Here is a 72,089-nt window from a genome sequence, read left to right as displayed (position 1 = left end):
TTGAAATTTAGAACACCTACAAAGTTCAAAAAAAATTAGCACAATTTTTTTATAAAAACATAGTCAACAGTTTACTGTGCCTTCTGTTGTTGTCAACTTGCAATTGCTCGCCACCCGTCCTACATTTTTTCCATGTCCTAGATTCGTTATCTTGGGCTTACTCGATTTTGTTTGTCATTGGCTATGGGACCAATTGCATCCTCTCTCTCTCTCTCTCTCTCTCTCTCTCTCTCTGTGTGTGCCAAAGTACTCACTATTTTCTCTCTTGCCATTAAATCCCCACATATTTTGTCATTCTCTCTCACCACTGAGTAAGAGTCTCTCTCTCTCTCTCTCTCAAACACACACACACACACAGGATGCGGACAATTGTGATCTCACATTCTCTCTCTCTCTCTCTCTCTCTCTCTCTCTCTCTCTCTCTCTCTCTCTCTCTCTCTGTGTGTGTCCCCCCCCCACACACACACACGCATAGAGTCTACAGACAATTGTGATCTCACATTCTCTCTCTCTCTCTCTCTCTCTCTCTCTCTCTCTCTCTCTCTCTCTCTCTCTCTCTCTCACACACACACACACACACACACACACACAAAAACACACACACACAAACAAACAAACAAACAAACTTGGGTGTGCGCATAGGTTCGCTCAGCTAGATTGGACTCTCTCACACACACACCACCAAGAATGCCCAGTCACACTGTAGGTTGAGATTCGAGTCTCATACGCACACATAGCCAACGGCCAATTGCATTTCTGCTTCTTCTTCTTCTTCTTCTTCTCTCTCTCTCTCTCTCCCTCTCTTACATACACACACACACACACACACACAGTAACACATGAACACCACATACACACATCATGGACGCGAATGCATGCATGAGCAGTTGTTTTGCAGGTGGAGATTGGACTGATAACTTCAAGCACTTAGGTCGTCAGACTGCAGGTTATTTCATGGAGTTCCCAACGTGGACATTTGTGCAAGCTCCAATGGATGACACGTGGAAGGCCTCTCCTTGCTTGGAAAATTTAAGCTTCATTATATATGTATAGATTTACTTTAAGATTATTTTGATCAAGAAAATTCTTTTGGCACTCTCTTTGAAACCTCTCTCTCTCTCTCTCTCTCTCTCTCTCTCTCTCTCTCTCACACACACACACACACACACACACACACACACACACACACACATGCCCTTCCATTTTGGAGCTATTCGAGACCTTCAAGCATTGAGATCGTCAGGCTGCACGTTATATCGTGGAGTTCAAAACATGGATATTTGTGCAAGCTGCAATGAATGACATGTGGAAGGCCTCTCCTTACTTGGAAAATTTAAGCTCCATTATATATGTATAGGTTTACTTTAAAATTATTTTGATCAAGAAAATAAATTAACACTCTTTGAGACCTCTCTCTCTCTCTCTCTCTCTCTCTCTCACACACACACACACACACATACATACACCCTTCCATTTTGAGGCTATTTGAGATCATAGTTAGTGTATTAATTGGGATTTAGTGTATTAATCAAAAAATCATAGTTAGATTTCAAGTTCACCTTGAAATAAATCGGCAAAATTTTGCTAGTGTGCATACGAACAATTTCTTAAATTCTAAAATTTTATGGCCATTTGCTTTCCAAAAGCAAAGTTGAGCCACCCTTCAATCAAGGAAAAGTAAAGTTGGAAAAGTACAGTCAAACCTTTTCCTTATACTTTGGAAGGTTAAAAATTGAAGGCTTGAAAAGTTTCACAAGTTCCAAGATTCTAAGGATTAAAGAAATGGGACATTTTGTAAGGGTTCCTTTGAATTGAAGCACTGAGTGACATCATGACATGTGGAGGGTCTCTCCTTCCTTGAAAATTTTAAGCTGCATAATATATAGTATAGAATCTATAGATAGATGTATTTGTGAGGGTCACTCCGTGTAAAGCCGTTATGATGTGCTTATGGATCGGATGAGTTGGGATCCTCGTGGCTCAGTTTGAATAGGAGCTTTTTTCTTTTTTGTTTGAATTCAATATACTCACAGTTGTGAGCTTTGCCCAAAAAAATAAAAGATTGCTAATAATGTCGCTTCAATCTTTTTTCCATTTCTTTTAATAAGAATCAAACGAGATGTTGTTTGAGTTGAGAGAAAAGACCTTTATTCCTTTATTCAAAGTCTACGTGAGCAACTCTTGTTATACATCTGTCAGCATTGCAAAAGAAATGAGATAGAGAGAGAGAGAGAGAAAGAGAGAGAGAGAGACGGTGACATTTCAAACAAACGAGATAAAGAAAGAGAGTCACAGATGCCATGCTCTCAGGACGAGGGCGGAAGGGAACGACAGTTTCTGATGTGTGCACGCACACAGGTCCACTAGAAGGAGGACCTCACGCAAGCGCAGGAGCTCCCATCTCTTTCTGTGTGTGTGTGTGTGTGTGTGTGTGTGTGTGTGTGTGTGTGTGTGCAGGCATCTGAACGCGAGGGGGCGGCAAAGGATTCCGCAAGCCAACGAGGACAGGCGAAATTTTCCTCTCTCTTTCTCCGCACGCATGGCAAGAAAAGTCTCCGTCCTGACACAGTCGAGGGAGAGGAGGACGAGCACAGAGATGCAAGGCGGGACTATAATCATATTGTTCGCCTATTTTTCTGTTGGAGAGGTGTTGAGGGCAACATACGCAGGGTCGAAGGGGTGCGGTCACAGACTGTGGACAATAGCGGTTGGGTTTGTTGGATGGCGAGAGCATCCAGAATATGACAGAGGTCGCAGAGTCGGAGCCCCAGCACGAAGAGGGGCCAATGCGATAGGTAGCGAGGAGGGTTGCCTGCAAGGGACATGATGGGGGAATTCGCAAAGGTGGCATGCAGGGTTTCTCCTTGGAGGTGACTGCTAGCTACTGCAGAAGGGGACGATGGAGATGACCCAGGGGGCGCAAGGAGCAAAGGTCAAAGCCAGAGAGAGCGGGGGGGGGATCGCTTACAGGTGTGTGCACTGGATGCAATTGAGAGATTGTGTTTGATCGTTAAGGTGTAGGCGAATCTTTTAAATAAATTAAGTAATGAGGTGGTGAATAGACCCAATATGCTAATAAAATAGGTATGGCCAATTTTGTTTAATGTGCTCAATTAGAGGGTATCTCAACAGATACCCTCAGGAAAGTTGAAGTAAAAGGCCAATGCTCGAAATGTGGAGGAGAGAGAGAGAGAGAGAGATCTTTTGGGTCATCTGGACCAAACCAAAGAGAGAGAAAAAGATCCATTGCGATGACGTGTGTCAATGCGAAGGTGATCAAAGGAGCATATTATTTTTTAGTTGTTAAGGTCGATGTTGTCGGCATTGCAGGGAGGCGTAGCGAAAAGGAGGAATACAACCTGGTTATCGCAAGGCAAGCAAGGTTTGTTTGTGGACCAGGGCAGGGTTCCCAAGGTGGGAGGCAGCTAGGCTCGTGTGCGTCAAACCGACAGAGTCTCACCCTCTCTCTCTCTCTCTCTCTCTCTCTCTCTCAAACGAAGAGACTTTGTCTCTCCTTCCTTTCTTCCCTCCCCTTGCCAGTGTACGATGGTGCAAGTGAAGCGAGCCAAGGGCATAAGCAAGTGTTGCGATGCAAGCTGGGGCAAGTTCGTGAGTGTTGCGAGTGAAGCGAGGTTGATGTAGTTTTGTTGTGATCCCCCCCCCCCCCCCCCCCCCCCCCCTCTCCTCTCTCTCTTCTCTCTCTCTCTCTCTCTCTCTCTCTCTCTCTCTCTCTCTCTCTCTCTCTCAGGCAGGTCCAAAGGCACGTGTGCAAGCAAGTCCAAAGGCACAGCCGTAGCAAGAGCAGCTTTTAGTGGCGCAAAGGCTTTGAGAGCATACGCGTACAGAGAGAAAGAAGGTGTGGTATGAGAGCACGGCGTAGAGCCAATCATTGCGCGGGGGAGGATGGTGATGACAATGATAGCTCACTGGGAGTTTTGCCTTTGAATGAGAAGATTCCTTCGAAATCTCGAAGAGAAACTAATAGGTTTTGAGAATGTGGACAAAAATGTCGTTGCAATCTTTTTTCCATTTCTTTTAATGGGAATCAAACGAGATGTTGTTTAAGTTGAGAGAAAAAAGGTGGAGACCTTTATTCCTTTATTCAAAGTCTACGTGAGCAACTCTTGTTATACATCTGTCAGCATTGCAAAAGAAATGAGATACAGAGAGAGAGAGAGAGAGAGAGAGACGACAACGATGTTTCAAACAAAATGAGATAAAGAAAGAGAGTCACAGATGCCATGCTCTCAGGACGAGGGCGGAAGGGAACGACAATTTCTGATGTGTGCATGCACACAGGTTCACTAGGAGGAGGACCTCACGCAGGCGCAAGAGCTCCCATCTCTCTCTCTCTCTCTCTCTCTCTCTCTCTCTCTCTCTCTCTCTCTCTCTCTCTCTCTCTCTCTCTCTCTCTCTGTGTGTGTGTGTGTGTGAACGCGAGGGGCTGGCAGAGGATTCCGCACGCCAACGAGGACAAGCGAAAATTTCCTCTCTCTTTCTCCTCATGCATGGCAAGAAAAATCTCTGTCCCGACACATTTGAGGGAGAGGAGGACGAGCACGGAGATGCAAGGCGGGACTACAATCATATTGTTCGCCTGTTTTTCTGCTAGGGAGGTGCTGAGGGCAACATACGCAGGGTCGAAGGGGTGCGGTCACATAGACTGTGGACAATAGCGGATGGGTTTGTTGGATGAGGCATGGGCGAGAGCATCTAGAATATGGCAGAGGTCGTAGAGTCGGAGCCCCAGCACGAAGAGGGGCCAATGCGACAGGTAGCGAGGAGGGTTGCCTGCAAGGGACATGATGTGGGAATTCACAAAGGTGGCATGCAAGGTTTCTCCTTGGAGGCGACTGCTAGCTACTGCAGAAGGGGACGATGGAGATGACCAAGGGGGCGCAAGGGGCAAAGGTCGGAGCCAGAGAGAGCCGAGGGGATCGCTTATAGGCGTGTGCACCGGATGCAATTGAGAGATTGTGTTTGATCGTTAAGGTGTAGGCGAATCTTTTAAAGAAATTAATCAATGAGGTGGTGAATAGACCCGAAAATAATGTTATATTGACCCAATATGTTTTGAGAATGTGGACCGAGTAGGCTTTGCTTTGTTATTATTGAACACAACATGATTGGTGACTAGTTTACTCTAGTGATCAATGAGGATCATGTATGATTGATAAAATGCATGTCACATAATCACCACTAGTATGTGACCCGCGCGTTGCCGCGGCTACATGTGCATCAATTGAAGCAACCATTGTTCTCCTTCCCTTCACAGGGAGGGCAAATGCCTATGATTCTCATGTGAGCTTTTATAGCTCTTTAATACACTTGTGCATCAACCACCAGTATAACTACTTTCTAGATAACAATCTATGACAACACACAAGGTCTAAGTGCCCTCCACATTCACATAAACCAAGCACAAATCTATCTTTTGGATCAACAATATGTCTACCTTTTCAAGTGTAAGATCGAACAACTAATGAAGTGTAGTTACTCTCCACATTCTTGTGGAATGACCACGGACAAATCTCCTTCTAGTTGATCATGCCCAGCTCCAACATTCTCCTCCTAGTCATGGCGAGTTTTTCCCCCTCCCCCCTTGTCTCTATCTATGTGTATGTGTTCAAGAATCATCAAGTCAATTTGAGGTCTCTTGGGAATGAATTAAGTAATGGGCTCCCTTCGCATGATGTCTTGTTTTAACATCCTATGTTTCTCTCTAAGGAGGCAGCGAATTTGCGATTAGGCTAGAGACGTCCCCCTCACACAATTGATATGGGACCCTGCTGAGTGGTAGTGGCCCTCTAAATAGACTAATAGAGAGCTGGTATCCTTCTATGATAATAGTGTTTGCATTGAACGATGAATTCTTTAGATGCATTCGCATCCCCTCTCACCATCCTTACCAATCAAGGCATTGGTCATAATAGCAACTCTTCCATGCTTCTCTCATGTAGTTTTGGTCTTGCATTTGGGGCATCACATTCAACTAAATCATCAATTGCGATTTGTTGGCACTTAGGATGCATGTACCAGCCATGAACCAACATGCCAACATTACACCACATAGTAGTAGAAGAAACTTTGCCATTGGTATGCACAACTAATTTGGTGAGCAGTGTGTCGTTTGCTTCTCAAAGGAAATATTCATGATGGGTGTGTGACCTGGGGGTGATTGCATGGCTATAGCAACTTTGTCTCTATACGTGGATAAATTTCAAAATTTAAGGTTGGATTGCACTCAATCTAGCTAGCATGTAAGACGCATATTGTTTGTTTGTGTACATTTGGGCACCATTGGCACCTTAAGTGAGGGCAATGAAAGCAAAAAAGTTCACTCAATCGTTTCTCTTGCAAGAGTTTTGGGCATCATGCTAAAAGAAAGGCCGTGCTGCAAAATACACACACACACACACACATATACACACATGGAGCACACATGCATGTTCTTCTTTGAACGAGAAGACTGTATTCAACCATTCACATACTTGTCCTTACCCATCTTTTATACCATAGCAGCCATTTGGCTTAGCTCCCACTCCCTTAAATGTGAGACAGAGCATTGAGGCACTACATGGAGGAGAGTCTCTTTTTGTACGCAAATTATATCCCTTAACTATTTGAGAGTGCGATCATCACACCCTACATGAGTGCTTGCTTTACCCACATTTTAGCCCATACCATGGCCTACATACCTTTTTCTCCTAGCCACCTCATGGATTTAACTTGTTAGTGGCCACCCTTATATCCATAGTCTTCAAGCAATTTACATATTGTACTTGGTCCCATAGGTCAATCTGACCTTTAAGGACAATCTCTCTCTCTCTCTCTCTCTCCCCATGAGGTCACTGTGATTGTTTCTATGATATTAAAATTTATGTCCCCCTTTCCTTGTATAAGTATGTGAGCACGCAAGCCCTTGAGTTCAAGAATCAACGTTCATCGGCTAAAATTTTTAAGTCTCTTGTGATATTCTTCTTCTCTTCTCTCTCTCTCTCTCTCTCTCTCTCTCTCTCTCTCTCTCTCTCTCTCTCTCTCTCTCTGTGCAACATGACGACTTGTTGCCAACAATGTTTGGATTGGATAAGGTTTGCCTAAACTTAATAGCTGAGAGTCGGGATTAGTCGGTCTCAAGATTAACGGGTCTCAAACCACGTCACTATGAAGAAAAATCTTTCTCTCTCTCTCTCTCTCTCTCTCTCTCTCTCTCTCTCTCTCTCTCTCTCTCTCTCTCTCTCTCTCTCTCTCTCTCTCTCTCTCTCTCTCTCTCTCTGTGTCTCAGGCTGCATGTCTAATTTGTAGTATTAAAATGAAGCATGTGAGAGGCTAAGAGCCTGGTCGCATGTACCAGCGAGCCTGCTTTTTGCCCGGACAGGAGCCGGGCCTTCTCTCTCTACCTATCTAATCGTGGTAGTTAAGAGCCTCGACAGGGGCATAGCCTTTCACACGGTTGACTTGGTTGACTTTTGAGGCCCTCTCGGCTAGCACGAACCTGCTCAAGATCTATCTTATCACTCAGTCAAATCAAGCATTTATATTTGAAGCCACCGATTTTCTTGACTTGCAAACAAAACTGGAAGGCTATTTAGCCGTTCCAAAGTGACCAGGCTCTAAATGAAAGCAAAATGATATGGAGACAGTCCTACAATAGAGGCACATGCATGGAGGCAGCCCTACAATAAGAGACTCGAGTCATCATTTCTAGGGGGAGGCAAAGGGCTCACATTAGGTATGCAAACACCAAGGAGGAATTAAATGAGTAAAGGATTGCTAACTCCAAGACCAAGGCCAATATCCTCGACTGGCAATGATTATCCTCCAATGCAATCACATTATGTTTTGGAAAAATAAATTTTCAAACATACAAAATTGATTTCCTTTAATTTTCCAAGAGGAAATTTTGAAAATTAGGTTTATTTTGCAAATTTTAACACTATTTTTCTCTATTTTGGGGCAGAATTTCTCCTTTTCCCCTTACCGTCAACCGGTATTTTTTAAATTAAAAACGGCATGATATGAAGCTGAGACACATTTTTCCCAAACACTGAATTGAAGATCCGCCTTGCACGACCGTTGCCGTGAGCATTGTAGCAGCAAGCAATGCCACCTGTCCCCTTGCAGAACCCCTTTTTTCTTGCCTATGTCGAGAGTTTGAGATGTCAAAACTTGGGAAAGCTAAAAAGCTTGGATGTTCACGTTAGAGCTCTCAACATAGTTGCGTCCGCTAACTCGCCAAAAAAGACGAAGAAAGTGTGGAGACGGATGTGGGACTCTCTCTCTCTCTCTCTCTCTCTCTCTCGTGGGACTCTCTCTCTCTCTCTCTCTCTCTCTCGTGGTGTGGAGGGCCGCAACTATACAAAAATGGAGTCCGTCGGGATCAAGGGTGGCGGACAGGCAGCGGTAGAGGAGTAGGTGGCTCAGCAAGCGCTTGTGGCGAGTGGGACATGTATTGGATCTAAACTCTTGGTGTCCTGGCCATCAAAGGATTGAGGTTGTATAAGGGTGTGGGGCTTGTGGTGGATCAACTGTTGGCAGGCAGGGGTTTTGATAAAGGAGACTACATGGGGCTTGTTGCAACAACATTTGAGAAGTTGTACATGAAGTAAGTGGTGGGTTGTGTTCATGATCGAGTTTGGGGAAGGGGGGGAGGACATTCTCTGTCAAGCGCCAAGGACAATCAATGATACCCTCTCTCTCTTTCGAACAAAAATAGACACACACACTCCTCAGCATGACTAAATGGGATTGGCCCTCTCTCTCTCTCTCTCTCTCTCTCTCTCTCTCTCTCTCTCACACACACACACACACACACACACACACACACACACAACTACAGCAAATAACGAAGACGTCTCTCTCTCTCTAAGACATGCGACCCACACGACAATGCCATAGAAAATGAAACATAATCTCTCTCTCTCACACACACACACATACACATGCACACACGCACACACATGTTTGAGATGGACCAACTTATCGTGACGTGTGATATTGCTCATTGCTCTCTATTTTTTCAAGCTCCAAAGTAGAGTCACCCTTTACAAAAACAAAATTAATCACCCTTCAAAATTGAAGGCGGGCTTGCTAAAAAGTTTGCATAATATAAATATATATACACTACTAAGTATTGCTTTTTTACATAGCAAAGAAGTCAAAACTAGGTCTTTTCATTTTCTACCATCATAGTACTTGTTACTTATTACCCTTCACTTTTACATTTCAAACCTACCATTCACTTTTACATTTCAAACCAAATGTTTGTTAAGGCTCTTGAAACGAAGGAGAGAGTGACACATGGATGCCCTCTCTTTCCTTGAAAATTTTAAGCTCAATTATATATAGTATAGATATAGATGATGCAATGGATGTTAGAATCATGAAGGGTCACAATATATTATTGATTCTTTGAGCACTTAAGCCCTTGCCACTAAAGATACAAGGGCCTTTCTCTCAAGCACTAGGATTTTGGAGCGTTCGTGTTCGCGATCGCGTCTGCTCTGTTGTGGTCTTGTTTGCGAGAGACCAAGAGTTGGGGTGCTTTGTGTGTTTTCTACGGCAGGAGATCAAGTGGGATTGGCACATTTCAAGGAGGACCTAGGAGACCGCGGGCCTATGGGTTTGTCCCGGTGAGGGGGGCCTAGTCACCTCGACTTGGGTAGCTCCAACACGATCTATTGTCACCCTTTATCTTTGGAAGTGGGAGAGATCACCCTCTCATCTCCCCTAGGGAGACAACAACGACCAACACTCTTGCGGTCACAACATATTATTGATTCTTTGAGCACTTAAGCCCTTGTCACTAAAGATACAAGGGCCTTTCTCTCAAGCACTAGGATTTTGGAGCGTTCGTGTTCGCGATCGCGTCTGCTCTGTTGTGGTCTTGTTTGCGAGAGACCAAGAGTTGGGGTGCTTTGTGTGTTTTCTACGGCAGGAGATCAAGTGGGATTGGCACATTTCAAGGAGGACCTAGGAGACCGCGGGCCTATGGGTTTGTCCCGGTGAGGGGGGCCTAGTCACCTCGACTTGGGTAGCTCCAACACGATCTATTGTCACCCTTTATCTTTGGAAGTGGGAGAGATCACCCTCTCATCTCCCCTAGGGAGACAACAACGACCAACACTCTTGCGGGTCTCTGGCATAAAGCATGGATCGTGGTAGGTTTTATGTTGTGTGGTGGCACTTGCTGCCCTTTGTCAAAAGGGTGGTCTCTCCTTCTTGCTTGTTGTGCTATTGAATTTCTCTTGGCGGCGGTGGATTGGTTCAACGGTGCTTGGCTCTCTGAAAAAGTCTGTGGCTCATGCTGTCCACAATAGTTGATGGCGAAGTCCTTGTGCAAGGTGATCATGCAGGAGGTCCCCCCTTATGCAACATTATTTGGTAGGTGTTGCCTTCTTATGTTGGGTGGTTCTTGTTTAACATGTGTATTCTTGGTACTGGTAGTGACTCGTGGCGAGCACGAACTATCATGTATTCTTTTTGGGTTATCTAATCTATTCACCCACCTATTGTGGGTTTTGCAAAAAAAAAAAACAATGTGTGTTACTATAATTTTGGGATGCTCTCCATTAATGTTGGGGTGGCTCCTTCTCAAGCCAGTGAACATGGTATTCTTTTTGGTGCCTCCATGGCTCATTTAGAGCATCTAGGGGTTATGTATATGGTCTTTTACTTCAATCATCACTCGCTCTTTTTTTTTTTTGTTAAACTCACAATCTGTGAGTAGATTGAATTAAAACCAAAAATTACAATGCCCATATTAGAAAGCATCACTCGGAGGATTGGTCTAGGACTACTTGTGCCTTGTTGTCAGCAGATGGAATGCCTAGGATGGGGGAAAATCTTGGCCATCGGTAAATAAAAGATCTCAGAATGACAAGAGCATGGGCTTTGTGTATCAAGGATGTGGAGGCGGGGTCTTGTAATTTTTTGGGTTGCTCAATACAATCCACTCACAATTGTGAGTTTTTCTTTTAAAAAAAGAAAAACCAAACATTACAATACAGTCCATGCTCATACCAAGCCATGGAATCCATCAACATACCCAACACAGGAGCCCTTACCCAATATACAACCCATACACCACCATCACCAGCAAGGAGACAGACTAAATCAGCATACCAAGCTACAAAGCACATCTTGAAGATGCCATAGACACTAGTAGGGTTGCCACCCCCAACCGGAACCTCCCTCAAGATGACCCTTAGCATACCCTAAACAACCAGGAGTCGACATCACACGAAGAGAAGATATTACATGGGGGGAGCCTGGAAGCTCCATCACCAAACGGGGCCGAAGCCGCATAGCATCCACCACCCGGGCACAGCCGAGACCAAAAGTACAGCATCGCACCAACCGAACAGGATTTCCAGGTAGAGCCTTGCACCTTCAGTCGACAGACCCGACGATGCCACCAAGAAGCAGTAGCCTCCCACCCTGTACCTCTTGTCGCCGAGCCACCAAGTTGCCTTCGAACACCTCCCACAACAGCCAACCAGATTCCAGCTTTCCCATCTCAAACCCTCCATGGCGAGCAGATTAACTCCAGGTAGGAGTAGGATTGCCACCGCACCCTTGGCACAAAAATAGAGCCACATCTGAGAGAGCAGACCACTGACCATGCAAGAAAGAGCAGCCGGGGGCCCACTCCATGGACCACCCCTGTCCATCGACCACAGGCCGAGCTTCCATAGCTAGCGTGTCCGACGTGCAGATCCGTCGAACGCCCAAGCATTGTGAGTATGCGGCCCCTAGATGGCCCGCCTATGAGGCCCCTCCCCTCGGTGCGCGATCGCCAGAGCTGGCGCAACCTCCCAACGAACAGAGCAGGCTTATAACACTATCTTATGTCAATATACATTATAATCATCACGCACTCTTATTGGAGTGAGACCCCAACCAAACACACACACACACAACCAAAAAAAGAAAAACAACTTCAGTGTAGTCTTGATATAATGAAAGGGGATTTTGGCTTCAAGATATGTGTAGCTCAATTTAGAGTCGAGACAAGGGTGATGGCAAAGCCCTCTTTTTCTTTAGCTATGACTTTCACCAAATTGCAAAAAATGCAATAGAGCATGCTTAAAACGAGTGAAATAGCTGTCTAGCAATGAAGATCTGTTGAATAGTGAGACAACTGGCTATGAGGGTGGCATAGTATTAGCTCATGTCATCCATGTTTTGCATGAAGTGGTAGGGAGACCTACATCATGGGTGCCTAGTTTGCATGGGGGGATGTTGTGTCGCCTAGTTTGATGGTTTGTAATTGGCCATGGGTGCATTGGATGCATGCCTCTTTGTTCCTCTTAGTCTTAGTGTCTTTGCCATTGCCTTGCTTGATCTTGACCTCGAAGAGAGCATTCCAAATTTCTTGGTACAAGCAAAAACTTACATCAAAATAAGTGAGAAGATGCAGCGTGTCAAAGCATGTGCACTTTGGCTTATGCTGTGTGTGTGTGTGTGAGAGAGAGAGAGAGAGAGCGCCCACCTAGGTCCTATAGACTCCCCACAATGTGTAATAAGGCCAACTTCCAAGAATCAAAACGTTTATGCTTTTGCTTTCTCTCCCCCTTCAATACACGCTTTTGAATAAACAGCACAAACATGGTTGATGTGGCGCAAACTCCTACATCCCTTTTATTTTTGCACGTAGTGGACTGTGGCATTTGCCATTGCCCAAAAAGTGTCTTTGCTCGTGCTTAGGCTATGGTCACGCGAAGCTTAGTTTCTGTCACAAGCTCTGACACACTGCAGCTTTTGACTTGCTTAGTTAGTAGCTCAACTATGCCTAAAAAGGCATAGTTGCAAAAACAATTCCGGTCGCCACATCTTCGCATTGAGTTTCTCTCTCTTGCCTGTGCCCGGCTCTCCCTTTCTCTACTTGCTGCTCCCGGTCTTCACTCTGCACTCCTGTCAGACGCTCGCCAAGCTTACGGGTAACTAAGCCTCGCGTGACCACGGCCTTATCTAGCTAAATCAGGAAGTTGACTTACAAATCCACAAGAGCATAGTTGTTGGAATCTAGACCCACAAGAGCATAGTGGTTGGAGTCTAGACCCACAATCGAGTTTTGACGGCCACCCTTGCAGTTCTAATTTTAGATATTTTACATTTGTTAGGCTAATCTAGTGTATTTTTTGCAAGGTAGCTCACATTTCTATCCGTTTGGACTATTATTCCTAATTTTTTATGGGTAAAAAGAATGTAAGTTGTCCCGCAAAAAAAAAGTGAGCTCCTAAAAACAAGATCATTGTCAACTTCAATTTGAGGGATTGATTGTGGTGCGATTTCTTTATTGTCCCCTTGTATTCATTACCTACCCCCTCACATCAATAAACTCCCATTGTGTTCGGGAAAAATCATTTCCCCAAACATACAAAATGTCTTTCCTTGAATTTGCCAGGAGGAAAATTTAAAAATTAGGTTACTTTTTTAGGTTTTATACACTATTTTTCTCTATTTTGGGGTGGAATTTCTCCTTTTCCCCTTGTGCTCAACCGGCATTTCAGAAATTGAAAACGGCACAATATTAAGTCGAGACACATTTTTCCCGAACACTGACTCCCATGCAAATTATTCATCCTGTCTAGTGCACACATATCCCAATTTGTAATGTAAATTTCATGTCAAAAATGCAAATCCCAGTTATATTTTCATCGAACGAAAATTTGGGCAGCATAATTAATCAATCTAGGTAGAAAGCTCAGAAATTTCCATAAGTCCTAGCTGTTTAATTGCTTGCGCTTAAAAATCAAGGCCGTTTTTGAAGTTGCAATCTTGCCTTCACTCAATACAACTACAGAACTTTCAAGATGAGATGCCACATGCCAACATGTGCTACTCACGATAAAAAGCGATCTATTAAACAACAAGATTCTTCTAAAGAAATTTTGAAACCAAACACACCAAAAGTGATCTACATACATTAAGGAACATTTCTAAGTCATACTAGTAAAACGGCGCCGCCTTCAGCGGCGGCATGGCCTCTATTACCCTCAAGCTCTTTGCTCTTGGCAAATCTCATAAAAAGAGATGAACATTTACTTACTCTCTCTCTCTCTCTCTCTCTCTCTCTCTCTCTCTCTCTCTCTCTCTCTCTCTCTCTCTCTCTCTCTCTCTCTCTCTCTCTCTCTCTCTCTCTCGCAGTCATCAAGGCTATAGGGCACTCTTTCATCAGTCCTCCTTCAAATGTAAAATGCAGAGGTAAATCCCAAAATTTGTAGGTGGGATTACACTAAACCTTGGTGTTTTTCGAGCATTTTTCTTTGTCTACATACTGGGTGGATTCTCTCTCTCTCTCTCTCTCTCTCTCTCTCTCTCTCTCTCTCTCTCTCTTTGTTGTCCATGTACTGGGCTCTCTCTCTTTCTCTCTTTGTTGTCCATGTAAGAGAGAGAGAGCCCAGTACATGGACAACAAAGAGAGAGAGAGAGAGAGAGAGAGAGAGAGAGAGAGAGAGGTATTGTATGTGTTTGAAATTTATAAGATGGACAACATTTGAATCTTTGCAAAAGTCATCACAACATATTTTCAAACTAACTTTGCACCAACATATATAGAGTAAGTGATATTTTCCATGCCAAAAAATATAACATCCATAGAGACTTAAGATTTATACGCTCAAAAGTGTAGCCTACGACATGCCCTGCTGCGGTATCGAACCACCCATGGCCCACGATGTAAAACACATCTACCAATCACTGGAGGAAGAGATCCTAACACAAAAACATGTAGGAACCAAACACCGAGACTAAGATTTTGACCAAAAATAGCATTAATTGGACGGGTTCTGCCAAATTTGCAATGGTGACACGTGTTCTGAATCCTCTCTGAATAGCAACTTGAATGTAGCACAGCAAGCTCGGATCATATGAAGCATGATATATACCCACCATCAAGAATTCTGGGTAATATTGTGATCTATAGCCAAACAAAAAGCTATTAATATAGATAGATATTTTGATACACAAAAGCTATTACTTTACTATATCAACATCAACATTGTTACCTTGCTACATCCAAGTCCTCGAGTAGATGAATCACCTGCATGGCTGTGATTGGACCCCTCCATAATGGTGGATCTAATACATAATCGTTGACTGTGAGATTTAAATTCTTTAAAGTATCAAAATGTCACAAACACACATATATAATATTTTACCTCGGACGTGTCGAGGTCGTCTCCCTAGTGTATAAGTCACAGAGGCGTTAGGATCCATCTTCATTCATACATATACATATACATAAAGGATTAGAAATTCATCAAAAAGCACATGAATATAAATCTCTCAGCACTAATAAATCTTAGTCAATTGTTTCAACTAATACACCATGTTTCATAAGAAGATATACTAAGCTTATAAATGACAAAGAAATAGTTGTGAGAGTCACCGTGCTTTTTTATTGGATGAAACATATCCAACCACGTTAAACCCCCATGGCAAGGGGGTGGCAGGGGGGAGGTCAATTGCAACACCTCTTTGTAGACAATGTTAGAAGTGTATGTTCTTTGATCTCCATGTCTACTAACGCTTGTTAAGTGACTATCATCAACCACAACCTTGATGGCAGAAGAGGATCTCACGCGAGACATTGCCACATCAGTTGACCATGGGTGAAAACAGGTGTTGGGAGATACAATCCAAGAACTTCCAATGTTTGGCCTTGCGCCTTGTTGATTGTCATCCCAAAAGCACAACGTAGGGAAAATTGGCGACGTCTCAAATCAAAAGGGAGATCTTCTCTAGATCCCATGAGAAAATCAATCCTTGGAATGAACACTGCATTTCCTGCATGTGACCCTGTAATGATTTCTGCTTCAATCACTTTGCTATGGAATTGCTTACAAATCAAGCGTGTCCCATTACAAAGACCACTTCTTGGATCCAAATTGCGAAGCAACATAACTGGAGCATTCTGTTTCAATTGTAAAACATGCGGTGGAAAACCTCCCCCAAGATCTAAACTATTTACAAACTCACTTGTGAATAAAATGCCTTCACAATCTGATTCACACACTAAGTCTGCACTGACATATTCCTTATAAGTACCAGGAAATTGCTGCAAGCCCAAATTGTTTATAGCATCCACCTCCTTGTTCCGTGGAGCCAAAATTGCTCTATCCTTGAAAAAGGTTGCATGGCAAGTCTGTGTTTCAAGGTCTCTATATATGCAAGCAACCAATGCTTGCAAATTATTTTGTGGTAGCATCATGTAGGCCGGCAAAGCCACATTATCAAGTATGCCCCCATCACAAACATGGCCATTACCAATATCAAGTGTCCACTGCACAAACTCTCTTTCAATAACATTACTAAAACCATTGACCACTAGCATATTCTGTGTTAGATGCATGATTTCTGTACGTTGCCAAATGTATGAGTGGCACAAAGATGCATTGACAATGTCTTCTCTTCCCCCTTTACGCACAACAGGTAATATCTGTCTGAAATCACCACCAAGGAGGAGAACCTTTCCACCAAACAACATGTCATTTTTCATGACATCTCTTAGTGTCTTATGAAGAGCCTCAAAAGCATGTCTATGAGCCATGGGGGCTTCATCCCATATGATCAGTGAACTCATTTGCAACAGCTCAGCAAGCTGGCTGTTTACTTTAATGTTACATGTGGACTCAGAAGCTATATCAATAGGGATCTTGAATCTAGAGTGTGCAGTCCTTCCGTTGTTGAGAAGTTGTGCTGCAATCCCGGACGATGCACATGCCAAAGCAACTTTGGACTCTCCACGTATCCGAGAGAGCAATGCATTGTAGAGATAAGTCTTTCCCGTTCCACCTGGCCCATCCAAGAAAAAAATAGTCCCTCTGATCATGCCAGTTGCTTGTAAAACCCGATTGTAAGCTTCCCTTTGCCCAACATTGAAAGATGATTCCATTCGAGCAGACAATACTCTTTGTTCCTCTCTATTATACATGAACTCTTCAGCAAGCACTCCATGCTCACTCATAGTTTGCAGTGTGTGATCCACCTGGGGCATTCCAGAATAATCCGAGAGTCTCTTTCCATAGTGTTGAAGCATTGTCTCTAAGTTTGATAAAGCTTGGTTTTGAGCCATGTGTTCACAGATATTCGCATCATTTGTGCGAACCCTCATATGATATACATGGTCCTCAGAAAGCTTCTTATAGAAGCGATTCCACAATGCACCAGGATGTATTGGATCACAAAAAACCAAAATGACTACAAACAGTAGGCGCAATTGTTTCCCTGTTTGTTGAAAAGAAGCTTCTTCCAAACAAAGAAACCATTCATCATCAACTTGCAGTAATCCTCGTGCATTACATGTTTCTTTAAATGTGTCATATACTTGTCCATTGAAGGTTCTAATATCCTCAAAAGACTTACATCCTTTGCACATGTTGAGTAACATACGCAAATAGTACAAAACTCCAGCATTGGGAACAATGTGGTACATTCTTTCCACTATGGTTACAACATGCCAGTCTGCACGTCATTCGGATTCTCACAGTCGATGCAGATGTGCCAAGTTAACTTATTATTGGTCAACCCATTATTGGCCATTGGCAACCCACATCAAGACGGATTCAAAGGTGCATCCAAATTAGCCCCGAGGTGCTTCATTATGAAGAGTTACCATGGTGACAGGTCCCCATTTGAGTTGGTAGAGTTATTGAGGCTTGAATTGTTGTGTACATTCCGTTTACGCAATCAAAAGCAAATACCACATCGGCAATGGTGTGCATGTGATTGCATTGGGAGAGACACTCTCACTTTGCATCTGCCAAAAATAGACCACAGCTTCTTGACCCTACCCAAATTGGGCATATATGGCAATCAATGCATTCAAAGAGACGGCCTCCTATATAGGAAGGTCTCTCCCACTTTTTGTGCTTTATGAAGTGCTTCACATTTGTCATAGCTAGAAAGAAGTCAGACATTGCACACACCTAGAATACTTTGTGTGTGTGTGTGTGTGTGTGTGTGTGAGAGAGAGAGAGAGAGAGAGAGAGAGAGAGATTCACTGCAACATAACTTGAGAGAGAGAGAGAGAGAGAGAGAGAGAGAGAGAGAGAGAGAGAGAGAGGGCAAGGGGGGGCGGGGAACGGGAGGTGTGACTCAAAAGACACAGTGCCAACAAAAATACTACAATTATGGAGATCCTCTGAGAATGTAGCAATCAATGCATTCAAAGAGACGGCATCCTATATAGGAAGCTCTCTTCCACTTTTTGTGCTTTATGAAGTGCTTCACATTTTTCATACCTAGAAAGAAGTCAGACATTGCACACACCTAGAATACTTTGTGTGTGTGTGTGTGTGTGTGTGTGTGTGTGAGAGAGAGAGAGAGAGAGAGAGAGAGAGAGAGAGAGAGAGAGAGAGAGAGAGAGAGGGAGAGAGAGATTCACTACAACATGACTTGAAGAGAGAGAGAGAGAGAGAGAGAGAGAGAGAGAGAGATTCATTGCAGCATAACTTGAGAGAGAGGGAGAGAGGGCGAGAGGGGGGGGGGGGGGGGGGGGGGGGGGGGGGGGGGGGGGGGGGGGGGGGGGGGGGGGGGGGGGGATCCTCTGAGAATGTAGTATCCAAAGAAGACAACCAAGAGTCGTGAGTAAATTGGTATCCACTACATACATAAGCCTCCACCCTCCACCAAGATGTAGTCAATATCCCCAAAGCCACCAAAATATAGATCCGCTAAGCCTATAAATGGGAAAGAAGCGAGTATGTTTTTTTGAGATCCTCTGAGAATGTAGTATCCAAAGAAGACAACCAAGAGTTGTGAGCAAATTGGTATCCACTACATACATAAGCCTCCCCCAAAATGTAGTCAATATCCCCAAAGCCACCAAAATATAGATCCGCTAAGCCTATAAATGAGAAAGAAGTGAGTATTACTATCGATTACATAATTCACTTCTTGCAAGGGTTGCCCTGCTTTGAGCTGGATGGAACATCTCCAACGGCATTAATCCCCTTCTTGGGCCAATGGGTCGTTACCAATGCATGGAGCTTGTTTGAGATAGATCTAACTTCGGAGACACCTGTAGTATGTTGTACTGCTACGACGGTCAATTTGTTGCTAGTGCTTTGTAATTCAGGCACAATGCTTTTGAAATCCATGCTATCCTTGTCAAGAAGGGACCTCTCCAAGAGACTCATGATTTTTGCCTGGTTGCTTTCTATGCGAGAAAGTTGTCCTTGCACTGAGCTCTGCTGCTGCAAAATACCATTGATCTGTAGCTACATCTGCTCCTCTAGACGATGAAGATAAACCCCTTGCTCATATTGTGAATGGCTCAACTAGTGAATGCTCTCTCTATAGGAAACCTGTGATGCCTCCGCTCTCTCACATGAGGCTTGAATTTTGGAGCATACTATGTGGATGATACCTAATCCATCTACAATTTGCTTCTTTGTAGGTCCATCCCCGCCTCGGGCAACACGCTTGGCATTTCGTAAATTGTTGCCTGGGTCTCTCTCTCGTGTAGAAAATATCACCTCTGACGAATCTCCTCCAAAGGTAAGCACGTGCTCCATTACTGTAAGAATAAGATATATATTTACCACCGGGTTATACATGTTTTTTTCTCTCTCTATTTTTCCCCTATCCACCTCTCTATACCTCCCTCTCTATGGCGCAAGGTGGCAATAGCCAAAGCCTGTGTGCATCCTATGGCCATAGCAAAAGGTTGTTGACCTTCCTATGGGCATAATGTAAAATCGAGCGGGCTTCCGCACAGACACACACACACACACACACAAAGGCTCTCTCTCTCTCTCTCTCTCTCTCTCTCTCTCTCTCTCTCATGCCAAAAGTTGTGCATTTCAGAAAGCAAAAAAAGTGCTTGAGAAGCTTCCTGTGTAGGATGGTCTCTTGGAATGCACTGATTGTGGGATATGCCTAACTTGTTTAGGGCCAAGAGAGCGGCTGCCCCACCTAATGCTTCTTGTCCATGAGCTCCATCCCTCTCTCTCTCTCTCTCTCTCTCTCCTCTCTCTCTCTCTCTCTCTCTCTCTCTCTCTTCGTCTCTCCCTTACTCATGTGTAGGCATATCCCACAATGAGTGCACTCCAAGAGACGACATCCCATAGAATAAGCTCATTGAAAGCACCTTTTGTGCTTAATGAAGTGCATGGCATTTGGCATACATGTTGACCAAGGCAATGCTAGAATTCAAGCACTAAATTTCTCTACAGGTTGTAGGTTTTCTCAAGTTCAAATTTAAATTTAAAGGTAAATACCAAAATTTGTAAGTGGGATCAGAGCTCATTGCTTAAGCTCATTCAAAGCACTTTTTGTGCTTTATGAAGTGCTTTATGAAATGCTAGGGTTCAAGATTCGGAAAAAATTATTTTTTTAAACATACAAAATTCCTTTCCTTGAATGTGCTAAGGGAAAATTCTAGCTCTGCGAGCCCCACCATCATCACAGCTCCATATCAATGCAAAATAGCGCATATAAGCTCCTCTCCCGCCCTGTTTATTTGTCTGTTGATCCGTCGATAATGAGCAATGACTCAATTCCTCCTCCTCCTGGCTTTTGAAACTGAGTTAGCCACGTGTTTCTTGGCTTCAAGCCTAGTTCTTCCCCGTCAGTAGATTGTTTTTGTCATGTGGGATTACATCAAACCTAGGTTTTTTTCTAGCTCTGCGAGCCCCACCATTATCAGAGCTCATTGATTAAGCTCATTGAAAAGGCTCTCTCTCTCTCTCTCTCTCTCTCTCTCTCCGCCACTTAAGGAGGATGCAAGTCCACCCAAAAAATAGGGACACATGATCTATGAGACCAACTCACACTTGCGAATAAGCTTTTGGAATTGTAACGGGTATCCATGGAATGCGGGAATTGGCATTGATGAGCTTACCAATGACTCCGATGTGATACTTCTTGTCGAAACATGGGAGCATGATGCGCAACGAATTCTTGGATTTGACAAATACGATGTGCATTCTTTGATGTGGGCCAAAAATGCAAAGCAACGAAGAGGCCAAGGAGGCGTAGCATGTATGACCAAAAAGGGTTTGAAAGATGTTTCCATTGTCAAAGAAGATAAGTATAAACGCTACTTATGGCTGAAAATCAGCCCACCAAATGGTCAAGTCATGTTTGTGGCCGGTTGCTACATTCCTCACTATGACTCCAACTTTTATGCTTGCTTGAATATGGATAGAGATCAGCCATTTGTTGAACTAGAGGAAGACATTGCTCATTACAAGGATCAAGGTGAAGTCATTGTTTTTGGAGACATGAATGCTCGCACAAATATGTTACAACACGACACACAACAAGTAGACATGCCGCATGTCTCAAGAAGAATGGATGACTCATACATGTATAATTGAAGTTCTAATGATGCAAAAGAAGTGGATCACTATGGAAAGTCACTTCTACATATGTGCAATAGTACCGGAATGCTCATTGCAAATGGTGTATCTCTATGGCAAGGCACCAATGACTTTACATGTAGAAAGCACAACGGTGCTAGCGTGATTGACTATATGTTGTTCTCGGAAGCCACTCTAGAATGCATACAAAGCTTTACACTTGGTGAATGGAATCCGGAATCGGATCATAGGATGTTATGTATTGACCTCAAGTGTGGTAAACGGCCCGAGCATGTAGCCTCCAATCATGATGTGAATCATTTGTACCTACGTCTAGACTTCAAACGAGCACTTATATATGCTGATATGGTGGACCAAATGTTAAGCATGATAGAGCATCAAGAGAGCCCAACATTAGAATGCAAGTGGAAAGTTTTCAAAGAAGTAATTTTCTCTTGTGCGAAGGAATGCTTTTCGGTGAAACACATGTCTTGCAAAAGGTCTAAGAAGGGTAGCGCCAAGAAGAAATGGTTTGACATGGAATGTAGTCAAGCCCGAAAACACTTGCTAAGATTGGATGCAATCAAAGACAAGGAAGTTTACTTGGAATGTTCACACACATACAAAGCACTTGTTCAAAAGAAGAGGAGAAGGTGGGAAGTCGAAAAACAATTTCTTTTAGCACAAGAGAAAGCACATGCATGTGGCAAGTTTTGGAAAAATCTAAAAGGCAAGCGCGTTGAGAGCTTTGGTGACTTGACTCTTGAGGATATGTATATGCATTGTAAGAATCTCTATGAGCAACCCAATGTTGATAAGATGGAGTGTTGTAGCTCCCTTCCGTTTATGTCTCCCTTCTTTACCATTGAAGATGTATGCCGCGCGCTTGAGAAACTTGCTACTCGTAAGGCAAGTGACCTTCAAGGTGTCAAGGCTGAAATGATTAAATGGACAAGCAAGAAAACACGATATTGGATATGCGATATGTTTAACCTTGCACTTCAGTATGGCATGCCTCATGATTGGAGTGCAAATTGGATCAAACCTTTGCACAAAGGAGGAGATGTAAACAATGTGAACAACTATCGCACTATAATGGTTGGTTCTTTAATGGCAAAGTTATTTGGATGTATCATGGAGATGAAGATAAGTGAATGGGCTGAAAAGAATGGCAAACGTGCACTTGGCCAAGCAGGTTTTCGAAAGCATCATAGCACTATTGATCACCTTGTCACTCTTCGAGTTCTTATGGAAGCGTCTCGATTAAAAGGAAAAAAGTTGTATTGTTGCTTTGTGGATTTCAAGAAAGCTTTTGACATGGTACCGCGAGGAAATCTTTGGAGACGTATGCAAAGCCTTCAAGTGCCGAGAGAATTTATGCATGCAGTCTTTCGCATCTACCAAAAAGTGATATGTCGATTACGTATGGAAGATGGAATTTCAGAATTTTTTGCAAGCACTATTGGTGTCAAACAAGGATGCCCACTTTCCCCAACCCTCTTTGGGCTACTCATTGATGAATTGGAATGCATGGTTCTTGACTTTATGCAGCAAGAAGGCATAGAAGAGGTTAAGATTGGAAATGCGGTGATCATGCTTTTGCTTTATGCCGATGATGTAGTGCTCTTGGCACATACATTAGAAGATGCACAAAAGCTTATGAGTGTCTTGGAACGCTTTTGCCTACATAGCGGGCTGATCGTGAATGGATCCAAAACCAAGGTTATGCTTGTAAAGACCCTCAATGATGAAAATCCATGCATTGTATATAACAATGAGAAACTTGAAGTGGTAGATCACTTCAAGTACCTTGGCCTTGAGGTTCCATCCAATCATAAATGGAAGGATTGTGCAATGCGTCGCTTGGAAGCCGGAAAGAGGGCCTATTATGCATTTGAGAACATGTGCAATGCAGGAGAGATCAAGTGTTGGGCTCTCAAAAAGTACCTCTTTGACACATTGGTGACACCGGTGCTTCTTTATGGAGTGGAGGTGTGGGGTGGAAGCATCGGGAAGTCTACTTGGAAAGAGTTTGAGAATGTCCAAAAGCGTTTTCTCACCAACTTTCTCCAAGTCAAGACACAAACACCCTACATGCTCTTACTTCTTGAGTCCGGATTGCTTCCCATTGAGGTCTTGGGCATGCAAAGGGTTGTGGAGTACATGCGTAAGACACAACGTAGCCCTTTGCATCGACTTCCTAGAATCGCATATGAAGCAAGTCAAATGGTTCAAAAGACATGCAAGAGCAAAATACTAAGTTCGGGGTGGATGCTTGATATCAAGAAATGGTTTGGAAGATGGAATGCATGTCACTTGGTCAAGGATGCGTCGATCGACTCCCAAGTTAATGAGGCCTTCTTACAACGCCAATGTATCACGGCTTGGGAGAAATCCGGAGGTTCTCGCTTCAACCATTACACCACACACGTTGCCCCAAACTACAAATCTCTCTTCTTCTCGGAACGAGGTAGCCGAACCCATTCCTACATCCTTGAGCCCATCCCGTTGAGTGCGATCCGCACCATTGCCTCCATTCGTCTTAGCTCCCATTCTCTACGCTGCGAGACAGGACGTTGGGGCACTGGCGAGGAGTGTCATCGACTTTGCACCTTATGCCCTCGTCAAGTGCGAGAGAGTGAGTACCACACACTACTTGAGTGCTCAGCTTTTGACCACATTAGGTCCTCTTTTCCCCATATATTCAGCCATGATCTCTCCCTACATACCTTCCTCTCCCAACCGCGATGTGGACTCTCTATTGCGACGCTCATTTCAGCCATTTTTGAGCATCGAGAGTCACTTATGAACTCCACTCACACCACGTGACATGTTCATTTGGTCCCATAGGTCATATTTGACCTCCTAGGACGATAATAGAACTATCTATCTATCTATCTATCTCTCTCTCTCTCTCTCTCTCTCATGCCAAATGTTGTGCATTTCGGAAAGCACAAAAAGTGCTTGAGAAGCTTCCTGTGTAGGATGTCGTCTCTTGGAATGCACTGATTGTGGGATATGCCTAACTCGGTTAATCATATTTCGGTGCTAATTCGCATGCGCGACGATGCGTGATAGTCTTTAGGCATGTGGGCATTGGGGAGTGCGCTCAAGGGCCAGGACATTTGCCGTTTTGTTGTGCATTTAAAAGTGCTCGAGAAGCTTCCTGTGTAGGATGTCGTCTCTTGGAATGCACTCATTGTGGGATATGTGCCTAACTTGGTTAGGGCCAAGAGAGCGGCTGCCCCACCTAATGCTTCTTATCCATCAGCTCCATCATTTGAGTTTTTACACTATTTTTCTATATTTTGGGGCGGAATTTCTCCTTTTTCCCTTGCCTTCATATTTCGGCACTAATTCGCATGCGCGACGATGCGTGACAGTCTTTAGGCATGTGGGCATTGGGAAGTGCGCTCAAGGGCCAAGACATTTGCCGTTTTGTTGTGCATTTAAAAGTGCTCGAGAAGCTTCCTGTGTAGGATGTCATCTCTTGGAATGCACTGATTGTGGGATACGTGCCTAACTTGGTTAGGGCCAAGAGAGCGGCTGCCCCACCTAATGCTTCTTGTCTATCAGCTCCATCATTTGAGTTTTTACACTATTTTTCTATATTTCAGGGTGTAATTTCTCCTTTTCCCCTTGCCTTCAATCGGCATTTTTGAAATTGAAAACAGCACGATATTAAGCTGACTCCGACCGAGACACATTTTTCCCAAACTTTGGTGCTTTGAATAGTACCAATTTGTTGAGCCCCTACCGGTTTTTACACACTCTCTCTCTATTTCGGTGCTAATTCGCATACGCGATGATGCGTGACAGTCTTTAGGCATGTGGGCACTGGGGAGTGCGCTCAAGGGCCAGGACATTTGCCGCTTTGTTGTGCATTTCGGAAAGCACAAAAAGTGCTTGAGAAGCTTCCTGTGTAGGATGTTGTCTCTTGGAATGCACTGATTGTGGGATATGCCTAACTCGGTTAGGGCCAAGAGAGTGGCTGCCCCACCTAATGCTTCTTGTCCATCAGCTCCATCATTTGAGTTTTTACACTATTTTTCTATATTTCGGGGCGGAATTTCTCCTTTTTCCCTTACCTTCAACTGGAATTTTTGAAATTGAGCTTCGCACCGGCCGTGCGACCCTTAAGCTGGTCACATAGGTCATTTTGTCCTTCCAAAGACGTTTAATATAACATTTGTTGGCACAATATTTTCTCGAGCAACGTCCAATGATGGTATCGATTTTGGCCTTCTTCCGAGGACGTTTTATATAACATTTCATTTCACTTTTCAAAACCTACCCCTTTTCTCTTTTCTTTTTGTACACAGACACGCTATTTTAAGCTTCATTTTGATAATTTCATTTCTCTCTCTCTCTCTCTCTCACCCACACACACACACACGTTTATTTATATATAGCATTTCATTTTCATTTCTCTCTCTCTCTCTCTCTCTCTCACACACACACACACATTCATTTCATTTCATTTCATTTCTCTCTATCTCTCTCTCTCTCTCTCTCACACACACACACCCACACACACACACACACACGTTTATTTCATTTCATTTAATATAGCATTTCATTTCATTTCTCTCTCTCTCTCTCTCTCTCACACACACACACACACACACACAGACATTCATTTCATCTCATTTCTCTCTCTCTCTCTCTCTCTCTCTCTCTCTCTCTCTCTCACACACACACACACACACACACACACCCACACACGTTTATTTCATTTCATTTAATATAGCATTTCATTTCATTTCTCTCTCTCTCTCTCTCTCTCACACACACACACACACACATTCATTTCATTTCATTTCTCCTCTCTCTCTCTCTCTCTCTCTCTCTCTCTCTCACACACACACACACACACACACACACACACACACACACAGATGCTAAATATTTCATTTCATTTCTCTCTCTCACACAGAGACGCTAAAACAGAGACATAACATTCATTTCATTCTCTCTCTCTCTCTCTCACAGAGACGTAGCATTCGTTCAATATAACATTTCATTTCATTTCTCTCTCTCTCTCTCTCTCTCTCTCTCTCTCTCTCTCTCTCTCTCTCTCTCTCTCTCTCTCTTCACCACCCTGTCCCTCCTTCACCACCATAGGGCTGTCGCCGGCAATGGCGGGCTTTAGCAAAGCGAGAGAGAGAGAGAGAGAGAGAGAGAGAGAGAGAGAGAGAGAGAGAGAGAGAGAGAGAGAGAGAGAGAGAGAGAGTTGCACAATACCGACACGCAGGTTCGAAGCAGCCGCTGCTGAGGTGAGGGTGACAAAGCCGAGCCGCAGGTGACGACGAAGCCGAGCCACTGAGCTGAAAAACAGAGCCCTTGTCGGTGAGGTTTGGAGCCGACGCGCAGGTTGAGGATGGCCGCAGGTTGAGGATCATCCGCTGAGCTGAAGAACAGACCCTTGCCACCCGCTAAGGATGGCCGCAGGTGATGAGGAGTGTGTGGAGCCCTTGCCGGTGAGACCTTCCAGCGCAGGCAGTAGCCGTAGGCTGTAAGCAGTGCGTGGAGGCAACAGAAGCCGCTGAGGTCTCTCTCTTGAGGATGACAACGCAGCTGAGACCTTCCAGCGCAGGAAGTAGCCGCAGGTTGTGAGCAGCAGCAGAAGCCGCTGAGGTCTCTCTCTTGAGGATGACGACGCAGCTGAGACCTTCTAGCGCAGGCAGTAGCCGCAGGTTGTGAGAAGTGTGTGGAGGCAGCAGAAGCCGCTGAGGTCTCTCTCTCTCTCTCTCTCTCTCTCTCTCTCTCTCTCTCTCGGACTGCCGCGATGGCGATGAGGACGTCTCTGTCTCTCTCCGCGATGAGGATGGCGTCTCTCTCTCTCTCTCTCTCTCTCTCTCTCTCTTGAGTGTCATGCAGGTGATTTGGAGCTGCAAGACCTCCCCCCCCCCTCTCTCTCTCTCTCTCTCCCTTGCCCCGCTTTGATCACCTCCTCGCCAAGCGCGCCTACTCAAGAGGCGGCGGCGGTGTTTTTTTTAAAACATTTTTTGGAACTAAGCCCGGCTGAGGTTTTTTGGAAGCGCCTTTTTGAACTGAGCCCGGCTGAGTTTTTTTGGAAGCGCTTGAGCCCTCACAGGTTGACATGTGGTGGGGGGGGAACCGGAATCCCCTCCCCCATTATCTATTAGCATAGTTTGGTCATCATATTCTCATATCGCAACTTGAGCCATGGCACATCAAAAAGGGGGACTAACTTGGTTAATATTTTAAAGCATCCTTATAATATTTGGACAGAGGGGAGGGGTAACTCATAACAGTTACCCCTTACGTGTAAGTGTCCCTTGAATGATCACTCCGATTGTGAGTGCTCTTTCATATGGATGATGACTAGTTCTCTATTGGTTGTGTATCCATCAATCAACCTTGAAATCAACATTGCACTTGTAAGTGCTCTCAACATGTTGATTAGCACTATTGTTTGTTTATGCATATTAATTGTGAGGATGAGGCGCGAGACGGGGTTCTGAGACTAGGTTTGTCTCTATATTGGGCACTAGTATGGCCGGCCGCCTCCGGCGGCCTCTCTCTCTCTCTCTTGCAATCGTCGGCCAATGCAAACTCGTCAGCAAACACACGCACGCGCACACACACACACACACACACACACACACACAGAGAGAGAGAGAGAGAGCAGCTGGAACAGTGGACAGTGGGTAGGAGAGAGAACTAGAATAACCTTCCTATCGCCCAAGTGTAGTAGATTGGTTAGCCCAATTCATTCTCAAATATATCTTCTCATGGATATGTGAGTCTATCTCTCTTTCTCTCTCTCATGCATAGATGAAGGACACTGGAATAACCTATTACCTTGTCATAGGTACAACCTTTGTGAGTCCATCTACCATTACCAAAGCTTTGAACACATGAATGCTCTCTACGTGTGTGTGTGTGTGTGTGTGTGTGTGTGTGTGTGTGTGTGTGTGTGTGAGAGAGAGAGAGAGAGAGAGAGAGAGAGAGAGAGAGAGAGAGAGAGAGAGAGAGAGAGAGAGAGAGAGAGCGCTATGAGAAACTTTAAACATTTCACCAATTTATCACTTCTGTTTTCCACAGTAAAATTGACAATTTCATATAATAGGATTGAATATAACTTAAACCTGGGTATGATCGACACAAACTCAAAACCGAATAAAAACCTCTTTGCTTGAGAGAGAGAGAGAGAGAGAGAGAGAGAGAGAGAGAGAGAGAGAGAGAGAGAGAGAGAGAGAGAGAGAGAGAGAGAGAGAGAGCATCCTACATTTTAGCATGCACTAACATCATGGGAAAATTTCAAGTATTAATCAATAGAGATATACTTCAAAGAATTTTTACCGTCGCAAGGTACAGACGCACGACCTGGCATGAGGAGGGTGTCGACTACCTGAATAGGATGTATCATATGGAGGGAGCACTCGAGGAGGGCATGGTTCAGACTACAACCTTTGAACCCCCTTTGAATCAATAGTTGGGTCTTCTTGTGTGCATTCAAATATGTGATGCTGAGGCAGTATTCACCGCCATTACTGATGAAATGGAACGCTTGTCGCATGCATTCAGAGCCTTCCAAGACAACTCTCGATATGTCGACAGATTAGCTGTTGCATGCTCTTCGTAGGTAATGCAATACTTCAACTCGCTCCTCCAAGGTAACCAAGGAGAGAGTCATGATGGCGCATCAGCTTCTTGCATTCTTCTCCTAGTTGTATCTGCCACCTACCTGGGCGAGAGAGCGAGAGAGAGAGAGAGAGAGAGAGAGAGAGAGAGAGAGAGAGAGAGAGAGAGAGAGAGAGAGAGAGAGGGAGTGTCATAAAATCTAATATCTAACCAACCCAAATGATTTTCTCATATTAAATTGATCACTTAATGTGGGAGAATAAACGGGAACAAGTGTTAAGATATAGATATGTGCTTATAGATCTATCTCAACACGGGGCCAATGGTAAAGAGGCCCAAATGAGAGATGGTCTATCAAAGAGCAAGGCCAACCAATGGAGCATAAGACCTTAGGGTTAGCTTCATTAAAGACCTCCAATAATGTGTGTAAAAGTCCTTTGACCTTAGGTAAGCTAGGGCTAAACTTGAGGCGGGAACCTGGCCCAAGCTCGAGGTGCTTGTCGTGCTTCAAGTGCATTGCCATGCTTGATGCCTTGAGACCCCTACTGCTTGTAATGCCTCCTACTTATGATTGGCTAGGCCTGGAGGAGTCCAATGAGCTTCAAGCATGAGCTACATGGGGGGGTCGACCCAAGCAAGCTAGGGGGTTGCTTAGGGGGTATACTCACCCACACACACTCACAAACACTCTCATTGTGTGCTATGCAAAGTGCAAGAGCTCCCTCTCCAAGCAAGTAGAGGTTGAGAGCCTACACCAACACTCTTGGCTATGGAGTGCAAATCCAACCAAGAGCCATGCTTCCATGCTTAAGCTTGCCATCTCCTTCTTCTTCATTACTATGCTATTATGTATGCTAGCAACAAGAGTTATGATAAGTGAGGAACTAATTCTTTCTCCTACGAAATGTTTCTTCTTCCTCTTCCCTACCCTCATTCCCTGCTAGCTCTCTCCACCTTCGAAGGTGTTTGAGGTCTTGGGACTGAGGCTTGGGATAGTTAAAGCTTTCTTCAAGTTTATGTTATGTTTGTGATGCATGAAGCTTTCCATCTTCATTGCATCACCTAGGTCACAAGGAACACAAAGACTGTATTGTAACAAGTCTCTCTTTATGGGAGAAATCATAATACAAATGCCTATTGGAGGGGGGACCGGCTCCACATAAATCCGGTCCTCAACTGTTGTCATGTTCTCTAAATTCTCTCTCTTGCAAAAGTATTGTTCATGCCAAGTTAACTAATTGCTATGATTATGTTGTTATCTTCAATTATGTTCACCCGTTATGCCCACAAAGTTATTTCTCAAAAGTACTCTCATTAAATTTCCGCTACTCTCAAGTTAAATAGGCCAATTCCATTACAGAGAGAGAGAGAGAGAGAGAGAGAGAGAGAGAGAGAGAGAGAGAGAGAGAGAGAGATCAGTGGGTGAGCATTCCATAAAGCTATGAGCAAGAGGAAGAAAATACAGAATGAAAATGGTGGCCGGTTGCACAGTAGGGATAGCGTAGCATTGCAAAGGTTTGGGTTGCTGCTGAGGATGCCTTCATTTCTTTGGGCGGCCATATAGACATTGAGGTTAGTGAGGCTTATATAATTTGCCGGGTCCCGCACTTCAAGGGTGGCAATGGAACAGGGATTTCCCGCAGCTCAAGGCTCCACGATATGCAGTTTGAATGTGCCAGTTGGTGCCAGTTGTTCACGAATGGAAGAGGTTTGCGTGTTGTGCTGGCATTCTTGGGTGGAAGAGGAGGCGGCAAGCCACGTTGGATCCCGAGGCTTTTCCCACTCATGCTCTCTCAGCCCGTGACTCGAGCTCTTTCTTGCCTACAGTCCGAGGCAAGCCTGGTGGCACCTCCAGAGTCCGCGTCTTTTGCTAGCTACATAGAGCCGCATTCCACGTAGGCGGCTGAATAGCGCATATGGCTCCTGAATGGCACATGAGCAGCCGAATCAGACCTTAGGTCCAACCACGTGGATCTGAGGCCTATCTTTTTAATATAAGTATAATCTGTCTTTTTAATATCAGTATAATATAATATGATATAATATAAGATAAGATGGTTGGGTCTTAAGAGGTCAAGTATTGACTTTTCTGATGCACAACTTGAATCGGGATAAATTGATCGAGGCAGGGAATGGCTCTACTTTTGAATGTAAGGTAGATCCTGTGCAAATGGGGGAAAATAAAATGCAAAACCATGAAAGGGTCTATTCAGCGATGACAATAACAAATATTTGAATGCGGAAGAGGAGGTCAAGCAAGCTCCGATCGCAAGCAGCGCAGAAGACCAGCAACTCTAACCTACACAAACCCATTCTACACGGTCGACGGATTTGCATTGACGAAGCTCTCCGCCGCACAGCACTCTCTATAAACCAGCATTGCCTTCTCTCTAATCTTTTGGGTTCTGTCTCTCCGCGCTTGCCTGCTGATGCGCGCATCGTAGAAGACATAGAACAGGTCCTTCCGTCCATCTCAATCCCAGCCATTTCCTTTGATTACGCAGAAGAAGATTTTTGTGTTTCTGCGCACTATCATCGTCTTCCCTGCTGTAAGTTAGGCAGTTTTGGTTCCCTCTACAGTTGCATAGCTTCCCTCTTTCTTTCCCAAGCATCATGGGCATCTGCTGTAGTGCGGGCCCTCAATTGCAAAGTCGGAACCCCCCTCGAAAAAGGGCCAGGAAACCCACTAACCTGTTCGACATTGAAGCATCGCATGTTGCTGGTGCTCCACAGTTCACGGTCCTGCAGAAACTGACCAATGGGCTTTTGGTACAAGAAGGGGTTATTATCACTGACAAGTTTCTCTTTGGTAAGGAGCTCGGGAGAGGAGAGTTTGGCATTACATATCTCTGCACAGACCGAGTTACAAAGCAGGTAATGGCATGCAAATCCATATCCAAACGCAAGTTACGAACTGCCGTGGATGTAGAAGATGTGAGACGTGAGGTTCTCATCATGCACCATTTGCCTCCTCATCCCAATATTGTTACTCTTAAAGGTGTCTATGAAGATGACAATGCGGTGCACTTGGTGATGGAGCTATGTGAAGGAGGGGAGCTTTTTGATAGAATCGTGGCCCGTGGGCATTACAATGAGAGATCTGCTGCTAATATTGCACGCACTATAGTAGAGGTCGTGCAGGTGCTCAATACTTCAATGAACTTCATAAGTTTAAACTGATGAAGCATATTTTAGTGCACTGATTTTGCAATGATTTGGATCCCTTATGGAATGCATATGGCAGGCTTGTCACAAGCATGGGGTCATGCATCGGGACTTGAAGCCAGAGAATTTCCTATTTGCAAATAAGCACGAAAATTCTCCGCTTAAGGCTATAGATTTTGGCCTATCTGTTATGTTCAAACCTGGTAAGCTTTATTGCAGGTATACATTCCATTTTTTTTAAACACTAAAATGTTACACTTCTTTCTCTGTACACACTTGCTATGTGGTGAATATCTCTTTTTCCTTTCTTTAATATAATATAAAATCATCAGATTTTTTATCTTCGTGCTCAGTGATTTCCTTTGTCACCAGATCTAGCACTTATCTGGCCTTACAATGCAGGTGAAAGGTTCTCTGAGATTGTGGGCAGTCCTTATTATATGGCTCCTGAGGTTTTGAAACGTAATTATGGACCAGAGGTAGATGTCTGGAGTGCAGGTGTAATGATATACATTCTTCTATGTGGTGTACCCCCTTTTTGGGCAGGTTGGCGTGTTTTCGTATTGGCAGTTCATGCCCGGGCATGGGCGTGGTGACAGAGAATAAATGCGGTTGTTTTTTTGTACTTACAGAGACAGAGCAAGGGGTAGCAAATGCTATTTTGCGTGGTGTTGTTGACTTCAGCAGAGATCCGTGGCCTAGAGTATCTGAAGGGGCCAAGTCTCTTGTAAGGAAGATGCTAGAATCAGATCCAAAGCGCAGGTTTACTGCACAACAAGTCCTTGGTAAAATTTATCATTAATGCTTTCGGTTCTTTGCAAGAGAAAAGAAGCATTAAGCTAATTGAGTTCCTTCCATATTTTGATAAGTACAGAACATCCATGGCTGCAAAATTTCAAGCGGGCTCCTGAAGTTCCTCTCGGAGAGGTGGTGCGCTCAAGGCTGAAACACTTTTCAGCCATGAATAAGCTCAAGAAAAAGGCCTTGCGAGTATGTGTTATGGTAGTTTTGAGGGTTTTCAAAAGAAATTCATATTTTATCAGTTTAACTAATTATTTTTTTGCAGGTTATAGCAGAGCTCATCTCAGGTGAAGAAGTTGAGGGGCTGAAAGCAATGTTTAACATGATGGACACAAACAAAAATGGGGTGTTGACTTTTGAGGAGTTCAAAACGGGTCTTCGCAAGCTTGGGTCTCACCTTGCTGAACACGAAATTCGACAGCTGATGGATGTGGTAATTTATCTGAATTACTTTTTCTGGATAAAGTATGTGACTGTATCAAGAGAGTCCATTACAACTTATAAGGCTGTCTTTCCCCCAAATGGGCAAAGTGTTATCGGTAATATGATATATGAATACATTGGAGTAGGAGAAGGGGATCTGAATTTTTGGAATTTTTGCATTGTTTTCGCTGTGAACCCTTTTCACTGTGGACCCTTTGAATTCACAGGATGTTTCACATCCAATATGGTAAGGAACCAATTAAGAAGTTATAATTGCTCTTATAAATCATGGCAAGTCACCATCTGGTAATCTCCACCAAAATTACGTGCAAAACATGGTTCCTGAGGCATGCACATGCTGACACACATCATGCTCTGATACAAGCCTGCAACTACGTGACTATTAGTCTAGTAGTCCTAACTACTTACAAGCGCTGGTGGTTGCCCGACTGCACCTTGTACAATTAGTTGTGCAAAGAGGGCTGCTTATAGAAGGGATATCTTCGGACATGCAGGTTGTATGGTCAGGCTCAAAAGTGCCTATAGGAGATCCCTTAAGCTTTTCTTGTCTATGGGTTGGCTCTTTGTTGTAGCATGTACTCATGGCACATCAAGCCCGTATGCACGTGACATACCCTTTTGCTTAAGGTGAGGCCAAGCCGACCTGTTGCCTCACCGAGGTGGGTCGCTGGCTGCTGCTTTTGGACCACAAGCCAATCTTGTTCAATTCTTAATTGTCTTCTATACCCGAATGTGCTATTATGGGGTAGGAAAAGGTCGCTCAGTGCCTTTCTATGTAATCTGGGCGCTGAGTGACCTTTTCATGTAATCTGGGTGACCAGCTGGCGACCGGCGGAGGCTGGGAGCACAGATTACGGGAAAGGTCATTGAATGACCTTTCCTGGCCATCAAGGTCCAGGGGAGGGGGGCCATGCCTATATTTTTTGCAGCCTGATGTGTCAGCTACACGACAGCCCTACTGTCACTATCAGCTCCTGCTGAAAATTCTGTGTGTTGATGTGGCATAGACTCAGCTACTCTGCGACGACTGGGATTGTGTGTGATGACTTGTCAGCTATCCACCGTTGCTTTCGTCGGAAGAGGAGGAAGGTGAAGAAGAAGGAGAAGAGGGTGACCTCTTTCTTGCCTTTTTCTTCCTTTGTTTCCTCTCTTCCCTTTCGGAGTGACGAGGAGAAGGACTATGGGATGATCTTTTTCCTCTTGGGAGGAGTTGGGGATCGTCGAGACTGCCGTCTTCATGGAGCCACTTCTTTAGAGGAATTCGGAGATTCACTTCTTTCTTGTTCATTGGATTCCTCCTCTTCTTTTATCGGAGAGAGTCTTCTTTTGGAAGTCTCAACAAGAGGCTTCTTAAGCTCTCTCTCTTCTTGGAGAGGTAGGGAAATCCCTTAAGCACGAAGTTGTTGGGTAACTTCGGCTTGCAAGGCAAGGTTGCCCATAACTTGTTGCAACCTAGTAACAAGATAGTTTACAAACATTGGGGCATCATCAGTATCACCTTCATGTGCAAAATCAAAGTTGTCAATATTCATTCTACTCTCTTGATTATTGTCATCCATGCTAATTAAACTTACGTGTATGCTACTTTGTGCTATGGTACCCTCAAAAACCTTAGTTGCTACTCTTCTTTACCTTTGAAAATTAGCTCTCAAGCAGCCACACCCATGGTTTAGAGACTGTTGATTGCAAAGAATAGTGGAGAGGGTCTAACATTGCTCGGTTGATTATGGTTCTTGTTGAACTTGCTAGTAGCTCAATAATGGTTAAGCCAAAGGCAAGCCACGAGAGACTCCCTTATTAAGTCTATAGTTCGCAACGGTGTACCTCGAACTAAGTCCTTTTCAACCAAGATAATAGATCCCTGTCCCACTTACCCTCTTGCAATGAACTGGTCCAACCTTTCATGGACAACTTAAGGATCTCTCTTTTTAAGCAAGAAAAGAGAAACCAATAACTCTGATACCAATGTAATGAAAATGGACTATTAGCATTGAGAATAGCGGAATTAAGGAAATTATAGTGAGCATTTTTATGAGAATACTTTGAGAAAATAGAGGGTGGACTTGATTAGAGGTAGCAACATAGCCATTATACTTAATTAACTTGGGCATGAGCAATACTTTGCAAGAGAGAGAATTAGAGAACTTGACAACAATTGAGGGTTGGATTTATGTGGATCCGGTCCCCCCTCCATAAGGCTTTTGTATTATAGTTTCTCCTATAAAGAGAGACTTGGTACAATACAAGCTTTGTGTTCCTTGAGACCTTGATGGTGCAATGAAGATAGAGAGCTTCATGCACCACAATTATGTCCGTAACTTAGCTAAATGAAAGCATTAACTTGTCCCGGCCTCAGTCCCAAGACCTCAAACACCTTCGAAGGTGGAGAGAGCTAGCAGGGAATGAGGGTAGGGAAGAGGAAGAAGAAGTATTCTTATGAGAAAGACGTAGTGTCCTCTCATACCATTACTCATAGAGCATTCCATAGCCAAGACTTGTTGGTGTAGGCTCTCAACTTCTCAAGCTTTAAGAAGAAGATGGTGTTCTTGCACAACACACTATGAGAATGAGAGTGTGTGAGTGAATGAGAGAGGGTATATGGTCAAGCACACCCCCTCCTTGCTTGGGTCGACCTCCTCTTCTAGCTCTAGCTTGGAGATGGTTGGACCTCTTCAAGCCTGGCCAATCACAAGCTTTGTAACAAGCAACAAGGGTAGCATTAGGACAAGTGTCCTTACCCCTTTGGGAGAGAGGGCTTGAATAAAGCTTAAACAATTAATGAATTCAACTAAATTCTCATTGGACCTCTCTCAAAGGCATCCAATAGGCTTTAGACACACTATGGGGGCAACCTAGCTAGGGCCTTGACATGTGTCCTATTTGCCTCTTTGAGCAAGGGGTGTCCCTTGGGTGAGGGAAAGACCATTCAACCCCACCCCCTACTCTTGGGGCTCGCCCCCTCCTTGTAGTGCTTTGACTTCAAGTACCTCAAGCATCTTGGCCCCCAAGTACCTTCAGCATTTCAAGCACCTCAATCATCAAGCATGACAAGCACCTTAAGCACCTTAGTCATAAAGCATGACAAGCACCTCAAGCACCTTAGTCGACAAGCATCTCAAGCTTGGGTCGGGGTTCCCACCTCAAGCTCAGCCCTAGCTTGCCTAGGCCCTAAGGTCCTAGGTCTAAAGACTTTTAGCACTAACCTTTGGAGGTCTTTAATGAAGCTAATTTCAAGCTCCATTAGCTAGCATCTTTGACATACCATCTCTCATTTGGACCCATTGACTTCGGTCCCGTGGGCTACGCTAAGATAGATCCATAAGCACATTTCTATATTCTAACTTTTGTTCCCGTTTATTTGCCCACATTAAATGATCAGTTTAAAATAAGAAAATCATTTGGGTTAGTTAGACATTATATTTTATGACACAAAATACACACGCACATATAGACAATGGACACATGCATGTTCAAGAGCTTCTTTACTCCTTTCGGATACTCCTTTCGGATAGCTGTAAATTGATAGTCATTACACACTCTAATTGTTAGCAATGACCGGTATATATGGGAGCAAGAACTACATTTGCATCACCTTTACTCTTTGAACCTTCTACTTACTCCCTCGCCATCATTGTCAGAGAATCTATACTTCTACCCACCTTGGCAGAGGTCTTATGAACACATCTCATGCTCTTTTTTGCTTTATTCTTGCCTTTACTATATCTCTGAGTCTTTCTCCTCTTCTTGTTCCAACTTCTTTCTATCCTCATCGTTGGAGCTAGAGGAAGAACTCTCCGAACTGTCAGAAGAGGAGGACGACGACTTGGAATCACCCTCAAATTGAACACGTTTCTTTGGTGTACTGGCGACCTCAAAGGTAGATTTTTGACCCAGGATGGTCTGCTGCCCGACTTTTCTTCCACCAGTTCCGGTCTATGGGATTATGTGATCAGTATAGGCTATGTAACTTGCTTATGTAAAACAAAAGGGTTCAAGCCCTCCTTTTCTTGCTGCAAAGAGAGAGAGAAGAAAAGAATAAAAGAAGCTTTTAACATCGTAGGAACAATCCCAAGAGACCTCAAAGATCTTGAGAGAGAGAGAGAGAGAGGAGGAGGAGGAGAATAAGAGAATTTTAACGTCTTAGAATACTATCCCAAGAGACCTTAAAGATCTATACGACGAGGAGAGTTGAACTGAAGACCTGTTATTCAAGAGGGAAATGGCAAATGGCATAACCAATCTACTACACTTGGGTGATAGAAAGGTTATACCATTTTCCTCTTTTTATTAGCGCGCACGCACACACACCCACACACACACACACCTGAGAAGAAGAAAATTTTAATTTTAAAGTAGTAGAAAACTATTCTAGAATTCAAGACCTGTTATTCAAGAGGGAAATGACATAACCAATCTACCACACTTGGGTGATAGAAAGGATACCATTCTCCTCTCTTTATTAGCACACACCCACCCATCCACCCACCACCCACACACAAACGTCATAGAAAACTATCCCAGGAGACCTTATAGATCTATGCGACGAGGAGAGTTGAACTCAAGACTTTTTATTCAAGAGGGAAATGGCATAACCAATCTACCACATTTGGGTGATAGAAAGGTTATACCATTTTCCTCTTTTTATTAGCAAACCCCCCCCCCCCCCCCCCCCCTGCCCCTCAAGAAGAAGAGAATTTTAACGTCGTAGAAAACTATTCCAAGAGACCTTAAACATCTATCCGACGAGGAAAGTTGAACTCAAGACCTGTTATTTAAGAGGGAAATGGCATAACCAATCTACCACACTTGGGTGACAGAAAGGTCATACCATTTTCCTCTTTTAATTAGAGAGAGAGAGAGAGAGAGAGAGAGAGAGAGAGAGAGAGAGAGAGAGAGAGAGAGAGAGAGAGAGAGAGGGAAGGGGGGGGGGGGTTTGTGCCGAATTTGTCCTTCGTTGCCGAATCTATGTTGATCTGCGGCTCCCTCCTCTATGCACGCTCGCTGGTTTCCATGTGCAGCTCACGGCTTCTTGTTGCAGCCCGCCCCCGCAACAAAGACTGCTTTTCTCACCCAATGCTCCCACGGCCCGTGGTCTGCCACCCTTCCCCCCAATCCCTTTTCCAGGTCGTGCTTGCTGTTCTTTGGCCTACTGTGATTTCGTCTTTCTTCTACGCTGTCACGTGCACACTTCACTTGCTCCACTTAGACACGCTTCTACCATGGTTTAGCATCAGTCATAGCCTAGCTTAGGACTCAGCCTGACACTTTGTGAGCCTCTAGCAAGACGTGCATGCCCAGGCCGGTCTCAGTTGCGTACCCTCTCTTATAGCATGAGCATTTTTCAGAGCATTGAACCCTTTTTGCCAAAGTACACATTTTTCACTTATTTATTAATAAGCGACTTTTGTTGGAAAAGTAAGTGGCACTTGGTAGAGGCAGAAGAAGCAGGGACACAGAAAGGGTAGGCACCCTCAGGCTCCCTAGCATTTTCTCAGTAGTTCAGCCCAGCGTTTTTCAGCAGCAGTTTTCAGCCATCAGCCACCAGTGTTTTCAGTTCAGCCCTTAGCTGCGCGGATCCTCCCCATTCCGATGCACATCCTCGTCGCATCGGCCAAGCAGAACCCATATCAGCCTAGCGTTTTTAGTTTCAGCCAGATCAGCCAAGATAGCCTGGTGTTTTTACATTTCACCATTAGTGCAACTCGACGGTTGCAGATTCAAACCGCTGTGCTATAGCAGTAGCAGATCCAGAGCAGGAAGTCTAGCGTTTTCAGTTTTCAGCCTTGACATTGTCATCATCGACACCATCGTCGTCGTCGACATCGTCATCAGAGTCCCTATCTGGACGACGACACCTTCGCCATTGTCATCGTAGATCCCTATCTTGACGACGACACCTTCCTCATCGTCATCGCAGATCCCGGACTCGACGACGACATCATCGTTGTCATCGTCATAGTCACCATCGTCGTTGTCGACAGAGTCGTCTTCTACCAGAGCATCAGTACCCCTTAGCATCAACATCTCAGCATTTAGTCATTGTATCAGCATTGTGCAAGAATAAAGAAAGTACTTGCTCTGGCAACAGAGCAAGGGGGCCCTTGAGGGTTGAGACTCGACATTCCTGTGTCGTCTCTTTTCTCTCTCTTGTCTTCCTCCTCCTTTCAGTTCAGTTCTTTCAAGTGAAGTAAAGCAACCCTTGTGTTTGTGTGCGGAGTACTAGATCCGAGCAAATCCTTGTTCTCTTCCGCTGCACCTGAAATTGGTATCAGAGCTCTGTGCGTGCTTCGATTTCGCAAACTCAAGGGAAGAACCAAAGAACCTAGAGAACCCAAGTACCCAAGAACCCAAAGAATCTCTCAATTTTTTTTTCGTGAAGAATCTTTGAGTCCCAACCATGGACTTACCATATCCCATCTTCATTGCCATGTCTTTGAAGGAAGATCGACATTGGATGCACGAAAACCCAGATGTTGAGTACCAAGATCTCCTAGCCTTGTATGCGGATATGGAAGGAGTTGGAGAGAGGATCCCTAACCTCTTTTGCATTCGCATTCCCATGTAGTGTGCATCCATTTCCCTCATCATTGAACCTTTGAAAAGGACTCCAGAACCAAGCCTCAGTCCATCAGCACCGGTAATGTTTTCACCACAGTCAGTGTTTGGGGAATAGCTCTTGCTATAGCAGGCAGAGTCAGCACTATATGGTATAGAGCCCAGTCTGATATTCAGCAATCGTAGTAAGACCCTTACACAGTCTTTGCATCACCAGCAGTACCCACAGCACCCGTAGTACCATCAGTCCTTGGTTTTGGAGGAATCTACATTGGTTTGTGCATCCACAGTATCGGAAGCATTCATTAGTCAGCATCAGAAGTACAGAAAGAAGCTCGGTAGTTGTGCTTCACTTTTAACAGGGGGGATGTCACGTGCGCACTTCACTTGCGCCACGTGGACACGCTTCTGCCAAGGGCAAATTGCTAAAGAACTTCAAATGAAAAGAAGTGGGCACTCGGAAGAGGTAGAAGAAGCAGGGACACGGAAAGGGCAGGCACCACAGCAGACTGGCAGGCACCCTCAGTCTCCCCACCTTTTTTCAGCAGCAGCAAATCAGCGTTTTCAGCCATCAGCCATTTTCAGTTTAGCCCTTAGCTTCGCGGATCCTCCCCATTCCGTTGCAAATCCTCGCCGCATTGGCCAAGCAAAACCCAGATAGGCCTAGTGTTTTGCAGATCCAGCCAAGACAGCCTAGCGTTTTTGCATTTCATCATTAGTGCGACTCGGCGGTTGCAGAGCCAAGCTGTAGTGCCGCAGTAGTAGGAGATCCCCAGCAGGAAGTGTAGCGTTTTCAGTTTTCAGCCTTGATGCCGTTGTCATTGACACCATCGTCGTCGTTGACATCATCATCGCAGTCCCTATCTTGACAACGACACCTTCGACATTTTCATCGCAGATCCCTATCTTGACGATGACACCTTTGTCATTGTCATCGCAGATCCCTGACTTGACGCTGACATCATTGTCGTCATCGTCACAGTCATCATTGTCGTCGTCGACAGAGTCGTCATCAAGTACCACAGCATGTACCCCTTAGCATCAACATCTTAGCATTTAGTCATTGTATCAGCATTGTGCAAGAATAAAGAAAGTACTTGCTCTGGCCACAGAGCAAGGGGACCCTTGAGGGTTGGGACCCGACACCCCTGTGTCGTCTCTTTTCTCTCTCTTTCTTTCAGTTTAGTTCTTTCAAGTGAAGTAAAGCAACCCTTGTGTTTGTGTGCGGAGTACTAGATCTGAGCAAATCCTTATTCTCTTTCGATGCACCTGACATTGGTATCAGAGCTCTGTGCGTGCTTCGGAAGAGAATAAGGATTTGCTCGGATCTAGTACTCCGCAACACAAGGGACACTTCACTTCTCTTGAAAGAACGGAACTGAATTGAAAGAAAGAGAGAGACAAGAGAGAGAAAAGAGACGACCCAGGGATGTCGGGTTCCAATCCTCAAGGGCCCCCTTGCTCTGTGGCCAAAGCAAGTACTTTCTTTATTCTTGCACAATGCTGATACAATGACTAAATGCTGAGATATTGATGCTAAGGGGTAATGATGCTGTGGTACTTAATGACGACTATGTCGACGACGGTGTTGACGACAATGATGGAGACTGTAATGATGACGACGATGATGTCGTCGTCAAGTCCGGGATCTGCGATGACGATGACGAAGGTGTCGTCGTCAAGATAGGGATCTGTGATGACGATGACGAAGGTGTTGTCGTCAAGATATGGATTGCGATGACAACGGCGACGATGGTGTCGATGACGACGGCGTCAAGGCTGAAAACTGAAAACGCTAGACTTCCTGGTGGGGATCTGCTACTGCTGCGGCACTGTGGCTTGGATTTGCAACCGCCGAGTCGCACTAATGCTGAAATGCAAAAACGTCAGGCTGTCTTGGCTGGATCTGCAAAACGCTAGGCTGATCTGGCTGAAACTGAAAACGCTAGGCTGATTTGGGTTTTGCTTGGCCGATACGGCGAGGATATACGACGGAATTGGGAGGATCCGCGAAGCCAAGGGCTGAACTGAAAACGCTGGTGGCTGATGGCTGAAAACGCTGATTTGCTGCTGCTGAAAAATGTTGGGCTGAACTGCTGAGAAACATTGGAGAGCCTGAGGGTGCCTGCCGGTCTGGTGCGGTGCCTACCCTTTCTGTCCCCTTGCTTCTTCTGTCTCTACTGAGTGCCTAATGGTTTTCTTTAAAAGTTCTTTAGCAATTTTCCCTACCTACTTTTCCAACAAAAGTCACTTGTTAATAAATAAGTGAAAAATGTTTACTTTGGCAAAAAGAGTCAATGCTCTGAAAAATGCTTATGCTAACTGATTGTGCAAGAGAGGGTATGTAATTGCGAGCGGCCTGGGCATGCATGTCCTACTAGAGGCTCACAAAGTGCCAGGTTCAGTCCTAAGCTAGGCTATGACTGATGCTAAACCATGGCAGAAGCGTGTCCACGTGGCGCAAGTGAAGTGCGCACGTGACATACGCAGGTTTCTCCCTTCGTTTCTGTGTTTTTCTGTTCAATGTTGCTTTATGTTTGTGTGCATGTGGTTTTCTTGCTAGTGTGCTTTGCATGAGATTGCTTGTCTGTCTGCGGGTGGCGTGCGTGTGTGTGTGTATGTCTATTTGCATGCTGCCTATTTGCTGCTTGTCTTTTCTGTTTTGTTTCCTCTTATTAAATAGTCAGGTCATGGCTTTAAGGGGTCGGGTTGGATGGTGGAATGGTCTTGCGGTTGGGGTCTCTAGCCTCTTCTTTGTCTTGGTTTCTTTCATGCTTTTTCTCTTGTTGGTTGAAGAGGGCCATAGCCCTGTGGGTTATTGCCAGGTATGCTTTTTTAAGAAAAATGAATAAATTAAAATTTAGTGAGATACCTACAACTTGAAATTACAACTCACACACCCGACTTCGTGAGGTGAAGCATTCGTGCCGGATAAGGTAGGCCAGCCCATCATATAGACTTGAAGAACAGCCCCTAAGGGCTTCATGTCACATGAGCTATCAAGGGGGTTTGAACCCAAGACATTGGACACAGAAGGCTCTTGCTCTATCAACTGATGTAGCACTCGCTAACACCAGGGATGGTTTTGAGGTTGTCTCTCTCCTGGAGTTTGGTGCAGAGTCTTTTGCAGTGGTGATGCTTATTCGGCTAGGATGCGCCATGTGGCTTTGGAGATTTAGAGTCTGATATCGGAGATTCTTTGGTGCTACTTTCATCCCTTACTCCCTTGTTCCTAATTTTTGATGTATCACCCATCTTTTGTTACTCTTAGCTTTTCCCCCGTGGTTTGTGGTTATTGTATATCCTACGGTTATTTTCACTACCAGATCCGTTTATACTTTGTTATGCCTATGGGCTTGTAATTTGATTACATAATTCAAAGGGTACCAAGCCCTCCTTTTAGAGAGAGAGAGAGAGAGAGAGAGAGAGAGAGAGAGATGCTGAACTGCAGGGAGATGTAGACAAGAAAGGAACTCTTGATTATGGAAAATTTGCTGCATTAACGTTGCAGCTTCAGAAGGTGAACAATGATGAGTACCTGCACAAGGCCTTCTCTTATTTTGATAGGGATGGAAACGGGTTTATTGACATGAACGAGCTTAAGCTAGCTTTGAGTGATGATGTGGGTCCTAATGATCAGAATGTTATTTTTGATATCATGAAGGAGGTGGACACTGATAAGGTGTGTAGCTTTTTTGTGCAATGGAGTCTGGCTCTCTCTCTCTCTCTCTCTTTCTCTCTCTCTCTCTCTCTCTCACACACACACACACACACACACACACACACACACACACACACACACACACACACACATTTTCCCTTGTGTGCTATTCTGGCTGACTCTGCTCTTAGCTATTCTACTCTGAAAACAAGTAGCAAGAAAAGCTCCAGAATTGGAATATCAGGGGTAAAAAAGTGTTTCAAACTGCAGGATGGACGGATAAGCTATGATGAATTCACCAAAATGATGCAAGCTGGAATAGATTGGAGGAAGGTCTCGAGGCACTACTCAAGGGAGAGGCTAAACAGTCTTAGTGACAAGTTAGTGAAAGAAGGGACCCTTCGAGTTCAAGACAATGATTTAAGGAGATAATAAATTATCAAGTATGGAGGCATGTATGTTGATAGCAGCATGGCTTGCCTATTCTGCAAGCTTCTCTCTTTGTTTATATGGGTCCTGATTGGGTTCAAGCCTTGGTTCCTTTTATATTTGTATGTTCATGTATATAGTTCAGGCGGAGAACCCATAGGCAAAGATGGGCACTTCCCCGACCATGGAGTACCTACCGAACCAGAGCATTATTCGATCAGTTGAGAGGAGCACGAAACTCATCCGGGTCTTCATGAGGTCCGCATGGAGATGTACAGGAGCTCAATCTCAAGACCCAAAAGTCGATTAAAATGTCCTGGAATGTTTCCACTTATTCATCGAAAGCAGAAATAACCTCCCAGACAGTAGCAAGCTGCAAAGGGATACCTCCAACAGTGTACACATTTAGGCTGCTCTCACATATGTCTTTCCAATTCTTATTTTGTCTTGATCGTTTTAAGAGTATGAGAATTCTTAATGTATCATTTTTTAATTCTTTGGAAATCTGAGCCAACTTTCCTGTGGATGTGTAGGGTGAAATGCTATTTTTTCCAGCAGTTCAAAAAAGAGGAACTAGGTGTTGCTCTTTCAATCAATCATATGAGGTTACTTAGTTTTCTTGTTGACATATTTGACAGTGTACCATACTCGCTATACCACGTGCCACATTGGCCGCTAAGTTGAAGGTTGTTTAGGGTAACGGCCAAGTGAGAGGCCGGTTGACCAACTAACCCATCCACCACTAACACTTATCCATATCATACTAATAGAATCAAGAGTGTAGCATACTGCACGAGCTCCATCCAAAATCTGTCTCGTCTTCTTGTCCATGACACGCTCCCATGCACTCTTCAATAACATCCGCCTAGATCATATGGCATAAGAGAAGGTTTATATAGCACACTATCAACATGAGTTGCTCCTTGGTCCATACAACCACCAAGATCAAATGGTAAAGTTAACCCAGAACCTCCTATAACAGACCCTCACACTAAGTACTATATGCACATTTTCTTGCATCTATATGCTCTTCAGGAATAGTGTTGCTCTTCCTATGCGTCCCAAGTATCTTGCAACCTTTTCTTTATAGAAATTCCATCTTTATGTCTATCCAAGTCATCCTCATCTTCATAAGTATGTGTGGATAATGACAAATCAACCTTCACCTCCTTTGAATAGATTGTACTATGCTCTTAAGTTTTCCTTATAGATCAAGGCATCAAGACCACAAATTTGTAGGTGATAGTCAAGACCATCAAAATCTTCTTTATGAATTGAAGCTAGCTTCTCATAAGGTAAAGTCTCTACATTTATTCTTCAAAGAGCTCTTGCAAAGTGAAATCGGGAGTCTGAGTCAATATTAGAAGCATGAATTATATCCAAATCCTCACGCAAAATATGGTTGCATCCATACACTTGCATCATTTTATCCTCACTTAAAGCCACTTTCTCGAACAAAATCGTTGGACAATTAGGAAGAGAATGGGGTGAAGGAGGGCCTTTTTATTTGGCATTTTAAAGAAGCCAAATCTTTAGAATTAAGAGAATAATTGAAAGATAGCTTTTTTGAATTCAAACAAGTAAAGTAGTTAGTTTATTTGAATTCAATAGTTTCCCCCCAAAATTAAGTTTAAAATCTTGCAAGTAAAGCCATATCAAGCAATATATCTATGGAAAGAGCTCGACACGTAGATTGCACATCTATGATCTTTGCTCAAATTGGAGATCATATGTGCAAGTTATGGAAGGCCAAAAGTCATAAAATTGTCCACCTTTGACCACTCTTACACATCTCTTATACACCCACCATTCTTCCACACATGTCATACATCTATTCGTCAAAATGTTAATCATAAGCTCATGGAAATAAAGAGACCCTCTTAAATCCCAACCTCTTCCTAATGCTTTGCTATGCTCCTGTTGAGCAACTTGATTTGTATCCACTTGTATACCATTTGGCTCAAAAAAAACTTTGATTGCATGTTCTTGTACCTCTGTTGCATACATATACAATTGTGTAGCCACTTCGGCTTCATACTTTGATTTCATTTCTTTTTGTATAGCATGCATAGGTTCTTTTGGATTTGTACAGACATACTCACAAATATTTTAATAATATGATATTTGCTTCATGTCCATGTCTATGTCTTCAAATCTTTCTTTGCAAAATCATCCCAATTGTCCCCTTGTTCCCTTGCAAGATTTTTTACTTAATCACTAGTATTTGAACCCATTAATCAGTAAAAAGCTGTAATTGTTCGATCATCTGGAACTTCTAAAGACTTCATCTTTGTCTCATAGCATGCAAGATAACCTTGTGGATCATGCCCTTAATAAATATTCCACTTGCTATATACGACATCTAATCCCATGCCCAAAAGCCTTGGTCCATTTGCTTTTGCTTCATCGTGTGGTTCTTTGTCACCAAATAACTTTGAAGCATTTCCACCTTTTTTATAAATTCGGATAGTTTTTCAAACCTCTTTAGGCATGCATCTCAAGCTGGATTCTAAAATCCCTTGCATAAGTTGCCTCATCTCTGCATGACTCTCCATGTTTTATGTAAAAACACATGCAAAATCATGTCAATTGTCTCCATGTTCCCTTGCAAGCTCTTGTACTCGATCATTACCATTTGAACCCATTAACTGGTAAAAAGCTGTAATCATTTGATCATGTGGAACTACTAAAAACTTCATCTTTGTCTCATAGCATGTGCAAGATAACCTTGTGGATCATGCCCTTGGAAAATATTCCACTTGTCCAAAAAGCTTCATCCATCTATCTTCTCTTCTGCTTCATTTTGTGTGCTTCTTCTATAACCAAATAACTTCTTCTATAAGCAAATAACTTTGAAGCATTTCCACCATTTATATAAATTTGGGTATTTTTTGAAACTCTTTAGGCTTCATCTCAAGTTGGATGCTAACACCGCTTGCATAAGTTGCTTCATATCCTCTTGAGTCTCCATTTGTGGACTCTCACCCCGGCCAACTTCATGTCGTGTTCACCAAAACAATGTTGGAGTGCGTTGTTCTCTAGAGGAGACCAGAAATGCGCTGGGCCTTTGGTTGTGAGAGATGTGAAAGAGGAGAACAAATGGAGACAAAACAATGATAGGTGTCAAATTCATGATGAAACTATTGAATTGTTGATAATCTATACAAAAAATGTTCAACTCAAGCTCTAACAATCATGAAAACAAGTATCCCTTTGAAATATTGTATAAATTGGTGATAGATAGGTGTCCATAAAAAAGGTTCTATGTCTGCTTAAACATGGCAACACACACTAGAGCTAACATGTGCCACAACCTCTCAAAAAAATCCAATCAAACCTCGCTTCTTCTGCACCTCTTAGTTCTTCAACAGAGAGAGCATTCTCCCTTCCTCTTCTCTTCCGGGTTCCTTGAGAGAGCTTGGCTTCATTTTCTTCCCATGAGTACCATAAAAGCTATCCTTTTACGTGTCGATCTTTGTCCTAACATCCAAGAGAGAGATAACAAGAGACAAAGCTCATATAAGGAGCCTCCCTATCCCCAAACTGTTCAAGCATAAAGTAATCCCGTTCTTGTTCAACTCTCCATTAGAGAGCTCTTCAAAAACTATACACCATGGTTGTCCTCTCCACTTTTGCCTCAAGAGAGAGAAAGCCAAGGGAGAGAGAATCAGAGAAAGCCCCTTGAAAGATCCCTCATAATCTTCTCCTTCTTTGTTGTCAAGATCACATGAAAAATATCCTCCTCCTCGATTCTCCATGAGAGAGATCTTCCAAAAAAAAACCTAGTCCAAACCATGAAGAGAATATGCTTCAAAATCGCGTGCCTCTCCAATATTTCCCATATATTTTCTCTTTCTACTTGTGGCCTTCCAAAGCATATCCAAAATAGTGGCCATTTTAAAGAAGTCAACCATCATCCACTTATTCTCATGCAACACCTACTTGGCTCCCACTTCCTCTTTGGGTTGTAATGGCACCTTGAAAACCCATTACAGATAATAAACATGTGCGTCTACCATCTTGCATAAGGGCCAGACTTTTTGGTTGACCACTAGGTTGGGATTTACAACTCTTGAATTGAAGTCCAAATAGAGAAGATATGGTTGATTATAGTTTTTTCGAGGGCTAAGATTGTCATGATTTGGCCCACCTTGGGATTTTCATGATGGCACTAATGCTATTATGTCAAATTTATGGTTGAAGTTATGAATTTGAAGTGTTGAGCATGTTCTTCGAATCGGGCTTTACAATTGTTGAGTTGGAGTCCGAATGGAGAAGATATGATTTCGATGGTTGAGATTGTCATAATTTGGCCCACCTTGGGATTTTCACGATGGCACTAATGCTATTACGGTCTAAGTGATGGTTGAAGATAAAAATTTGAAGTGTTGAGCAATTCCTGCAACTGAGTTAGAACCCACAAAGTTAATTGAAAATCCAAGAGTAGTGATGAATACCACAGATCAAGCATCTGATGGTTTCCATCCTATCATACTTGAGATATACAGAAGAGACGACAACTTAGATGAACTTTGGAAACAAATACAAGAAGCAGACATGGCAAATGAGCTACATCAGAGAGTGAACCAAACCAGTAATGGGAGGGATGTTTTTCTTCCTCCTATTGAGGAATTTGAGGCAGGATCTCAAGAAGGTCTAGATATTTGCTCATATTTAGGGGATAGATGATCTGTAAGATCTTCGGATAGCCAACCTCAATCCTTGAGAACCTTACCCTCTTATATGGGAGAGTATGAAGCAAAGTAGGCAGTACTGTCACAAAGACTCTCCTCAGAAAAGGTGGTGGACTCAAAAGGATTGATAGACATATTGTTTGCACCTGTGACTTGCACCATTATGCTAGTTGAGCTTCTTCAATATGACCAAACATGCGGACCGCTAGTTGGAAAATTCTTAGAAAAGTTTGGTATAAAGGATCCGACTTCACAGATACAAGAGGGGATCAGAGAGCTTGAAAAGCCTCAGTTAACCATGCAACCAATACCATAAAACAAGGTAGGGGAGTATTGAAGGCAAGGATGGCATTACTACACTTCCCATTGAGTTCAAAGGTGTAACAACCATGGCAATTCTTGACCATGGAGCAGGTGTGGCCATTGCAACCAAAGAGATATGGAAGAAATGGGGAAAACCTTCCTTGAGAGCCACAAGGATGAAATTGCAATTAGCAAATGGTTATATGGAGAAACCTCTATGGCTTCTAGAGAAGGTAATTGTTACTTCTTGCGGCATTGAGTATGAGCATACCTTTGCTATAGTAGATTTTGGAAAGAAGAATAACTACAATATAATACTTAAACGACCATTCATGCGACAATTGAAGATGGTCCAAGACTAAGGATATGACTATATATACCTTAGACACATGGAAACCACTACATTCATAAACCTTAAAGACCATGGTTACAAAGATGTGAATCAAGCCCCCAGTTAAGGAGTTTGATTTAGCTACATTAGCAGGATATGAGCTTCCAGCTTGGTTATGTAAGTCAAAGGAGCTGTGGATGTGTGGAGCTTCTCACTACAGAATCTTAAAATGAGAAGAGTGTATTATGGAAAGGGAAATTGCAAACAAGGAATACTTTCCTGACCAAAGAAATTCTAGAGCCTTTAAAATGGATGCATATTCTAGCTACCCTAGGTATGTGTGCTATTTTGGATGGTCCTGCGACAAAGTTTTGTGACAAAGATGGCTATGATGTGGTCTCATACTAACTGTTTAGCGTGGTAAAAGGGGAAGATGAGGAACTAATCTTTGAACAACCCAGAAAAGACAAACCGATGGAAGCGGCTTAAGAGGAGTGTTTCTATGACTCTTCAGAGCATCTTGAGCTAGATGAGGACACAGATAATGAATGCTCTGACAATCCTAGTGAACGAGAGGAAACCATAGCGGATGTCAGGTTCTATGAATTTCCAAATCAAAAACCTAGACACCAACAATGCTATAAGAGCAAGAGGGCTAGAGAGAATCCGATGCCTAGAATAAGAGGCAAAACACAATTTTTTATGTTTGCAAAAGCTGAAGATTGTGTTAAAGACAAAGTTTTAGGGATATTCTCTAGAGCTCAAGATCCAAAGACACGAAACAACATAAGAAACCTGAAAAACAGACTCAAAAGTCTAAAACTGAGACAAACCCAAGAAAACAAAAGAACCAAAACTAGACGAGTTTGGAGAAACTAAATTGACCAAAGTTGAGAGAAAGAACCAAATCAACCATAGTCAATTTTCTCTTGTTTCTCATAGAACCTGAGAGAGAGAGAGAGAGAGAGAGAGAGAGAGAGAGAGAGAGAGAGAGAGAGAGTTACATGTTATCGCAGTCAGAGGGAGCAAGGAGTCTTGACTGTCAATCACAAAACTTAGTGCAAAAACATATTTGAGGAGGAAAACACTAGGACAAAGGGTTTTCCTCGTGCTATAGAACAATTATGCAAAGGAGAACGTTGGGCTGCAATATATAAGATGCATTGTCAAACAAGGGCGTATGTAGATTCACATCAACCACCTAGGAATAAAGTAAACATGTGCAGAGTGCATTGAGTACTATAATACATAACTTAAATTGCCAAACTCTGAGGAAAGAAATGTGTGTCTATCTGATATATAGATTCAATGATCGAGATTGAGCATGCACTAGTGAGGAAAACATGTGGCTAAACTAAACTTTAGGAATCATTGGCAAACTCAAAAAATATAGAAAACATCAATAGACTAAAAATTCGAATGCACTATCGACCTTGTAATCGTGTACATGTGTCGTCCAACTATGCAATCCGGAGGACAATGTTTGAATCAAGCTACATAAAAGCAATGTGAGTAGTTAAACAATTTGTTTTGCACGTAGGCACAAAGTGAAAATGCTAAATATACAGGGCACGCCATGCAAAAGTGCAATACAAAAGTATGGTAGAGAGTTGGCACTATGGTCTGTCCAAAAATTATAAGAAATGAAAGTAGTGCCCTGCCTCATAGCATTTATGTGTTGCGCCAAGCAAACATCTATGTAGAGGGAATTGGATACAGATAATAGATCTTGCAATGTTGTTGAGCTGGGGTCATGCTTGTGCAGTCAAAACATGCACTGTTGTGAATATATGTCCTCTCTTTCAGCAGACACAAAACAAATACAAAAGATACATGATATTGATTAAGCTTAAAGAGAGGTAGAGGTAACTTTATATTGTACTTCATAGATGGTGTAGGGTTCATTGTAGTGATGAGTTCTCAGTTCAAAAGCCCCACTAGAACCTAGTGAAGCACATTGCTTCCAAACGAGCCATCTCATAAATTGCAAAGTTTACATATCTTGGTTATTAGCAACTATCTTCTTTTGAAAACATAGCTAACATCAAAGAGCTGACCGGTATTGTTGGGATTGTCTAAATTAGCAGAGGGAACAGATAGCAAGGCCAAATGTTAGCGCCATGCGTAAAGGAGCTCAAGTGAGTTTGATGGTGGGACTGGCAACCTTATGGCATGTAGCCCAGAAAAGGCAAGTGACAAGAACATTGCCAAGTACAACCATCTCACCTCTCGCATGAGATGCTTATCTCTCGCTATTATGGCCATGGGTGATAGCTGCAAGCATTGGCACTCCGCATTGCAGGTTTGCATTATCTTCATAACCCAAAAGACATTTGTTGATGGCCTATTACAAGTTGTTTCATAGGTCTTATTGTGCTCTTATGCTACCTGCCATGATGTTTGTTATTGTTGTTGTGCTACAAAGTCTTATTGGCCATTGTCATGTGCTAGTTGTGGTGCTACCCACACTATCATGTGGCAAAATCATCATTAGCACTGTGGCAAAGGTGTAATCAACAACATAGAAAAATTGCACAATCCATTGGGCATATTAATTTTCTTTGAAGGTTAACTTTGAGTGGAGACATAATATCTAGACCATGCTATGGATGGTGCAGATGAAGGTTGTATTGTCTTGTGGGTCATTACAGTTATAGCCTTGCAAGCTCTCTCTCTCTCTCTCTCTCTCTCTCTCACACACACACACACACACACACACACACACACACACACACACACACACACACACACACACACACACACACACACACACACACACACACACACATGTTGAAGATGATGAAACAGGAAATAGAAGGAAGACAACAACTCAGAGTAGGAAGAAGATGGAGAAGAAGAAGACACAGAGCTTGCGTACGAGATCTCTGTAGTCTCTCTCTCTGTATTTGAATAATAGAGTATACAAACTCAGAGCTACAAAGCTTATATGAAACCCTAAGAGATAAGGTGTCCTTTCACACCGGATGTCCAGGGGGAAAAACCCAGTGGGAGAAAAGTGCCCCTGGTGAAGCGCGTATACACACTAACACTACTACATGTCTACAAATCCCCCCTGTAGTGATAGTGTGAATCTGTACAAGGTAGCAGATCATCATGTGTATGAGAGTAAGCCCAAAGCTTTTCAGAAAGCTTCAAACTTTTCTCGTGATAATGCCTTCGTAAATAGATCTGCAATGTTATCCTGTGTAGGACAGTAAGTTAGTGTGATCTCCCCTGCATGTAGCCTTTCCGTGACATAGTGGTAGTGAACCTCTATGTGCTTTGTTCTTGCATGAAATACTGGATTCCTTGCAACTGCCATAGCACTCTGACTGTCAGTGAAAATGGTAGTGGGTGCCTGTTGACACTCACAAAGATCTGCCAATAACCTGCGTATCCATACACAATCAACTGTTGCCGTGAAAGTTGCCCTGTACTCAGCTTCACAAGTTTAAGTAGCCACTGTGGGTTGCTTCTTGCTTAGCCAAGATATACATGCATTTCCCAAGAAAAAACAATTGCCACTTGTGGAATGTCGTGTGTCAAAATCACCAGCCCAATCTGAATCGCTGTAACCAAGAAGCTGCATAGAACTGTGCTTTCCATACATATCCCCCCTTGGAAAGAACATGGAAAGATTAGGGGTACCTGAAAGGTAACGAAGTATGCGCTTCACAGCCTGCCAATGATGCATACCTGGGCTGTGCATAAATCTGCTTGCTTGTGAAACCCCAAATTGAATGTCTAGACGAGTGTTGCCTGCCAAATATATCAAGTAACCAACCGCTGCTGCATAAGTATGTACATCAAAAGGTTCTCCAGCATCGTGCATGCTCAACTTTGATCCAGTTTCTACAGGTGTAGAGATTGGTTTACAATTTTGCATACCAAACTTGTCCAAAATTTTATGCAAATATTTTGCCTGCAACATGTATATGCCATCCTTTGATTGCACAAACTGAATACCCAAGTAATAATGTAGCAAACCAAGATCAGACATCTCAAAGGTTTTTCTCAAAGCATCTTTAAACGCTTCAATTTCATCTGCAGTATTGCCTGTAAGAAGCATATCATCCACATAAAGTGTTAGCATAATGAGAACTCCATCTCTCTTTTTGACATACAAAGTACTTTCTGTTGGACTATTCTGAAATCCCTGGCCAATCAAATAAGTATGTATCTTCTCATACCATGCTCTTGGAGCCTGTTTGAGACCATACAAAGCTTTACGCAATCTACATACATTTTGCTCTTGACCTTTTACAATAAAACCACTTGGTTGACTTACATAAACTTCTTCCTACAAATCACCATTCAAAAAAGCAGTTTTGATATCCAAATGATGCACTTTCCAACCATGATGAGCAGCAATTGCAACTAGTGATCTAATTGTGGACGCACGAGAAGTAGGAGCAAAGGTTTCATCATAATCTATGCCTTTCTGTTGCGCATAGCCTTTTGCCACAAGCCTTGCTTTGTACCTGTCAACAGTACCATCTTGTTTCCTTTTTACCTTAAAAACCCACTTTGTACCAATAGGCTTTTTACCTGTAGGCAAGTCCACTAGATCCCATGTATGATTCTTATGAATAGAATCAATTTCTTGCTGCATAGCATCTTTCCACTGAACACACTCTAAAGCTTGTTCAAATGAATCAGGCTCATCTGCATCACAAAGAGTACTAAAGCAAGCCAAATCTACTTGCTCTCTGCCAAAAGTAGTACCAGCACGTGTTTTTCGTGGCAACGGTGCATCCAACTTGCTATCCTGCAAAGTTTTTTGAACCCATTTAGGCAAGATTCTTTCTTCCCTGAGAACTTCTTGCTCTTCACGCACAATTTCCTCTACATCATGAGGTGTCACATGCTGATCAAAAGATTGATCAAGATTATCAACCTGTTGTGTTTCTTGATTCTCCACAAAAGAAGGAAGCAAACCTTCAAATACATCATGTGTCTGCATATGAGGTACATCAAAAGCAACCATAGGTTGAGCAGTAGTTTCTACAAAAATTACATCACGACTTTCAAAAATCTTGTTTGTAGCAGGATTGAAAAGTCTATAACCTTTACTTCCACTACTGTACCCCACAAATATACATTTATTGTCTTATCATCAAGCTTCCCACGTAACTGCTGAGGGATGTGAGCATAAGCAAGACAACCAAAAACACGAAGATAACCGACTGAAGGTTTTCTGTCATACCAAGCTTCATATGGAGTAATGGTCTTCAAGGCACGAGTAGGACACCTGTTCAAAACATGTGCTGCACAAGCAACTGCCTCCATCCATAGCTTATGAGGCAAACTCTTAGCCTTGAGCATACATCTAGCCGTCTCCATTAAAGACCTGTTCTTCCTTTCTGCAACACCATTCTGTTGTGGTGTGTATGGCATAGTGCATTGGTGTTTAATGCATTTCTTTCCCAAAAAAATCCTTAAATGCACCTGACATGTATTCACCTCCTCGATCGGTACGAAGAGTCTGTACTTTGCAACCTGTTTCATTTTCAACCATGGCGACATAATATTGAAAAATTGCAAACACGTCTGACTTTGCTTTGAGTGGATACACCCAACAAAACCTGGAAAAGTCATCAATGAAGGTCACAAAATAAAGGCTGTTTCACAAAGATGGCGTACTCATAGGACCACATACATCACTGTGTACAAGCTGCAACTTTCGTGTCGCTCTAACTGAACCATCCTGCGAAAATGCAAATCTGTGCATCTTTCCAAGAACGCAACCTTCACATACATGTCTTGGTGGCATCTCCAATAAAGAAAAATCATGCACCATATTATGACGTTGTAAAGTCATCAAACTGCCATAACTAACATGCCCGAATCTAGCATGCCACAACTTAGCATCCTGCATGGCCTGAGTCTTTGTTTCTGCAATACATACCTGAATCTGCTTTTCATAACGATCTAGCACAAATAGTCCATTTTCCAGCGTACCTGTAGTGATAAGAGAATAACCATTCTCTCGATCTCGTACAACACATCTGTCATTCTCAAAAATGACTCGAAGACCACTTTTTGCAAGAGAGGATACAGACAACAAATTCTTCTTGATCCCTGGAACATATAAGACATCTGGCAAGCATAAATCTGAACCATCTGAAATGGTAATCAAAATCTTACCAACGCCTTTGATTGGATAAGAAGCATTATTTGCACATGTCACCTTCTTTCCTGCTGGAGTTGCATCCAATGAACAAAACAAATCCTTCCTTGAAGTAATATGCATGGATGCACCACTATCAAAGTACCAAATCATTTGTGTCTTGTCAACACTGTAAGCAGAAAAATCTGAACATACTACGAAAGCATAAGAATCCTGCACAAAGTTTGCAGACTCTTCTTTAGTTGTAGAAGAATCACCAGAAGCTAAAACAACCAAACTTGACTCTTTCTTCTTTTCTTTAGCAATTCGCTTTTTACACTCACTAATGTAGTGACCAGGTTTCTTGTAGTAGTGACATTTACCTTTCTTCTTGGACTTGTCGGAATCACCTTTAGACTTCTCTGAAGATTGTCCTGCACTAGACTTGGAGTAATGAGCACTCTCTTTACCCTTGTTTTTGTTCTGTACAACAAGAGCATGATCCATACCATCCACTTGTAAAGACTTGTTCTTACGTGATTGATCCTCCTGCAATAGCAAAGCCACTAACTCTTCAAAATGAAGAGGCTCAGGATTAGCTCGCAAAGACAGAGTCAAAGAAGTCTGAAAAGTCAAATAAGATGGTGGTAGTGAATTGAGTGTTTTGGAAACCAAGTCCTTCTCTGGAATCACTTCATCAATGCTAAGAAATTGCTCTTTAAGATCCCTGATTTTTGTAAGATGCTCGACAATATCATCACCTTCGTCCATCTGTATTTTGTCAAGTTGTTTCTTCAAAAACTCTATTCTGGCAGCGTTTCTTCCTCCAAACATAGCTTGCAGAGTGTTCCAAGCATCCTCAGAAGTTGTGCAAGATCTGATATGTGGTGTGATTGTCCTCTTTATGGTTAAGGCAATCACAGCCATAGCTTGTGCATCTTTAGTATCCCATTTCTTTTGCTCTGGAGTGACTTGTGAGGGTCCTGCACCAACAGCTGCACCACGAACAGGCGTGGCAGGTGCAATGCTACCTGGACGAACTTCATCTCCAGATACATAATCCCACAATCCTTTACCAACCAAAACATTTTTGTCCATAAAAGACCAAAGAGAATAGTTGGTACCATCCAATTTGTCTTCGGATGTAAACGCACCAAAAATCTCTTTCTCCGTAGATTGAGCCATACTGTGGATGCACACAAGAGAGCAAAAGAACCTCCAAGAGATTCAAAAATCTCCTCTCCAATGCAAGCAAAACTCTACACAAAATCTCAGCACAAAGCTAAGACAATCTGCTTCCCAAAAGAACTGTTTACCTGAAGAAAATATGTCAAAAAGCACACCCTCTTGATCTAAACGCCTCCGAAAAGTAACTTCTGCTACGCTGCTCAAAACAAAATTCTGAGGGCTCGAACGGCTTCGAAAGGGGGGTAAAACTTCAGGTCGCCTACTCAGAATACTCTCGAAACGTCGAGGATGCTCCCTCGAGCAAATTTTCCGAAAACTGCGATTGCGCGCGCGGACGCGAAAACGCAAGTAGAGGCTCTGGAAATCACCAAGCTCTGATACCAATTGTTGAAGATGATGAAACAGGAAACAGAAGGAAGACAACAACTCAGAGAAGGAAGAAGATGGAGAAGAAGAAGACACAGAGCTTGCGTACGAGATCTCTGTAGTCTCTCTCTCTGTATTAGAATAATAGAGTATACAAACTCAGAGCTACAAAGCTTATATGAAACCCTAAGAGATAAGGTGTCCTTTCACACCGAATGTCCAGGGGGAAAAACCCAGTGGGAGAAAAGTGCCCCTGGTGAAGCGCGTACACACACACACACACACACACACACACACACACACACACACACACACACACACACACACACACACACACACACACACACACACACACACACACAATTGGCTATGTCCTTGCAAATTAAGCTATCCGGCTGGTCCGCCCTCCTCTTGCTCTTCTCCTTTGCAACACCCACTCTTTGTGCACAAGGAGCAAGAATTGGAGGTGCCCATGATAATCAACCCCTCTACCCTGGCTCTTTTATCACATATTTTTGGACACCCAATGCCACACTTGTTGGAATTAGGGTTGCGAAAAAACACACATAGCTTGGAGAAGACGAAGGAAGATCAAGGCACACAACAAAGAGTGTATTACTTAGTGTGCAATGGAAAGATAAATAGCCCTAGAGTGATGGTCATTAATACAATCCATGGGGGGGGAAAACCTCCTAAAGAGGGAAAAAATGACCCGGAGGTCCTAGTGAGTTCACACACATCACTAACACATGTATATGGTAGCAAATCCCCCCTGGGAGTGATGCGGTGAACGAGGGCTGGCACAAAGAGTAAAGGAAAGTGCCATGCCCTGAGACAGGATTAGTCCACAAAGGGGAGCAGGCCCAAAGCTTTGCAAAAAGCTTCAAACTTCTCATGAGACAATGCCTTTGTGAAAAGACCTGCAAGGTTGTCCTGTGTTGGCACATAAGCCACATAGTGGTAATGCACCTCAATGTGCTTTGTGCGAGCATGAAAAATTGGGTTCCTTGCAACTACCAATGCGCCTTGACTGTTAGTGTAGATGATGTTGGCAATGTCTTGTCCAACACCCAAATCAGCCACCATAAGGCATCTGAGCCATACACACTCAACCATAGCTGTGAAGATTGCCATGTACTCAACCCCACAACTGGAAGTGGCCATAGTAGGTTGCTTCTTGCTCAACCATGAAATACATGAACTACCAAGCATAAAACAAAAACCACTTGTGGACACTCGCGTGTCATAACGACCAGCCAATTTTGAGTCTAAAAAAGCATGTAAATCTGGTGGCAATGATCCCCCCTTGGGATAAAATAAGCCAAGATGCAAAGTGCCACTTAAGTAGCAAAAAATCCTCTTGACAACCTGCCAATGCTTAGACCCTGGGCTATGCATAAATTTGTTGACCTGTGAGACTGCAAACTGAATATCCGGCCTCGTGTTGCATACATAAATGAGGCAGCCAACAACAGTTTGGTAAAGAGTGATATCAACAGGATCACCAGCATCATCATGTAGACTAAACTTCAAACCTGTTTCCATGGTAGTGTCAATAGGTTTGCAATCCTCAAGTCCAAACTTCAAACCTGTTTTCATGGGAGTGCGTTGTGTCTCTATGTAACTTTTCTGACGCAAGGCAATACCACCATCACATTGCTTAAACTGTATGCCCAAGTAATGATGCAACAACCCCAAATATTTCATCTTGAAAGTAGCATTCAAATAAGCCTTAAATTCAGCAATATGTGCCTCATTGGGACCAGTGATCAGCAAATCATCCACATAAAGAACAACAATGAGAAGTACATCGCCCTCACGCTCGACATACAATGTGCTTTCTGTTGGACTGTTATACAAAATCCTCGTTTGACCAAATGAGTGCCAGCTTTCTCATACCAAGCACGAGGAGATTGCTTCAACCCATACAAAGCCTTCTTACATATGCACACTTTTTCCTCTTGACCTTTCTTGACAAAACTGTAAGGCTGCGTTACATAGACTTCCTCAAAATGTCACCATTCAAGAAAGCAGTAACAATATCGGATTGATGTACATACCAACCAAAATGACTTGCCAATGCACATAGAAAACAAACAATAGTCATATGACAAGTGGGAGCAAAAGTTTCTTCATAATCTATGCCTTTCTGCTATGCATAGCCTTTTGCAACAAGTCGAGTCTTATGGCAATCAACCTCACGATTCGGGTTGCGTTTTCAACTTGTAAACCCACTTTATACCAATGGCCTTTTTTCCAGGAGGCAAATTACATAAAGTCTTTTGCAACAAGTCGAGTCTTATGGCAATCAACCTCACGATTCGGGTTGCGTTTTCAACTTGTAAACCCACTTTATACCAATGGCCTTTTTTCCAGGAGGCAAATTACATAAAGTCCATGTGTCATTTTCCATAAGTGCATCATATTCTGATTGCATGGCAGCCATCCAATTTTTTGAATTCTGTGCTTCATCAAAAGATAGAGGTTCCTCTATATCACATAGGCTAGACACAGCCAAAGCATAACAATCTGATGCATAAGAGGCGTGGTGAGAACCTGAACGAGTACGACTAGACAAAGGTGAATCCAATTTACTATCACACAAAGTGTGTACTATGAAATGTACTATGCATAAGCTGCAATCTGCATGTAGCATCCTTTGGAAACTTAGCACACTGCATTTTACCCAAAATATAGCCTTCACAAACATGTTTGAAAGGTGCTTCAAGAGGAGGCAAAGAAGCAACTATATTAGATTTTTGCAAACGCAGCAAACTGGTAAAATATAGATGCCCAAATTGTTTTTGCATCTGAAACAGCCCTTGAATCTGCAACTCATTTGCAAAATTTTGTCCACACTTGTTATAGAAAGTGAGCTTATACATTCCACAACACAAAAGGCCAAATGCAACAATTTCATCACCAAAATTGAGATCATGAACTATACATCTGTCATCCATAAATTTGACTATAAGACCAAGTCTAGCAAGTGAAGATATAGACAAAAGGTTCTTTTTAATCCCAGGTACATACAATGCATCAACAAGTGTGAAAGAACTGCCACTTGCAGCAGTACGCACAATCTTTTCAACTCCTTGAATAGGATAAGAGCTAATGTTGGCACAAAGTCACTGTATTCCCATGAGGGACAGACTCAATAGAGGTAAACAAATCACGATTTGAGGTAATGTGCTATGTAGCACCACTGTCAAAATACCACGCATGTGAATCTACAACAACTGGCATACATGCATCATGGACAATATGATTATAAGTGCACTTTGCACTAAATGCCCATTGTGCATCAACATCAACATCACAATCTCCTTTGATAGAAGAATCTACAATCGCTGCACTTGTATTGGACAATGTAGTGGATCCAGCCTCTTTCTTCTTAGCCTCTTTTGCCTTCAATTTTGGACACTGCTTGATCAAGTGATCATTGGATTTACAATAATGGCAATGCATCTTCTTTTTACCCTTATCACCAGAAGGCAGACGAAGTGCTGCCAGCAGAAGCATTAGGAATAGAAGTTTTGCCACTTGCAGGATAACCATAAGAAGTGGTTACATTGATGTTCCCATCTTTCCTTTGAGCTGCAATAAAAGCTTGTTCAACCGCACGCTACCTAGTCTTGTTTTTTTTCGTAAAAAGTGATTCTTGCAATAGCAATGTGTATAATAGCATCAAACTTGACAATTTTAGGATTTCCTTGGGTCATAAGTCTCCAAGTATTAGCAAAAGTTTGGTAAGAATCTGACAAAGCATCAAGAACAATCTACACAAGTGAACTGTCAAAAAAGATTTCTCAACTATCCCCTAGCTTCCTTGATCGACCCTCCCTTGTAGCTCATGAGGAAGTTGATTGGACCCCTTCAAGCCTAGTCAATGACATGCAGAGTGCATATCAAGCAACCACGCTAGCCTTAAGACAAGTATCACCTTTTCCCTTTGAGAGAGAGGACTTGATAAATGCATAAACAATTAATTAAATTAGTTAATTATCATCAGACCCCTTGAGAGGCCAACCAATAGGCTTTAGGCACCTTATGAGGGCAACATGTGTCCTTGTTGCTTCTTTAGGCAAGTCTGGACTGGTGTGAGGGTGTGTGTGCTCTCTCTCATGCTCCTACAATGAGGACTCACCCCCCCTTGAGTAGGGATCTAGTTTGACTTTTGGAACTCCTCAGGCCCCTCAAGCACCTTAGTCATGGTGCACCTTAGCACCTTAGTCAGCACGCATGACAAGCACCTCAAGTACCTTAGTCAGCAAGCACCTCAAGCACCTTAGTCAGAAAGCACAAAAAGCTCAAGCACCTTAGTTAGAAAGCATGACAAGCACCTCAATCACCTTAGTCAGCAAGCACAACAAGCACCTCAAGCTTGGGACGGGTTCCCACCTCAAGCACAGTCCTAGCTTGCCTAAGATCAACTAAATTTTAACACTAACATTGATAGCCGTTTTTCGGCTCACCGTAATTGCTATAGTGAGTTAACCCACCCTACCAAAATCATCCAAACACTGTGGCTATCCCTACCATTTCACTGTATATAGGTGTGTGTGAGTTAGGGGACTTTTTCCATATCTTCTTAAAAACCCTCAGCTAGCTAGTCACTGGGCTAGTTTAACCAAAAAAATAAAAAAAATAAAAAAATAAGTATATTATGGCCCATTTGTGTGTAAATATTTCATTGTATATAGGGCCTAAATAAAAGGATTTTTTATAATTATTTTGGTATTTATTTAAATATTTCTACCTATGGTGTGTTATTTATGCTATGTACATTGACTCACTATTACCATATTTTTTCTTACCATTTTGCATACTCTTTATTCCATATAAAAATAATTTCATGCAAGCTTCTCTTATTTTTGGTGTAACTCCATCCCAACAAAAATCCAAAAAAACTAGTTCTATTTATGTGTATATTTTTTCACTATTGTGATTTTTTCCTTCCTACATCTATTCCCTATTACTCTCATAAATTAGAACACCAAAAATATTCATCTTTTTATGGTAGACTTATAATGAGAGAGATTTATTTTGACCCCTTTATATTTTTTCCACCTATATTATTTATATTTGACATGTACATATTTTTTTAGACCCCTCAATATTTGATTTTCTTAGTTGTACTATTCACTTATATCATGATCTCAACAATATCTTCAATTATAGACCTACCAAATAAGGTCAAGGGTATGTGGAATGCATGCATGCACCATGGGGAGCTCACTCTTGGAGGTATTCAAAAGAATCATCCAAAGAAGGACCTCACAAGGACCTTGTGCAATGGAAAAAACAGTCGGTTTTGCTGAATTTTTAAAGATCACATGATCCCTGAATTTGAAAAGGTGATACAAACAAAAGTTGTAGCTCGTGAGCTGAACTTTCACCTCAAAGTTTTTCATATTTTTTTGAGCTACGAGCTGTGAGCTATGATTTTATTGGTGGACCCCAGTTTGCCCATGCTATGCAACCACACTCCCTCTTCCACTTTATCATTTTCCTCTTTCACACACACTCCTCCCACTCCTTCCCACTCCCAAACCTGCAACTCCCATGTCCTAATTCACTCTCTTCACCATTGCCACATCTCTCACACCTCCATAGCCTTCATCCTCCATTTCTACACCCTATGTGTCCCCCTTTCTCTCTACATATATGTCCATATTACCATACTCTCTTCAGCTTTGTAAAGAACTTCAAAAATCAGAAAAAATCCAAAGATAACCTTTGCAAATGAAGGCTTTTATCATGAATTTTCCAAGGTTTGAAATAACATAGCTTCATCGACACGCGCTGCTTCGCCATGCTGACTGCTTCTTCTTTCGGTGCTGCAAAGAGGTGAATGTCAACTTCTCCAAAGCTTCAACCTCTCTTTACAAGCTCATCCCTTCTCTAACTTTTCTCATCATATATCTCACCATTTGGTGAATGATTTTGTAAATATTTTTTTAGTGATAATTACTAACTACTAACCACTAACTTTATTGTAAAATGCACCCTCTACTAGAGTAGGCACTCCCAAATTATTCACTCAATCCTCTCTCCTATCATCCTCAATAATTCTCTTCCCTTGAGCCCACATCCATGTGACTCAAAGGACAAGAGAGACCCACCCTCATTAAAATAAAAATAAAAAATGCATAATCTTTTATTCCTTCAAATACGCTTGATTAGCCCTAATCCTAATCGGGGCTTCTAAAACCTATAAATAGAGCCCTTCTCTCCCTTGTAAATCATCACATGATCACACTACACCACACCATTCTCAACACATAACACACCACTCTTCAAGCCTAGTTGTGTAGAGTGTGTGCATTGTGAGTGCTCTATTCCATCACTACACATAGGTGCATGGAGAAGCTTGAAGTTAGTTATGCCATCTAGAGGAGTGGAGTGATACTATACTCTGCAATCACACTTGTAGCCTACTCTTGTCCATAAATAAGATTCATAGTTTTGGGTGCAATTGTATGCTGCAACTACGACTCTTCTCTCCAAATTGACTTGATAAGTTGGCTCATCATGTGGTTGAAGGTATATTGTCCTTGAAGTTTGTTGTGCCATTTCATGCTTGGTGGTTTGAGGGCTTGTTGAATTGTTTGCCAAAACTTTCAATTGTAAGAGGGTGCTCGGTGAGAGGGCTCCCGTGACCCTAAGACAATTTGTGTATTGGCAACAAGGTCAAGTTTTGTGTTGTCTCTCTATTTCTCATCAAGCTTTGTGTGCATCTAGTCTTTAAGGCTAAGACTAAGTTGCTCAAGTTGATTTGTGCTCTTTACCTCTCTCTGGCGTGGTGAACGTTTGTGTTTGGTGTGTGTGGCTATCTTGCATTTCCCTCTCTTTGTGCGTTTGAGTACAAGGAGATATCATGTGTGTCCTAGTTCGCATCTACAACTAGGTGGTGCCCCTTTTCTTGTTTGGTTTCTGGCTGTGGGTTGATGTTGTCTCTGATTGTGCTTGCCCCAACCCCAATTGAGCAGCACGGGAGCCTCGAAGGGTGTTTAGAGGCCGCTCTTCTTGTTGCCTGCCCCGGACCGCCTCAACATGTAGAGGTCTTAATGAAGCTAACCCTAAGGTCTTTAAGCTCCATTAACTAGTCTTGCTCTTTGACATACCATCTCTTGTTTGAGCCCTTTAACCTTGGCCCCGTGTTGCGGTAGATCCATAAGCACATGTCTATATTCTAACCCTTGTTCTCGTTTATTCTCCCACATTAAATGATCAGTTTAATATGAGAAAATCGTTTGGGTTGGTTAGATATTAGATTTTATGACACTGATTCCACTACAAATGCAGCTATTGTTGAGTCTTTTGTTAAAGGAGACTCTGATGCTGATGTTCATATAGAATGGGATTTTAGTGTAGAGTGCACTATAATCCTGCTGATATAGAATGGGCTTTAAGTGTAGATTGCACTTATAATGTTGTTGTCCATGATGCATGCATGTCGGTTACTGCAAGTTCACATGTGTGGTATTTTGAAAGTGGTGCTACAAAGCACATTACCTCACATCGTGATTTGTTCACCTCTGTTGAATTTGTCCCTCATGGGAATTCAATTACTTGTGCCAACAATGCCTCTTATCCGGTTCATGGAGTTGGAAGATTGTGCTTATTGCTACAACTGGAAGTTCTTTCACACTTGTTGATGCACTTTATATACCTGGGATCAAGAAGAATCTTTTGTTTGTATCTGCACTTGCTAGAATTGATCTTGTAGTCAAATTTGTGGATGACAGATGTACAGTACACGATCTCAGTTTTGGTGATGAAATTGTTGCATCTGGTATTTTATGTCATGATATGTATAAGCTCACTTTGTATGACAAGTGTGGGTAAAATACTACAAATGCAGTTGTGGATTCTATGGCTATTTTAGATGCAAAACTTTGGCATGCATGTTTTGGACATCTGAATTTTGCCAGTTTGCTGCGTTTACAAAAATATGATATGATTGCTTCTTTGCCGCCTCTTGAAGCACCCATCAAACATGTTTGTGAAGGCTGTATTGTGGGTAACATGTAGCGTTCAAACTTTTCAAAGCATGGTTATTTAGGGCCACATGCAGGTTGCAGGTTGTGCATCGTGATGTTTGTGGGCCCATGCAAACTCCGTCCTTCGGCAATTACCTTTACTTCGTGACTTTCATTGATGATTACTCCAAGCATGCATTGGTATTTTCGCTTAAAGCAAATTTCAAAGTATTTATGTGCTTCAATTTTTTTTTGGATATGGTTGAAAATGTCATGTCACTTACAGAAATGGCACGATGTATGATCAAAATTTAGGCTTTGCCACATTCGTTTTGGCTTGAGGCCATTATGTGTGCCACTTATATACTTAACAGGTGTCCTACCTTCTATTGAGCACATGTGTGTTTTTGGTTGTTTGGCATATGCTTTGGTGCCACAAACACGATGCAAAAAATTGGATAATAAGGTTGTCAAATGTATTTTTGTTGGCTGTAGTGCTGAAAGCAAAGGTTACATGTTGTATCATCCGCAAACAAAGCGTATCTTGGTCTCACACGATGTTGTGTTTGTGGAAGATTTATTTTGCCCTTGCTGTCATATACTAGAGACAATAATGTCATCTCACAGGACATTTATGACACTGTTGCCTCTCTTCAATGGTGGAAGTTCAAATGTAAATTCCAATGAGGCAAATGTATAGCCTATGGGGGGTTTCTGAAAATGTTACAAATCATCCTATTACTGATTTAGTTATACATGATGTACTTAATGAGTAAAGGGTTGAGAATGAGTAGGCTACAAGTATGCCTAAATGGCTGGTGCCTACTTTGTGTGACAGTAAATTGGATGCACCTTTGTCTAGTCGTACTCGTTCAGGTTCTCGCCATGCATCTTATGCATCGGATTGTTATTCTTTGGTTGTGTCTAACTTACATGTTGTTGAGGAACCTCTATCTTTTGATGAAGCACATAATTCAAAAAATTGGATGGCTGCCATGCAATCAAAATATGATGCACTTATAAAAAATGACACATGGGCTTTATGTGATTTTCCTCCTGACAAAAAGGCCATAGGTACAAATTGGGTTTACAAGTTGAAATGCAAGCCGGATGATGAGATTGATCGCTATAAGGCTTGACTTGTTGCAAAAGGTTATGCACAACAAAAAGGCATAGATTATGAAGAGACTTTTGCTTCCACTTGTCGTATGACTACTGTGCATTTTCTATGTGCATTGGTATCTCATTTTGTTTGGGATGAACATGAATCCGACCATTAGGAAGAGAATGGGGTCTAGGAGGACCTTTTTATTTGGAAGTTTAAGGAATTCAAACCTTCAATATTAAGAAAGCAAGCAAAGGATAGCTTTTGAATTCAAACAGGCAAAACGGCTAGTTTATTTGAATTCAAAATTTCCCCCCAAAATAGAATTTAAAATCTAGTGGGTAAAAGCATATCATGTAGCATATCTATGGAAAGAGCTTGATATGTAGATTGCATATCTATGATCTCCGCTCAGATCGGAGATCATATGTGGGAGTTATGGAAGGTCGAAAATCATAAAAATGTCCACCTCCTTTTTTGGGAGAAAAGTGCACCCTTTGACCACTCTTACACACCCACCATTCTTGCACACATGGCATATACCTATTTCTCAAAATGTTAATCACCTCCATAAGCTCATGGAAAATAAAGAGGCCCTCTTAGACCCCATCCTCTTCCTAATGCATTGTTACTGCTTTCTTGAATGGTGACATATTTGAGGAAGTTTATGTAACACAACCTCACAATTTTGTCAAGAAAGGACAAAAGGATAAAGTGTGCATATGTAAGAAAGCTTTGTATGGGTTGAAGAAATATCCTTGTGCTTTGTATGTGAAGTCTGACACTCATTGGCCAAACGAGGCTTTCGTAACAGTCCAACAAAAAACACACTGTATGTAAAGCGTGAGGGTGATGTACTTCTCATTGTGGTCCTTTATGTGGATGATTTGCTAATCACTGGACCAAATGAGAAACATATTTCTGAATATAAGGCTGATTTAATTGCCACTTTCAAGATGAAATATTTGGGGTTGTTGCATCATTACTTGGGTATAGAGTTTAAGCAGTGTGATGGTGGTATTGCCTTGTGTCAAAAAAGTTTTATAGAGACATTGCTATGTAAGTTTGGATTGAGGATTGCAAACCTATTGCCACTCCCATGGAAATCGGTTTGAACCTAAGTCTTCATTATGATGGTGATCTTGCTGATGTCACTCTTTACTAAACTAATGTTGGTTGTCTCATTTATGTATGCAACAAGAGGCCGGATATTCATTTTGTAGTCTCATAGGTCATCAAATTTATGCATAGCCTAGGGTCTAAGCATTGGCAGGTTGTCAAGAGTATTTCATCTACTTGAGTGGCACTTTACATCTTGGCTTGTTTTATTCCAAGGGGGGATCATTGCCGCCAGACTTACATGCTTTTTGAGACTCATATTGGGCTAGTTGTTTTGACACGCGAGTGTCCACAAGTGGTTTTCATTTCATGCTTGGTAGTTCATGTATATCATGGTTGAGCAAGAAGCAACCTACTATGGAAACTTCTATTTGTGAGCCTGTGTACAAGGTAGTCTTCACAACTACGATTGAGTGTGTATGGCTCAGACAACTTATGGCTGATTTGGGTGTTGGATAGGACACTGCCAACACTATCTACACTAATAGTTAGAGCAGCATTGGCAATTTCAAGGAACCCAATTTTTCATGCTTGCACAAAGCACATTGAGGTGCATTACCACTATGTTAGAGAGAGGGTCTCAGCAAGAGAGATCAGCTTGGCTTATGTGCCAACACAGAACAACCTTGCTGATCTTTTCACAAAGGCATTGTCTCGTGAGAAGTTCGAAGCTTTCCAAAAAGCTTTGGGCTTAATCCCCTTTGTGGACAGATCATGTCCTCAAGGCATAGCACATCCCTTTACTCTATGTACCAGGTCTTGTTCACCGCATCACTCTACGGGGGATTTGTTACCATACATGTGGTAGTGATGTGCCTAAACACACTTAGGACCATCAGGGCATTTTTTCCCTCACTAGGAGGTTTTTTTCCCATGAAATGTATATACGCCCATCATTCTAGGGCTATCTATCTTTCCATTGCACGCTAAGTAATACACTCTGTGTTGTGTGCCTTGAGCTTCCTTCGTCTTCTCCAAGTTGTGTGTGTTTCCTGCAATCCTAATTCCAACAGCAGATGTATAAGGTTTACATTAGTCAAATTTGCTATCTAAAGTCTATCGCCTATGATTTAGGAGAGCTTTTCTCCTATATTATCTCTAATTAATCCGTCTTAGTGAGCTCCATCCTCATGCCACAATCACTTTCAACTCAAGGTATCAAAAGAGGACAAACACCTCACCTTAGGGCACACTTTCTTAGATCAAGATCGTGCTCAGTAAGCCTCCTAACTATTTGGCATTACCCTCGCAATAAATTCTCTATTTTGGTCACCATCGTCAAGCTTCTCGATATTGTCCCTAGCCATAGTTGATTATTAAGTGTATGTGTGAGGCTTACCTTCATTACCACTTGTCAGTCGATCACATCTTCTAAACTACCCCAGGATGCTCTCACTAAATCTCTCAAAGCTTATTATGTTATTTAGAGTCAGAATCACCTATGGAGCATCCTCATTAAACAAGGCGCATGAGATACTGTTGCCCATAACTCCTACTCATTTGTGCTATTCAAGCCTTTCCATTGACACCAAACTTGTAGCTACCACCTGCTCCACACTTGATGCCTAGGTCATTCATCCTATCACCAAATCCCTTGTGCCATTGTGCCAATGTCTCACTTGCCAATTTTGTTCCCTTGTGCCATTGTGCCAATGTCTCACTTGCCAATTTTGTTCCCTTGAATTTTATCAGTTGAATTTTATCAGGTCCTATTTGTTAGCGGCAAGCTAACTCGGATACCAATTTTTGGAGCTTTCATTGTAAAAACATTTATCATTTTGATAAATCAGGAATATTGTAACTCCTACTTTCCAGATAAACTTTGTAATTGATGAGCCGGGGCTACAAGCTTCCAGATTGTATCAACCTGTCTTTAGTTAGAGCTCCTAGATTATTAGTTTTGACCACCAAAAACCTTCTCTAATTTTGTTGGTTTTTGATAAGTTTTGGATAATAGAAACACAATGTGAACTAACGACGCTCACTTCTCTCCTTTTTGTGCTTCCTGATCCCTTCTCGGTTGTCACATTGCAGTCACGTCTGTTGCATTGCAACCACATATAAGAGCTTTACGCATTGACGTAAGCATTTCACGATATTTCATAGCTTTTGGCGTTGTGGACCCGCGGCCTAATCTCATCATAAGTAGAAATTTAAGCTTAAATATCAAAAACTAAGTATTGGGGCATCGTTGCTAATCATTTAGATGCATTCTGGTTAAAAAACGACTAGGTCAAAAACTAACTGCTGTTAATAATCGTGATTTTTGTACTTGACCTAAAGTGAGATTTGAGACCATAAGTATGTCTGCTTTTAAACATGTCCTAGAAGGTTCGTGACGTTTGGATGTCGTTTGATATTGTAATGGATGTGATTTGTTTGCCGCCGATGAGCGATTAGCTTTTAGTGATTTCAGTCATTTGAGTGTAGCTTGAGTTAGATGCGAGTTGTTTGTTGTTTTCCAAGAGATTGAAAACCTCTTGTAGCCTCTATGCACTAGTCAAGTCAGCTTTGTCCCATGGATTGATAATTATATTCGTGGTTCTTGCTATGTTTACAATAAGATAGGAGTGAGGTTAGACATCGTCCCACATTTGGCGCCACTACCGCGGATCGAAGAGACCTAAACTAGGGAAATACATGAGCATCTTGTGGAGTACTCCATTAGCTTCCTCTTGGTTCACCTAGAGTTAAACTTTCTCTTAAAAACCGCATAGCTTAAGGTTGTCGTCTTTTGCTCTGTAGAGGTAGCTTGGAAGTAAGTCGTACTTGCTAAGTACCTTCACGATTGTAGGATTAGGTTAGGATTCTGAGAATGATTGATGGAAAAGACAAGTCTTAAGATCAATGCTCAAGAAACCATAAAAAACAAGAAAGCGAGTGTTTGTGGACACTTTTCACAACCCCATTGCAGTAGAACCTAGGAGTAGGGTAAGTAGAATTGGAGGTGGATTTCAAGACATTGCTCTCTCCAAAAGAATCAATTGTGAGTTGTTATGTGAAGTTGCTAAATTTCAGGTCTACGACTAGAAATAGCACCAAAAGATTGTCAACCACTCAATCCGACTGGAGAGCATGCTTTAAAAGTTGTAAGAACTAGTGGGTAAGCTCAAGGACACATTGAGGTAAAAATTTCAAGAGTTTGCAAAAACTCAAATTATTTACTTTTCCTTGACATTTTAGGCCAAATTAAGTTTTGACTTAACTCTGAGGCTTAAAATAGCTCATGAAAAGATTGTCAAGTGAAAAAGTTCAAAAAAGTGTTCATTTTAAGCTTAAAGTAAATAATCATGATTATTTACTTTCATCTCAAAAGTGACCAAGGTTGATACCAGAGACTCTATGCATGTGTACAAACAACTTTTGTAAAGGCCCATAGAATTTGGATCACCAAATTGACCAAAAACTGGGAAAAAACTAGATTATGTACTGACTTCTGAGAACTTGAGTGAAAATTGGGAAAGTGAAACTTGACTTATAGGCTTATATTGATGTGATGAACAAGTGTATATACTCAGTTAACCAAAAAGATGCAAAAATTTGTCTGAAGTAAATAATCGTGATTATTTACTTTTGTCCCATTTTCACCTTTTTTGACCAAGTCAACATACCACTAGCTTTAGCATGTTCTATTAAGCCCACAAACCAAATTTGATAAGATTTGGGTCATTGAGTAAAAAATTGTGGCCAAAATTGCAAAGTCAATATGCAGATACAAAATTGATGACCATTTGAACAAAAATTGTCCAAACTTGATGAGACTTGGCTAGGGATCTTAAGTTAAGCTACTTAACAGGTCTCTCAAGATTGTTGCAAAAACTTGCAAAAAAATAGATGGAGTAAATAATCGTGATTATTTATATCTGCTACAAAAATTGATATTCTTGCACATTTGAGTATACCACAAGGTCAAACATATCAAGTAAACCACACAAATCAATTTTGGTGAAATTTGGATCACAAAAGTTACACTGAAGCTAGATTCTTGAAAACTGAGTCTGCGGACACAAAATAGTTGATAACTTGAACAAATTTTGTTCAAACTTAGTGAAACTTGTCTAGAGACCGTAACAAGTTGTATGCTTGAAAAATCAAGCCAAAAAGTGCAAAAAATTGAGAAAAGTAAATAATCGTGATTATTTACTACTGCTATACAAAGACACCATTTTTTACTTTTGAACTTGTATAGTGCTAGACCAACATAATACAAGGCCACATGGCAATTTTGGGCTTAGTCGAATCCAAATTAGTACATGTTCACTCAGTTTCTAGGTTGCAGATTAGTCCTTTGGCTTTTTGCAAAAGTGGAATCTAAAAGTCTCAACTACCGACTCACTTAGCTCGATTTGAAGTGATACACATAGACTAGTCACAATCGTTAGCAAGAATTGTACAGTCTTTGTGAGAATAGCTAACTTGATCAAAATTGATACAAGAATCAGGTTGCAGACAAGGAATTGAAAGCTTGACAGAAGTGCAATCAAGTCAAGTAGAAGAAGTTGATAACCAATCAATCAGATGGTAAGTACTCTATCCACGGCTTCATAAGTCTATATGAACCTTAGATCTTGTCGTATACTAGCAAATCAAGGCATATTTGGAGAGACCGCTAGTAGAGTATCCACCGCAGAAAGTGTGAATCAAGGCAATCACTTGCACACAATCCTTGAAGAAGTCTCATACACTTTTTCAAAATCAACATCTGAAATGTCTTCCTATTCGACTCATTCAAAAATCGGAATGACAATGCGTTATAAACATATACTCTCTTTTTATAAGACTAATTGCCATGGAGCTCAGGTTTACCTGGATCCTAATGAAGAGTATGCCATTTGCATTGATGACCATGACATAGAGTTTGAAGAGGAAATCAGAGCAAACAAACAAGGAAAAATGTACATGGATAGAAGCG

General features: G+C 42.5%; 2 protein-coding genes across 2 annotated transcripts; one reads left to right on the top strand and one right to left on the bottom strand.

Moving 5' to 3' along the window:
- Positions 1–15,583: 15,583 nt before the first annotated feature.
- Positions 15,584–17,440, bottom strand: LOC147428976 (uncharacterized). Its single transcript, XM_086494963.1, has one exon. It carries the CDS (start codon positions 17,438–17,440, stop codon positions 15,584–15,586), a length of 1,857 nt encoding a protein of 618 aa, XP_086351089.1.
- Positions 17,441–31,073: 13,633 nt separating this feature from the next.
- Positions 31,074–44,499, top strand: LOC147428975 (calcium-dependent protein kinase 13-like). The gene is made up of 8 exons (XM_086496110.1): positions 31,074–32,063; positions 32,167–32,290; positions 32,490–32,633; positions 32,720–32,872; positions 32,962–33,077; positions 33,154–33,321; positions 43,339–43,569; positions 43,819–44,499. Exons 1-8 carry the CDS (start codon positions 31,536–31,538, stop codon positions 43,978–43,980), a joined length of 1,626 nt encoding a protein of 541 aa, XP_086352236.1. The 5' UTR covers positions 31,074–31,535; the 3' UTR covers positions 43,981–44,499.
- The last annotated feature ends 27,590 nt before the right edge of the window (positions 44,500–72,089 follow it).

Source organism: Adiantum capillus-veneris, chromosome 22 (assembly GCF_014529385.1).
Source record: "Adiantum capillus-veneris isolate H3 chromosome 22, ASM1452938v2, whole genome shotgun sequence".
NCBI classification, from domain to species: Eukaryota; Viridiplantae; Streptophyta; class Polypodiopsida; order Polypodiales; family Pteridaceae; genus Adiantum; species Adiantum capillus-veneris.
The sequence above is the reverse complement of the archived record's forward strand: the minus strand, read 5'-3'. Positions and strand labels throughout refer to the sequence as shown.

What these genes read in the sequence shown, in the direction of transcription:
- LOC147428976 (XM_086494963.1), bottom strand. Translation starts at nt 17,440, where the DNA reads ATGTACCACATTGTTCCCAATGCTGGAGTTTTGTACTATTTGCGTATG.
- LOC147428975 (XM_086496110.1), top strand. Translation starts at nt 31,536, where the DNA reads ATGGGCATCTGCTGTAGTGCGGGCCCTCAATTGCAAAGTCGGAACCCC. An exon ending in ATCTGTTATGTTCAAACCTG is followed by an intron (nt 32,291 to 32,489) that starts GTAAGCTTTATT and finishes CTTACAATGCAG; the next exon opens with GTGAAAGGTTCTCTGAGATT. An exon ending in TACTGCACAACAAGTCCTTG is followed by an intron (nt 32,873 to 32,961) that starts GTAAAATTTATC and finishes TGATAAGTACAG; the next exon opens with AACATCCATGGCTGCAAAAT.